A 72,089-nucleotide genomic window follows, 5' to 3' on the forward strand; every position below is an offset into this window, starting at 1 on the left:
AAAGAGGATAACCAAGGGACACCATCACAATCACCTTGCAAACCCACATTGGAGGCTTCCCCCTTTTCTAGGTGTCTTGCCTTGATAGATAGTCTAAATTAGAGGCTACCTACTACAAAATCTAGCTATTGGATATCATTCACCCCTTCTACTGAAGTGATGTATACATATGAATCGTTTTTGTGACCATAGGGATATTCTACTTTGTGCATATTCATGATGCCACAAATCTAACTATGAATTTTAGATTTCAATAGGTTCCAACAACAACATGGAATAGCTAATGGAGGAGCTATCTAGACCTACTAAGCACCTTTTTTTAGGCTTTACTCACATCAAAGGCAAGCACTTAGAAAGTTGATAGCTTGCTATAGCATCTTGGTGTACACATCTTGCTATAGCTTCTCAATTCTAGGTAGTTCTTGAGCCCTTCATGGTCACCTAGCCTCATTGTACAAGGATTTTCTCCCTTTCTCTCCTTTTGATCATAATGCAATCTTAATTTCAGCTCATTGCTACCATAAAGTGTTTCTATAAATGATTTGGAAGCATTTGAGAGTGTTGAGTTAGAGTGAGGCCACATCACTCGATGGTGAAAGTGTCAGATAATAATGATGTGGAACATTGATCTAATGCTTTGTTGACATGGCAACTCCATAGTTAAAATGTGGGTGCTACAAAATCTCTTGATATGAGAACTTATAACTTTACCATTACAACAACTTCACAATTTTGTGTCTAGTGCTTTCAAATAAACTTAACTCTAACTTGAGTGCATAAGAAATGTGCAATATGTTTTCTTGAATCCATACATAAAAAGAAAATGGTTTAAGTTCATAAAAGTTATGCATGCATTTGAAAATTTGATAAAATATTAGTAGTCTAGGCATGTAAATTTCAAATGTATTTTCATAACTATATTTAGGTAAAATATGAATCTCATTTTGATGTAGAATAAAATACTAGTCTCATATAAAACATAGAGGGAATAATTGTGAATAGATACATTTTAAGTTGTGAAAATAACGAGGTTGACTGTAGCCAAAACTTCCAATAGCACATGATAGGAATATTACTTCAATGAAAATTATAATCATTTATTTGGTTTAGAGTTTCAATGTATATAGAAACTATTTATCGATGAACTCGATCGTCTTATTCTAACAATAAACATGATGACTACATATGGCACTATATAATGGTATGATGTTAATAATAATTTGTTTTGTTGTAGAAAGATTCATGAAACATGTACATGAATGTACTTATTCTTAGGATATTATTCAATTGTAATAGCTTCATATTAAAAAGTGTCTTGAAGTGCCTTACATGAAGATTTTATATTTTTGTGTCTAATGCATGAGGGCTACTCAAACAATCACATTAGACATAACTACATTGTCATGTGTTTTGTTGACTTGTCCTTATTTTGGAAGAATATTATAATTATTGTATCATTAAAGCGTACAAATTTGCAAATTGGGTGAATATAGATCAACAAAATGGAATCTTGTGCTTTCATAGATAACTTGGCTCTAACATGGGTGCATGAAAGTGTGAAATGTGTATTTTAATAGGGAACAAGTAAAGAATAAATAATTTTGTGATTTCATAAAAATTACTGGGGCATTTGTAAGATTCAAAAACATTATGGAGACGTGTTCTGTAGATTTATAGCAAAAGATTCGCACACAGATACATCTATGCACTTTGTTCACTTTTTAATTTTTTCATAAACATGATGTAGAACATAAAATGTCCATATATATTAGGGATGTACTAATAATAAATGGTTATTTTTCAATGTTCACGTTCACACAATGACCTTATAAGTCCTAAAACCTTGCTCTCTTGTTCTCTTTCAAATAATTAACAAATGTGTTAATGCAAAATGCCACATATATAAAGGATGAACTAATAATATATGGTTTTTTCAAATGGTAATACTACGACACTCATCCAAAAACCTTGCCCATGTAATCCCTTTTAAGATAGCTATAAAATTAACAAATATAAAAGCATTTGATCAATATTTTATCATCTCAAGAATTTTGTGTTGTTGTATCTGCATATCCAATCCAAAAAACTTAGTCCAATAATTCACTTTATAAGATTTTCAATGTCAAACATATATTCTAGATTGATGCACATTGTCTAATTTGATTTATAAGAACTTGAATGAGGTGAATTTCTCTTGGGACCCACAAATTTTGGGGAGGGACATCATAGTGAGCTAAAGACACCTCCAAGTGATTCAAAAACATGTAGCAAGGACCTCACTCAAGCCTAGAATTTAGTGTACAACCCCATTTTAAGTGCATTAGTCCTAAGCTGCTATGTTACAATCCTTAACCTTTGTTATTGGCAATATGCATTCTTTGAGGATTTTTTTTGAGTGTATAAAATATTAGACTTATAATGGGTCAAATGTGGTTGCAAAATAATGGTGGGTACAATATGTTTGAGTCACAATTAAGATGTGCCATTCATGAATTTACTACTACGTGAATTAGCATAACAATTGCATATGAATTTGATTACATTTTAAATAAACTAGCATAATGATAGCAATACAATTTCATTACATTAAATAAACTAGCATAATAAGTGCATTGCAAGTTGATTACATTACTAGGTAAACTAGTTTAATACTTCCATTGGAAGTTGATATATGTCATGGGCATCTAATTCGGACATGGTACATATAGGAGAGGAGCCCATCACCTTTGCAGGTCATCATATATATATATATATATATATATACATGTACATATATGTACATATATATGTACATGTATGTACATATATATGTACATGTATGTATATGTATGTACGTACATATATATGTGTAACATATATATATGTGTGTGTGTGTGTGTGTGTGTGTGTGTGTGTGTGTGTGTGTATATATATACATATGTATGTACACACACACACACACATATATATGGGAGGGGGACACTCCTTCCAAGTTTAAAGTGTCAAATTTTAAAATTTAAATTGTGTCAATTTTTCAATAAGTGAAATAGGTGGCAAATGTTATATACATAACTAGAGAGAATAGTTTCATGGTAAAAGTTGAATTTCAATCACATTAAAAATGCAAGCTACATAACTTTGGTTAAAATCCAATAAGAACAAGGTGACATGAGCAAAAGATCAAGCTAAAATTATAATGAGAAGAATGCATGAGATTTTATTACACATGTGAATGTAGAATAACACATGTGAATGTGTAATAAAATCTACTTTTAGATTTTTGCAAGGAGGCACTATGTAGGGGGCAATTGGTGAGATGAAAGCATTAAGAGAAGCAAGAAAAATTTAATCTATGCATGTGCGTGCGTGCGTGCATGCGTGCATGTGTGTGTGTGTGTGTGTGTGTGTGTGTGTGTGTGTGTGTGTGTGTGTGTGTGTGTGTGTGTGTGTGAGTGAGAGAGAGAGAAAGTTCTTATAATAAAATTTGATCCAATGGTTGTAAGATGTGAAACTTAGAGCAATGTTTTTAAGTTGTTTATAATTGGTTCTTAAATAGCTTATACAATGATAGGTTTATAGTCATCATGAATATGGCCATTTCTCATCAAAGTCACCTTCTTTGCTCTTTCCAATCATAGGGATGATCCATAATTGCCCAGTTTGTTTGCCATCGAGTTGTTCCTAAGAGGCACTTAATCCCATGCCTCGAATGTGATTAAAAAGAGCATTCAAATGTGAGTGGCTAATGGTGGGGGTCGTGACACCATTTCTTAATGCTTGAATGTGCATTGGAGGGGTTGGCGAGTGACATAGAATATATAAAAAAAGTGGGTGGATGATGAGAAAGTCACGTACAAGAATGGCCTGTGGGAGGGCATTTCCATCTAGAAATGGGTGTTCAACCTTAGGCTAGTAGTAGAGTTTCCATAGGGAAGGACCAACTAACCATGGCAGGTAGCTGAGGTGGATCCCCATAGATAGAAGTTGGGGTGGATGACAATCACCATTTGTGAACCCCATTCCCAGCCATGGAGGGCATCCATGGGAATGGATCTCGAATCGACCTCTCTTTTGGGTGACAATTTGTCCAAGGACTTCTAATGTGTATGGGATCCTATTCCTCCAAAATGTAATTCAAGTAATCTAACAATGGATTGACTTTCTAACAATTGAAGTAGTCACATATGATATCATGTGCATATGTGAGAGTGGAGAGACCATTGCAAGTGGAATATATCAATTGTACTAGATCGAGCTAAAAGACCCTTTTATGCACATGAAGTTAAATGGTAGCAATGAGTAGCATGATGCAACACTTTATGCAAAAGACAAAGGAGAGCAAATACTTGTTGCTTGCTATATGCGAAGATGAGATTGTCACTATGTGTGAATCCAAGCTACTAGTTGTGCGAAAACTCCATGGAGCCAATGTTCTGATGGTTGGAGGGAAAGTAGAAATAATTGAAGGATGATATGAAAGGGAAAATATTGTGCTTTGGGGGAAATGCTTGGACGTAGGGGGCCCTTCTATGATACAATAGTTTTTGAGCACATCAACACATAGAGGAATGCTACACCTTCAATAGCGAAAGTCCAAAATCTGTACTTCCCCATGCATTTGTGCATTTTTAAAGCATACTTTCAAAAACGTTACATTTGCTCATACCAAATATTTGATATTATAAGCTTTGATTATGGGGAGGCTATGAATCCAAGCAGCAGAGGACTGCATTCGGTGTAATGTCTCAAAAAGCTTGCTTGCTTGCCTGGTAAGCTACATTTGGAGGTCTGAACTAATGGTGAAACTAGAGAAATTGCTCAACATGCCTGTAGGTTTGTGCAAGGTTGAGTTGATGTAGGAATGAGCTCTTATGTATGTGTTTTTGGGAAAGAGATATCGAAAGGGCCATTGACACCAACCAAAGGAGCATTTTTTGGGTGGATCTTGATGTCCTTGTGATTGAGATTCTTGGTTTGTAAGGAGTCTTAAATTTAACAACCAACACATGGCAAATTGGAAGAGTGGCCGTAGAATTTCATTTGTAGGCTAGATTGACATCCCTCCTTGTGTAAAGGTGAGTTGAAAGGCCACCTTTAGAAAAGTATTCTTTTGAGTGGTGAAGTTTTGCCTTGTTTTTCTATGAAGGGTAGGGTATCCTTCTTTTGAGTGGTGAAGTTTTGCCTTGTCTTTCTATGAAGGGTAAGGAGGGCATGAAAATCTTGAAGCATTAGAGAAATGCCATTCTTGCATAAGAAAATGGAGAGTGAGCCAAGAGCGTTTTTCTTATGAAAGAAAAGGCGACTGCGGACATCGCTTGTGTGTTAAGGGCCTCGGGATGTTTGAAATGATCATTGGCATTGATCCACGACTATGCTCTCGGCCATCACCTGAGGCCGATGGAAGACTAATGGTGTCAAGCTGCACGTGCGGATTCTACTTTTATGGAAGAAAGATCGATGATCGGACGGTTAGCAATGGTTTTCAACCACCCTCGGATCTTGATGAGGGGCATGAGAATTTGGAACGATTAGAGGGCATACCCACTCAAATCTAACAAAAATGCTACACTTTGCCAATGCCCTTATGGTTCCCACAGAATGCTCCAATACTCTTAAGTACCAAAATCTAGAATTGTTAGGCCCCGTTGGAGATGAGGAAAACCTCTTGTTGGCTTTTTAGGGCTGGCTGACAACATAATTTATTTTTCCTGCATCTTTGAAAGTTTGTAAGGACATTTGTTTGATCCAATTGGCTAAGGACTTGCTCGAGCGGTTTGTAGTTTGTCCCATCACTTTGACAATCGAGAACACTCTAGTTCACATTGCTCACAGAAAACATTTTTCTTGGGGTTTCGAAGGCTGTTCTCGAGAAGTTTGCAGATATTGTTTCGCTGAAATATAATCGAATTGCTCTGCCGATTTTACAGAATCGGGAAACGATTTTTTTACAAGTGAAAAATGAAAAACGCTGCAAGTTCATCGTGTAAAGGTGATTGACATCCCTCCTTTTGTAAAGGTCAGTGGACACTGCGCCCCGGTTAGATTGACATCCCTCCTTTTGTAAAGGTCAGTGGGGGGGGAAACTGTGCCGGTTTGCAAGGGGAGAGAGCAAGGGAAGGGGGGACGGCAAACCGCAGGGGATCTATCCAAAAGCGTGCAGAGGTGTGCAATGTGGTGTGGGCGAGGAGGAGGGGACACTCCTTGGAGAATGACACTCCTTGGAGAATGTCTTGAAAGAAGAAGAAGAATGTGGGAAGGAGAGGGGAGGGGGACCTTCCAAAAAGTTGATGTGTTTGATGTGAAGGCCGGCCGGGCCGGGGGGGGAAGGGTCGGCTAGGTGCCGGCCAAATGGTTAACCATAACTAGGATAAAGTTAGAGGAGATTTAAAAAAAAAATTTGGCGGTCTCTAAAACGCTGAATGCTGTTCTCAGAAGCTTCGCCAGATGCTCGATTTCGCCATAGCCAACATCAACAGATCTTCTTCTTCTTCTTCTTCTTCTTCTTCCTCGGAGCTTCTTCGATCCCCCATAGCCTCCCCCCCTCCTGCATTCTTGCACAATTCCTCCCTCGCATCTTCATCCTGCTAATCTTAGCTTCGATTCGAACGCCTCGCCATCGTTCACGCTCGTAACAAGTTCGAATTTGCGAGGATCGGACGGCTCTCAGGTGCATTTCCGAGAAGGATCGCGCATCGCAGGCCGCGAAGATCGAGTGCTTGCCTCGAATGGCGGAATGAGATCGAGCATTCTCGCCAGCTGCTGGAATTTGCGAGGAGACGCCCCCTTTCGATGGGCTTCTTTGGATCGTGCGCCATTGCCCCGCAGCTGCGCGCAATTCGCTTGCCCTTTGGAGCCTCCTTCCAAGCACCCACGTAGGGGTCCGAAATAAGCGAGGTTAGTGTCAGCTGTGCTATGGATAAGGCGTTCAAGCCCACAAGTAGGCGGAAAACAGATGGAACGAGATTCGACTTCCGACTCCAGTTTCACGCTAGCCGGGTAAGCTCGACAATTTACGAATTTGAGTTCACGCACGCAACGGATCCTGCTTAGAGGCAAATGCTATACCTGTACAACACCAAGAACGTAAATAAATTGTGCCGTGCGTCAATGTCGTTGAAATTCTCTAGGAGCGATGGATTCAAATGTTAGGTCTGTTCCGAAAGGAAAAGATGAACGAATGCTTGTTTACTAAAAACCTTTTATAGATGGACTATTTATCTGTAACACGACGACCTTCGCTGGATTTGATCGAGTAGTCTTTGCACGAGGTTCTTTCATAGGATGGTTGTCTGACAACACTATAATGAATCAGGTGCCGAATTCGGGTTGGGACAAATTAGTGGTGTCGCTGATATCAATTGAGACAGGCAAAACTGCGGTTAAGACTTCAAGAGGTCATGTCCGGAATGGCACTTGCCAGTGGCCCGACCCTGTTATTGAGTCTACAAGAATAACACCAGATGTTTCGACTGGAGGATATGATGAAAAGTCGTACAGGCTTCTAGTTCAGATGGTGTGTGTACCGCCTTATAAGTTTCAATCTTGTTCATGTTCTGCGGGCCTTTTATTAGCCTTTTATGCAGTTGGATGTAGTAGCTGAATCCACAAAACATATTGCAGGGTTCGCTCCGTGTTGGTATCCTTGGAGAAGCGACCATCAATCTTTCAGATTACATAAATGCCGATTCCCCTCAGACAGTGTCTTTGCCTTTGAGGAATTGTAATGCGGGAACTATTCTGCATGTGAGTTGCTGTAGTGATATTGTTTTGCTATTGAAATGCGAGAAGATGCTTTTACCGTTTACAACTTGGTCTCAATGTAACTACCTACTCACGCTGTCATCTTTTGAATTTTCAGGTGCAAGTCCAATGTCTAACACCTAAAACCAACTCCAGGTATTTTTTTCGTCTTTGGTGTCATCAATAATTGTTAGCACGTAGGCCAGAACCACTTTTTTTGAGGTTTTTAAAGCGCTCAGATGAAGATTGCATTTATGGCTTTTGTGCCCCCAGAGATTTTGATCGGCAACGAAGCAGTAGCGCAGATCGAGAGGAATTGGGCTCTGTTTCTGAAGACGATGATACTGGCTCTGATCTGTCTGAACACCTGACAGTAGCCAGTGTAGGGTCCTCAGCGAGTCAAACTCGGAGCAGGCGGACGTACTTGCAAAATTCACAGGGTCAAACGAAGGTAACCTGAGTTGGCAGTTTATGATTTTTATTGATAGTTTGAGGAGTTCCCATTCCTGATTACTGGCTTTGTTCTTAGAAAATTTTCATTAAAGAGTTTTTTAAGAGTTCACTACAGCTTTGTCATGCTTTGTCAGCTTCTGGATGCCATGCTTGTCAAATTCATTTTTTTTAGTCCCACGTCCTTTCTCTCACCTTCCCGTCATAAAATCTAAGGTTGCCTGGATATGTTACAGTTTCTATTATCTATCTCTGATTTACTCATTCGACCTTTGCTAGTGCAGGGTTTGCCCTCCTCCATGGCAACTTCACGCAACAGTTTTGATTCACTTGATTCATTAACATATGGGAACAATTCAAGTGGTAGAAACATTGCAAATATGGATGCTGGTCCTCTTCCTGACTCTGCAAACAATCTGCCCCGTCGGCCTAATTCTGGTGCAAGTCGTGATTCCAGCAATGGTCAAGAAAGCAGCAGGTCCTCTTATGCACAGAATACAAAGCATCAAGGTGGGGTGGGGGTTGCACCCACTAAGGGATGGCAGGATGCATTTAACTGGCAAACTGACCACACCAATCCAAATTTGGGTGTGTTTCCCCCTGAAAATGGAACTAGAGTTGGTTCAGCCATACCTCAGAAATTGGAAGCTGCTGAAGCAACCATCCAAGAACTTCGCCTAGAGTCTTCATCCTGGGAAAGGCACGCACGCAAACTGAATGTTGAAGTAGAGACTTTAAAGCAGCAGCTATCAACAGAGGTGAAGAATGGGGCAGAGCATAAGATGGAGATGTCAGCGCTTGAAGCAGAACGTGATAGTTTGATACTGGAGGTGGAACAGCTAAAGGCTGCGAAGTTGGCATCCAAGAAAAGGGATAATGGAGAGGATTTTAATAGATGGGAGGTGGAAGATTCAAAACGACTCATCAGGGCTTTACAAGAAGAAATAAGTTATGAGAAGGAAGTCAATGCCAACTTGTGTTTACAGCTCCATAAGACACAAGATTCTAATGAGGAACTTGTTTCTGCGGTCACTGAGATGGAAGAGACCATAGAACTGAGAAACGGTGAGATCGACAGGCTTGGGCAGGCAAATGACCTGCTGCAAGAGCAACTTTCTAAGTCACAGGATTCTAATGCTGAACTTATCTTTGCAGTGAGAGAGCTAGAAGAGACCTTGCAACAGAGAAATACTGGGACAAACAGGCTCACGTTGACAAATGCCACACAAGAGACTTCTATGGCATCTGATAACGATAATTATAGGCAGACTTTGGATACTGGTGAGGCAGGATGGAGCAGGGAAGAGGTTGACTGGCAGAAAAAATTCAGGGCTGCTGAAGCCAATTTCATGCAACAGCTAGCAGAGAAAGATCAAGAATTCCGGCAATTGGAGGCTAAGCTCTTGAGTCATGAAAATGAGGAAGAAAAGAAAAACGAGCTCTTTGTCAATGATGCAAAACGGATGGAAAAGCTGAGTGTTGCAGAGACACAGTTTATGCAGAAGCTGATGGAAAAAGACAAACAGATAAAAGAGCTCTTATCAAAACTTGTGCATTTTGAAGATGGAGCCAGTAAGACTGGTCATGTGAATCAGCCAGTTGATAATAATTCTGGAGAGGATTTGCTAGAGACTATAGAGGTGTTAAAGAGGAAACTGGACGACCAGGAGATGGACTGTAATGAGCTTACAGATGAGAATATTGAGCTTCTTCACAAGCTGGACAGAGCGAACAAGGAATTGGATTCAAAAATGAGATTGATCGCAGAACTTGAAGGAAGACTTGAGACAGCCAGATCATCAGAACACTGTTTAGGCAAAGAGAAGGCTGAAAAACAAGTGCTAATAGATGAGCTAGAGTTGCAAGTAACAGAGCTTGGAAGAAAGAATGCACTTCTACAACACCACCTGGACAGATCTTCCATGATTGTTGGAGATCTCCCAAAAAAGGAGGAACAAAGGAGGGAGTTCTTGCACAGGGGATTGGAGTTTCCTATGTCAGTTGTGAACAAGGCGCAGACAGAAGAGACAGATGATCATGATGGTAAAGTTGACAGGGTCCGGATTGATTCATCTGAGGAGGTACATTGTAAATCATTTCAAGAGGAGTCCTTGGGGTTGGAAGAGAAATGCAGTCATTTTCGACAGCAGCTGTCACAGCTAGATGAGGAAAATGCCCATCTCAAAGAAGAGCTGAAACAGGCCTCTATGACGAAAGCGGAAGTGGAAGATATGGTGCATGATTTGAAAAAACGGAAGGAGGGTCTCGAGTTACAGGTGCAGGGATTAGAACTAGAAAACTCCCAGATATATGTTCATATAAGAGAGCATGATGCTGAGATAGCTCAGCTGCGTAAGACTGTAGAAGTTCATATGGCTTCTGAGAAAAGGCTGGACCGAGAAGTTGCTGATCGTTGTGCTGAAGTTGAAAAGCTTATCCAAGAGCTGGCAGACCGAGTGGTCAGTGAGAAAAAGCTAGAAGCAAAGTTGATTGAAATTGACAACGATAGAGCTTCATTAGAGGCTAAGGTTCAAGATCTGAAGGAGCAGAGAGGAGTTAGCAAATCATGCATAGAGGAGCTTGAATTTCAAATACCAATTTTGTCAGATGAAATTAAGCTCCTCAATGCGTCCAAAAATGAATATGAAAGGATAGCTTTGAAGCTGGAGATGGAGAAGACTGAAATTCAAGAAAAGCTAGAGGAAGCAGAAGATGAGAGCAGAGCTGATAGAGAAAGGCTTAATGAACTAGTGGGGCAAATGGCAGCTTTGACTACCACTCTTGATTCACAGTTGATTGCAAAAAAAACATTGGAGAGGAGGGCGTCTGAGCTTGAGAAAGATAAAGAGGAGCTAGAGACTCAAGTCTTAGATTTGGAAGAGCAGAATCTGCAACTTTCTGAAAGGATTTCAGGTTTAGAGGCACAGCTTAGGTATGTGTCAGAAGAGAGAGAGTCTTACAAACTAGAGATGGAGAATGCCCGGGCACAAAGTCTTGCCCATCAAAATGAGAAAAGAATGTTAGAAGTCAGTTTTCAAGAAGTGTTGGGTGGGCATCAACGACAGGTTGCTGAATTGGAGCAGCAACGGGCATGTGCTTCACGAGAAGCAGAGAACTATTCTCAAATAAAGAAAGACCTTGCTCGTGAGCTTGAACAGCAGGAGGAGGAGGTTTCAACCTTAAAGCTTTCTCATTGTGAGCTTGAAAAAGCTGTGGCAGACCTGCAGTGTCACTGCGCACTTCTTGAGCAGCATTTGCAAGAGGCAGTCGATGAATGTGCATCGTCGAAAGCAAAATGTACTGCTTTGGAGGCTGAAATGACTCAGCAACAGAGGGAAGGTGAGCAAAGAGAGAGAGATTTTAAAACTGAGATAGAGACGATGATCAGAATGAAGGATGACTTTGCACATCGTGCAAAGAAGGCACAGGAGACATTGGCTCAGCTGCAAGAGGAAAAGGTTGCTGCAGTGGATCATTTGCAGAGTGAGCTCCAGCGGCTCTCTGAGCAGATGTCCTCTACATTTGATGAAAAGGAAAGGCTAGCTTCAGGGGCTCTGGTTGAAGCCTCTGAGCTCCGTGCAGAAAAACTGGAACTTGAGGACTCTCTCAAGCATGCGCATGAGAGAGCGAAAAACATAGAGGAGGATTCTGCTGCTTTGCAAAAGAGGCTGGAGTCAAGGTTAGAGGGCATGGCTAGTGAATTGGATTCATCAAAGAAATTACATGTAGATTTGACACAGACATTGCACAGAACACAGACTTTGTTAGAAGAGATGACTGCTGCTCGAGCAGAAGATGAACTTAAGATCCAGAAACTTGAAGAGGAGTTGGAACAAGAAAGGCAGTCACTCTTGAAAGAGCAAAGTCAACTCAGTAGGCAAGCATCTGAATTGGTTGCAATCAAAACAGAAATGGAGAATATGAAAGGTATGTTGGATCAGATGAGCTCCGAAAAATCAACTGCTCAGTCTTCTCTTGAAAATATCACTGCCCAGTATGCAAGCTTGCAAGAGGAGAAGATTCTAATTGTTGAGAAGCTCACAACTTTGGAGGCGATGGTATCTGAAATAGATGAACTCAAGCGGCAGAAATCTGCTTTGGAAGAAAAATTGGTACGCTTTCAGTCACTGCTAGAAGCTCAGAAGGCTGGAAAGATTCAGGAAGCTGAACAGCGGAATGAGTTAATAAGGCTGAAGAGGCATATGAGCCAACTTCAGCGCAAGCTGGTGGAGCAAGAGGAAGGAAAAAATGATTTCCAGAGGAGAGTTGAATACTTAGAAGAGGAAGTGCTGCAGAAGGCAAATGCTTTAGCCAGAAGTGAAAAGCAAATGAAGGCGATTGAGGCCTCCTCAGTTGGACGTTCTATGGAGAGGTCTAACAGCAAATTAAGTGTGGCCTCGCCTACAAAGGAGGTTCTAGAGTTACGTGAGAGGTTGCGGTGTCTAGAAGTAAGTACTCATAAACTTGCCTTGCTCCAAGTCATGCCAGTATTAGTGATCTTAATGAGAAAATAAGCATGCTAGTGAGTAAGTCATCCCTCATACGAGTGTGTATAAAACTGGTGAATTGCTTAATTGAGTTTCATTTGTGATATGGTGGCTATCATTATTTTCTGTCTTTCATGCAATAACCGTGATTTCTCCTCTCAGTGCTGCCAACTCACTATGGAACTTCTGTGATGCATAGGTGGATGTTAAAGCAAGGGAAGAGGAATTAGAGAGCTGTAAAAGAGAGTTTATGGAAAGAGAAGTCGATCTATGTAAGAAGATTGAGCATTTGGAGCTGTCAAATTTGCAGCTCGCTGGTGGACTGATTGACTCAGGGGCAGATCAGTTGCAAAAAGAGGTTCACCTTTATCTGGATTGGGCTTCAAATTTCAATTTAATTTTACTTTTTTGGAACTGATTCAGAATCTTGATACAGATTAGGAATGATGGTATTTGGTACTGTGTAGATAATCTGCATTGAATCTTGGTTTGGTCAACCTTGTCCTCTGCTGGTCTTTGCATAGTGTGCTGGTTTATATGGGTCACTGCCCCATTTGTTGTGAGGACACGGGGCAGGACAGCTGCAACAGGAAGAGAGATGCCATGTGGGCACAAGGTGAAGGTGCCACTTGGGCAGATCTAGGAGTGTCAAGGCCAGCCACATGGGCTGCTGAGGTGCAGCATTATGCTGTGCATGATGTACAGCCATGTGGGCTGCCACATGGGCTGCATGGAGGGCCCAGCCATGTAGGCTGGGTGGTTCTAGTAGAGGGCAAGTTTGGGACTGAGAGAGCCCAACAAAGAGGTTGAAGCTAAATTATCTCTGCACCCAACTTCTCTTTCAGGCTGTGACATGAAAGACAGGATGTACACCTGAACCTGATCCTGGAAAAACATACAAGAAAGAGTGTTGTCTGTCGACCAGTCTGTTTCTAGAGAACAGAGCGCATTGCTTAAGAAATACTTGCCACCCACCTGTACGTTTCAAATCGCCGCCCATACATCGCCCGTATGCTGTAGCCTGTCCAAGTCCAGTACGGACATGAATCATGATTCATGATTCCATGTATCTTTCTCAATTCTGAAATATGACCATTGATGCTTGAATCTACAATGATGTGTTGTTATTTAGAAATTAGTAATATGTTTCAAGCATCCAATTTCAAGTTCTAAGTGACATATCAAATGTCTGTGCACTATGTTCCATGAGTTTTTTTCTTGTATTGGACTTCTGGTGGTAATAGTCTAAAATGTTTTAATATTTTTGAAAAAAAATGGATATTTAAATATCCTATTATGCACGAAACGTTTTTACAGATGTTTCAGGTTTGCCCCGAAACGTTTCCGAAACTTCAAAACTTGGCGTTTCGAAACTCCTCGCCTACTATGCCCATCTGGCACCAATCTAGGCACGCCCTATGTAACTGGGTGTCTGTCCACAGCCTGAATGGCCAAGAGGGAGCTTCCAACAGAAAAAGAGCAACAAACTTCAAAAATGACAAATGGAGACCAAAACGAGGGTCAGAACGACCGTACCTGTTGTCCTTGGGGCAAGCTCTACCCTCGCATCTATCCTCTGTCCAGGCCCCCAACAGTGAACGAGTTTATGTCTTGAATATGTATATGAATATACATAAATATAAATATGTATACAAATATATGAATATACATGAATAATTTTGGACTTTAGAACAACAACAAATCTAAATTTGTACGACTAGATATATTTTAGTCCATTACTCCATGCATCCATAACAGTCCCTTTTGGAGATCCCACCTCATATCGTCGACGCTTTGCCTCCTCATGACGAGCATAGCGGGTGTGGCACTGCATTCTGTATCAAATTAGAAAAGGATCATATATCAAACACTTGACCACCCATAGGTATCTCAATTAACCTCGACGCTTTAACACTTACCATGGATATGGTCGCACCCCATTCTCCGTACTTTGAGATGTGATCTCGATGGTGGATATGGAGGGATTCATCCTCCCTGGAGGTACTTGTTGAAGATGAAGACATACTACAAACAAACAACCCAAAAAATGTGTTTGTACTTACAAATTTAATGAGAAAACTTTGTAGCACGTCTAAAAGCGCGCCTATAGGCGTGTCTGTACTGTGGAACACGTCTATAGGCGTGTCTAAAACATAGTGTAGACACGTTGTTAGATGCACTTTTAGACGCGCGAATTGGTTTTTAAGCCTACATTTCGCTCATTTTCAAACTCTGCCACGCTTGCAAACCTTTCAATACACTCATCTCCAAGTATGCACACTTAGCTCTAGGCACCCACACTCATCTCTAGGCATACACACTCAGCCCCAAGCATACAAGAGAAGAGGGTGAAGAAGGAAGCCTTAAGAGAAGAAGGAGAGGAAGCTTTGAAGAAAGACAAGAAGCTTTTCATACCTCTATCCAAGGTAAGTCTCTTGTCAATTGGTCCTCTCTCTCAATCTATGATGCTTCTTGTACACTTTGAAAGTTGTTCTCTTCAGATTCGTCCTTTGTCGCATGCATGAAAGAATTTTTTGGGGTACTTTTGTTCCTTTTGGGGTCGAGTGTCTGTCGTTGTTAGCTTTTTGTCCAGATTTGTCTGTTGGAGCGCATCTAATAGCACGTCAAAAGTTTGGATAAACAATGTAGTCGTGCCTATAGATCCGTTGTTAGCCGTGCCTATAGATTCGTTGTTAGCCGCACCTATAGACGCACTCTGAAAGTGCAGAACCCAACCTTTGCTTCTCCTTCTCCTTCTCCTTCTCCTTCTCCTTTTCCTTCGCGTTCCCTTTCCCATCTCCCTTCTCCTTAATCCATTCTTCCATCCCCATTCTTCTTCCATTCTTCCTTCTCTTTCTCTTCTCTTTATTAATCTTTCCTTTCTTCTTACCCTTGCATGCTTGTTTAAGTCGAATTTTCAATGCCTTAAGCATTCATGAGGAAATAAAGGATTGCATGAATGATGGAAATAAGGGATTGCATGAGGGAAATTGGACTGTAGCATGAGGGCGGGATAAAGATCAAAAGCCCCAAAAGGCAAATCCAAGTTTACTCTAGAACAGATTGAGAGCTTTTGAAAAGAAGGTAAGTTTTTTCGATGTAGAAAAAAAGGGCATATGACTGCCTAGTGTTCTAAAAATCCCTTGAGCTTTAGGGAGAAAAAAATGCCTAAAGATTAGCCAAAGACCTTGGTGAGAGGAGTCCTTGACGTACGAGGGAGAGTGGCCAATCCACAGGCTTCTTTTTGGATGGTCATGTAATCCAAGGATGGAGGATAGATAGATCAAAGCCATTTATAGCTGAGAATGGTGCACGAAGTCTACAGTTTTCTACGTCTTTGTCCTATTACTTGAGATTTAAAAAGTATGCGGTTTTCAGATGGGGAGAGTGGCAAAAGATAGCATTTAACACTCTCAAGGAAAAATTGATCCAGTTCTTCTTGTTCTTGACTTGCATAAACCATTTGACGTGGAAGTTGCGAGTGTATTGGGGCTGCTCTTGATCAAGGTGGTCACGTGTTGGCCTATGAAAGTTGGAGATTGCGTGATGCTGAAAGGCATATGCATGTTTATGAGGAGTTATTGGCTGTAATTCATGCCTTAACCATCTGGAAGCACTATCTTTTGGGAGCTGATTTAATGGTCAAGACAGATAATCAAGGCCTTAGGTTTTTCTTGACCGAGACTAAGCTCTCCAAAAATTTTCCGTCCATTTTCAGATTGTGCATACTCCAAGAGCATAGAATAGAGTTGTGGGTGCCCATGCCCTATCTAGAAGGCCATAAGTAGACAATGTCACAATCGCCTATCATAGAGGCCTTGAGGACATGAAAGATGACTATCATAGAGAATTTGAGGACATGAAATAAGGGTGCAGCCCTTATTTCTGGCACCTAGTGCTGTGTGCTCTTCTCTCTCTCGCGACTAATACATTTCCAGGACCAGGTGTGCATAGGGCTCTACTTGATGGAGATGCGCCAACACAGGGAGACCTTACTGAGGCAGCTTCGAGCACGGCAGACACTAGATGGGTCACAGGTTGTAGGGGCAGACCCTACCCAGAGGCAGGTCACGGATTTTTATACGTTTGAGTCAGCCCCAGGACACAGTGGGATCGAGAAGGAGGAGATAGCTGATACGAGGACAGCATGGCTCAGCCACCGACGACCACACACGATGTGTATAGCTGCCAGAGTGCACACCATTGAGATATGACCCATTGCTGCCCTCCTCAGAGGGGACCACCAGAGGCGTGGGATCACAGTCGATATAGCCCGTCGGGTCCTCAGATCGGGACGATCGTGTCCATCGTTGCCACGCGAGACTACTTGACAGATACAGATGCGCAACATCTTCATGGCCCACAGGAGGGACGCTCTGATACCATGCGCCGGATCTTGATACCGGGCCCCAGTTTGAGCTTCAGCTCAGTTGGAGAATTTGAGCTTTTGTTCTGAGTCCGAGCTAGGAGTTTTGTTTAGCTTAGTTCTCAGCAAAGGGCCCTAGCGCGCCCTTTTGCATCAGCCCTTGGTGGCATGTATGAGTTTCTTTTTTATGATGCTATATCACTCTGTCCCATAGGCCGGCGAGGTCTTCTGTGGACGTTAATATATCTTTCTTTCTTTCTTTCTCCCTCTTTCCCATGTACGAGCTAATGGCTGAGTGATTTGCTGCCTTCCCCCCTTCTTTCCTTCAGTTCGAGTGCACTCCTTCTAGATTGTTGATGTTCTTGCTGATTCGAAGTTGTTGCAGTTTGCTGTTTATCTGTAAAGCTGTGAATTATGAGCCGGGGTTTCAGCAGCAGGTTGGCAGACTGCAGTCTACAGACTGGGTCGGCAGGTCTGCTGGCTGGCAGACTGGTTTGCCACTCTATGTGGGCTCCATGCCCTCTATAAAAGGGTCCCTTTGGGGGCAGTCCCGCAGTTCAGACCGCAGGGATATCAAAAAGCACACCAAACACGGGCAGATCTACACAGGTAGAAGAGCCATAAAGGAGTGTTCAGAAGATGAGTTGGAGGAACTCACAACTGAAGACAAGATGAACGCACATGGTAGTAAGGAAGAGTCTTTTCAGAAGGTACAGCAAATGGAGCCGGTATTTGAATGTCCAGAAGAGACGTAACCGTAGGAAGCTGATTGGTTGATCACACCTAGTTGCATTCACACATGCCAACGAGATCAAACGATGCAGTAGCCACAAGTTGCATGGCTACCTCATCTTACCAAAAGCCACCTTAGGGGCCCCCTTCAAACCTTAGTGCATGAGCATGATCATCCAACAAACTAGACCTTATAACTCACCCGATAACTTCCCTCTCCATATACACAAATAATTAAAAGCAAGGCCTACAACAGAGTATCAACCCAGGCTTCCTAGGCTTGTACTTGAGCTAGAAAAGTTGATTAACCACTCAAAAGGATAAGTGGTTTCGGAGAGCACTCTGCCTTACTGGTTAATTTAGGCAATCTCACTGTTCTTGTCAGGCCAGGTACCATTGCCCAACACACCAAGGGCTGTGTGAAGTCCTATAAAAAGAGCCTACAGAAATGATCATAACCATGTCCACAAAAATGATAGTGAGTGGGAATGGATGTCCATATATAGACACACTTTTGCAGGCACGCACGCACATGTGTGTGCATGCGCGTGCACGCACGCACACACACAAAATCAAAGTGCATACATAGATGGTCTGCAGACACTAGCATTTTTCTCAATATGCCTGGAAGAAAAGGACTTGTGATAAATAATGGGCTGTCTGTGGTAGCATACATTTGCTGATTGTTCATTTATTTAACTGTTTTATTGGAGCAAGGTACAGTGCAGTAAGCTTGGTTACAATAAACAGTAGAGTGTTTTGTTTTGATGTTGAATGAATATGATTAATATCATGCTGTTTCTGCCTTGTTTGGAACAGCTGATACGTTTGCAAAATCAAAATTCTTTCCTTTCAAGAAGAGAGCAAGAACTTCTTTCCAAAATGCACACACAAGAGGTTCTTCAAGCAGAAGTCCAGCGATTACAGGAGGTGGATGCCTCTTCCTCATCAAACTCTGAATTTTCCATTCCTCAGAAATAAAAGGTTTTCAGCGTTAAGTAGATTGCAGAATTTAATGAATTAAACTCATTCTTTACTCCTCTCACAATTTGATTATGTGGTATAATAAGCTCTCTCTTTCTCTCTCTCTCTCTCTCTCTCTCTCTCTCACACACACACACACACACACACACACACACTCACACACTTTTTATAATATAGTGAAAACTTTGAATGCTTTATATTACAAGATAGCTATCCCAGAAAAAAACTGGTAAGCCGAAAGATTACATCAATAGAAAATCTCAATGTAGGACGAATATACATCGTGATCTATGCAATGAGTTTGGAGGCAATCGAAGAGGATTGCTGCAAAGAATGATGGAAGAAAACAAAAATAGAAAAAACTGGATCACCGAAGACTCTGTGGTTTCTAGCTTTCCAGAGAGTCCAGAGTGCCAAGTAGCGAACCCAAGTAAAGAACAACTCAAAATCCGGCCGTCGAGGATAGATCCCAAACAGCCAAAAAGAGAAGCCTGAGAAAATCTCATTCTCAATCTATGCCGAAGGATGCGCAAGAAGCTCCATGTCTCGGGGCAATGCCAAAAGATATGAGATACAGATTCCCTCGGAGCTAAACACCGACGACAGATAGCTGGAGCAATACGTCATCGAGGATAGATCCCAAACAACCAAAAAGAGAAGCCTGAGAAAATCTCATTCTCAATCTGTGCCGAAGGATGCGCAAGAAGCTCCATGCCTCGGGGCAATGCCAAAAGATATGAGATACAGATTCCCTCGGAGCTAAACACCGACGACAGATAGCTGGAGCAATACGTCTGCATGATAAAAGCTGTCCAGACGGAACAACCCGCAATTGAACACGCCATAGAAAGACCTATTGGCGTAATGGAACCTTGGAGTGCCAAATTTGTTTCAATCTCTTTCTCCACTATTTGACCGGACGATATCTGATTGGCCTTGTCCGACACTGAGGGTGGTGACAGCAGAACGGTATATAAAGATGAGACTGTCATATGAGAGAGCTTCAGAGGAGGACAAGTGGAAAGGAAGAAGAGTCCAATCCTGAAGCCTGTCTTGAAGTTCTAAAGGCAGTACTAGCTGAATTGGCTGAAGCATTCGAGTAATGACCTGCCATACAGGACGATAGTGCATTCCCAAACCATATTTTGCACACACACACACACACACAAACATTTGCTCTTAAGAGAGGAAATGGTTTTGCTCAAATCAAATAAGTTTTGAGACTGACGTTACCACCTTGCATTATATAAAAAACAGCAGCACGGCACAAGGTACCAACATTCTCTGTCAAAACATAATTGACTGAAAAAGAGGGAGATTAAGCTGTAACAAGTTGGCTGCATCCATGCATTAGAGCCAACACAACTTCCATTCACATCTTAAGATCAAAAAACGAATTCAATTGTATACGAAAGTATGGCAGAAGAAAAAACTGCTATCCAAGAGCATGTGTGTAAACTACAGTGACCATCGACATATTGGGTTTGCATGCACCAAACCTGTTTCATGTAGCAGTTATCTGTTTTCCATGATCTCAAAGGTAAAATAAAAAACAGAGCATCGCAAATGTCAGAGGCCTTTGCTGGGTAATTCTCATGTCTCGATGGGAAAGAATCCTGTTCTAGATTACAGAACTAAAAATTATTGCAGCACGAAGGCAGAGCAAGAGGCCTTCGAGTTGGAGACATTGGGAGTCAAATTATTTTATGTTCAGTTATATCTGGCTAGTCAAAGAGGTAAAGAAGAAGAGATGATATTTTTCAATAGCCTTAAGGAAGTCTTTATAGCAAAATGGATCTTAAGAACAATTGGCATCATACTTGACCAGTTTCAAATGGCCCACTCAACATATTTCTTGGCTACCTGTACAAGTTTCGAGTTATGCTGTGTGGTTTAACAAATGTATCATGTTCTTTTCCTGAGGCTCTAAAGGATGTTGTCAAATTTAAATCCTTTTGACGGTGTATTTTGATGATATATTAGGGTTTAGTGATCCTTTCGTCAGTATTTGTAAACATTAGCTATTGTCCTTTGAATCTAAGAGAGAATGCAAAACAGTGACTTCCTTTGAGAAGAATTTTGTGGTCTCTATTAGTTGTTAGCCTTGATCAAGGCTGGTCTGCCATTAAATGATTAAAACTCAGAATGAAGGTCTTTCTATTAATGGATGCACATGGGGGTGTGCTTATGCATGTATGTATGAGAGTATATGTATGAACTATGGTCTATTTCTATTGTTGAGCGCTGATAACATCCATGGGGAATGCCATACTAGCTAGTCCCTACTATGTGTCAAAGGAGTTCATGGTTGTGTGGCGGAACTGCATGGTTTGTTTTCTTGTTAGAGGATGAATTTGAGCATGTTCCTGGATGATCCAGACTTAATAGTGTATGAATTTTTTAAATGGCCTGGAAAAGGTTAAAAATGCTGTGGAGTAGCCTATAAAAGATGTCTACTGATATGCTCTTTCTATGGCATTTTTTAAATGATGCCATAAAGATTTCATCCTTAGTCGGAATCCAGCATAGCCAGAAATTGCTCAGTATTATTAACGTATTCATACTGTCACTTACAGATTCAAAAGTTGCATCATGTTTATGTGGAGAGTTGCCAAGCCCAATGCCCATAGGAATTCTCTAGACAAGGGAATAAAAACATTTATACTGAGAAGTTTTCATGACTAGGCCAGCACATGCATTTATTATGAAAGAATCACTGGTAATAATATTGCTGGATTAAATCTAGAACATGTCACTGAAAGGATGGGATATAACTTAGATAAATTTGATTCATACGAAGATTTTGATCTCAGATGCAATTGTTAGGCCTCAAGTGGATTCCAAAGAGTCACAGCTGCTCCAGAGTCTGTCTGCTGAATTTTCATGTGTTACCTTATGGTCTTCTGCAGAATGTGGAGCATAAGGTAGAGCTTTTCCCTAGAGCTCAGTGAGTATTTAGAGAACCATATAGGCTGAGCTCAAAGAAAGGATAAAATTGCTTGGCAATTGTCGAAAAAAGTTTTTATGGGACATATTAAATCTCCCTGGGGTGCGCTGTTATTCTGCGGGGTAGAAAGGAAATACAATGTGTATGTGCATGGATTACGAAGTTCTCAATAAGGTGACCGTGAAAAATAAATATCCTTTGTCTAGGATGAATGATCTCATAGATCTCGCTTACATGGTGTAGCTTATTCCACCAAGCTTGATCTATGTACGGAGTAGCATGAGATTGGTAATAGGGAGGATGTCTTTTCTAAGACGGGGTTTTGCACAAGGCATGAGCATTATGAGTTCTTGGTTCTACCATTTGGTCTCTTGAGGGCACCTTTACTTTCTAAACAATATATTTTTCTTTGAAGCGAAGTTATGTCTAAGCGTGAGTTCTCCAAAAGGGAGCTGTTATATCTTGGCCACGGATCTGTTGACGGTTTTATATTGCTTTTGTAAAGGTCGGGGTAGTAGTTGAGCAGCTGATTTTACATACTGTCACGGAATTGAGTCCTGTCTATGATTCACTCAGTTTTCCGAAGCTTTTATTCGTGAGTATGCACATATTGTGATGCTCCTTTCCAATCTTTTGAAGGGAGAGAAAAGGGAATCCCTTACAAGTAGATCAAATACATACGTGTTGTCTGAACGGATGCTCTGGATGCATGTTTTAAGGAATTGAAGCATTAGTACCCATGTTGCATATAGTAGATCGAAGTAAACCATTTGTGTGAAAGGGATGCCAATGACTATGCAATTGGTGTAGCCTTATTCCTGGATGTTCAACCTGTGGCGTTTATAAGTTGGGAGCTTATTCAAGCACAGATCAAATATCCTATGCATGAAAAGGAGGTTTTTACTGTAGTTCATTCAATGGAGGCATGATTTATATGGCTTGGATTTTGTGGCGTGTGTGGATAACACACCACTTTTGTACTTGTGTACTACTTTAGACTTGCGTGGTCGTACAGCTAGATGGTTTGAGCTTATTTGAAATCGGTATAGAAGGGGTGCCACTAGTCTGGTGGCCGATGTGTTCACTGTTAAGTCGCATTAGTTTTGTGAACTTTATGAGTTTCACTGAGAACTGGACTGACATCTTTCTACTAATGTCATGTATGTGTATGATTATTATTTCAGCTGTATACGGCAATTGATCCAGGTTGGGGCATGACCCGATGAACCAGGTGGTTCGAATTCAAAGGGAAAGAAATCTGAGATCAAAATTCCATTTGTAAATAGTCTCTTGTTCAGAAAGGACGAAGTCTACGTAGAGATTTCCAGGACACAAGGAAGAAAATTATCTTCGAGTCTCATAACACCCCTATCCTGGCCTCTAACCATAGTTGCCAGGAGTTTTCGAAACGGGAGGTTTCAAACGGGTTTCATACGTTTGAAACGGGTTTCGAAAAATGAATGAAACGGGTTTCATTCGGAATGTGAAAATATGTGCATTCATACCTAGGGTATGCATCATGCCATATACAAAAATGTGCAAATAAAGATTGTAAGTGACTCCATAGTGCATACATGATACAAAAAACATACATATCAAGTATAAGCACCATACATACTGAATCCTGATCATACAAAAAGCTAGTCATCAATGATCATACATTATACATATTAGAGTACTCAATGATCATCTTCACACATACATACTGAATGATCATACATATTGATAATTGAATCTTGATCATATTGATCACACATACTGAATACTGATAATAATAAAAACTAGAGGAGTCAATGAACCTCCCAAGACCTCCATGGTGATGGACCATGAAGGTAAAAAGGTCAAACTACAACTGGAATTCAAAGTACTGTCTATCAATAATAAGTCACAAGTGACAAAGTCACAAATCAAAAGTCAAGCCTCATCATCAATGTCAGCATCTTCCTCCTCAACCAAATCCATGTCCTCATCAGCCGCCTCCTCACTGCTACTAGAACTCCCAGAAGACTCATAAAAAGCATCCTCATGAGATGCAGGTGCAATTGAAGTACTGGCACCAGCTGCCTGGGAGGATCGGGTGTGGTGAGATGAAGCCGTGATCTCCTCGTACAACATGGCGTAGATATCCCCCTCCTCAGGTGGAATCACCAGCATCTCCTTGCACTTTGTGATGTCGATTTTGTAGGGATTCACCTGCTAAGGCTCAATGGGGTAGTTCGTTTGCTCGAGCAATCGTAGATTGCAGTGGCAAAAGACCAACCTCTCCAATTGCACAGTGGACAATCTGTTCCTCTTCTTGGTATGGAGTAAGGCCCATGTACTCCAGTTTCTCTCACAAGGTCCAGAGCTACAGTCTTGTGAGAGAACTCGCATCGCTATGCGTCTCTGAAACAAAACAAGAGACATTCTCAAACTTTACAGTTTAGTGGCAGCTTCCAATTGCTGAGCTATACCCACATGTTTTCAAGTAATAAGAAAGTATTGCCTCTAGGGTTAAGTATTACCAAGTGGGGTGCCTCAATGCCATATTTTTCCCGCCAAGAAACTGCTGCTAGCTGAGTCTTCTCTCTCTGTGCATTGCGTGATCCAAAAACACCGCTTCGGTTGCGGAAAAGAAGACGCTTATCCTCCAGCTTCAAAAGCAGATCATCATCATCTCCCACGATCTTGCTCATATAAGCTGACCACCCATCCTCTAATTCTCTATCGAGATATTGTTGCTCATTCCTCCATGGAGGATGAAGGATATGAGCAAAAGTATGGATTGGCCTATTAAACCAATCCCAACGCGTGTTCCAGATCTCCTTAAGGTCTTCAATCCTTCATAAGAAATTATGAATCAAAGGCGAAACCAATAATGTTTAGAAAAAATGAAAACATAGATTAAAAGGAATTCTAAGCATGCCACTTTGCTAATTGGAAAAATGCTAAACTTCAAAGGATGACTCATGAGTACGGGATACCTGTCTGCAGATAGGTGAGTACACGCATCAAGGGCTTCCCCCACTTTGTCCATGAACTCATAGAGAAGCCCAATGGTGCTCCCCTCCATATCTGCTGTCAATCGGAGAACGCTGTACATGGGGTTCATTGTCTTCACTAGAGCTGCAGCCTCCTCCCACCATGCATCTCTCATGACCATGTGGCTGAAACCAATTGCTTTGGGCTCATTCCTATCCCCCCATTGCTGCCAATCACGGGAAACAACTGTACGCAGCAAGCCATGCCGCACTTGAACAACCCTCTCCAACATTATGAACATATAAGCAAACTGTGTCTTTGAGGGCTTTAAAAGGTCGAGGTCACTATTTTCCCTGAACATGCTCAAGACCTTGGGTCTTTTGGTTACAAAATTTGCCAAGCTCAAAGCTTTAGAAAATATATGAGAAACCCAAGGCAACTTTGCCATGTCCTCAATGGCAAGATCCAAACTATGAGAAGCACATGGTGTCCAAACAATAGTGGGAAACTCATCCTCAAGCATCCTTCCCATGGACACACAATTGGAGCCATTATCTGTGATCACCTGCACCACATTTGCTACACCAATCTCAAGAATAGCTGTGCGCAAATGAGACCATATATATGCACCTGTCACCACTGTCCCTGAAGCTGATGCATCTATAGCACGAAGGAACATAGTTCCTTTGCAAGAATGTTGTAGACATTCTTTTCCTCACATCTGACCAGCCATCACATAGCAAGGTGCAACCATACATCTGCCATGTTCCCTTCAGAGGCTCTAGCTCTCTCATCAATGCTTCTTTCTCATGGCAAAGCTCTTTTGTACGCAATGTCTCATAGCTCGGACCCTCCCACTCACACCCAATACGCGAGATAGCTCGCATAGTAGACTTCCAACGAGCGGTTCGAGTAATATTGAAAGACAATGTACATTGCACAAACAACTTTGTTACCTCTCTAGTTGCCTCCTTCATAGCTGCCTTTTGCATGGCTGCCTTCATATCTCCTCGCTTAAACAAGGGAAGGGCACTTCTTTTAGCTATGGGCGTGGAGCCTGAAGACTGCGACATCTGCAAAATGTCATTCTCCTCCCTCATTGATGCTGGAATAGCTGAGATATTTAATTCAAGCTCATCCCATGCATTGACTGTATCAATTGGAATCCCTAGCATTTAAGCTTTCCAGGCCTTCAAGCCATCATACACCTCCTTTGGCACACGAGAACAAGGGCCAATACCAAAGCCCTTTGCTCGAGAAAAGTGAGCCTGCAATCTCTGAAATGTCCCATGATGCGGCTTAGCACAAAAGTTGCAGGTCCACTTGCCTGTGCCACTCTTATCATAGTGTGCACCAAAGGAATTGAAGGTGACATTGCTCCACAACGCACTACCTTTTCGAGGCATCTTCTTGCTTGCAAAAAGCGATGTAGAACAGCAAAAGTAATTGCAGCTTTCCAGCCTACATCATGCATGCAAGATGAGCAGATGAATCAAGAGAGGAGCGTTAGAACTTAGATTTCAGAAACATGAGAAAGTTCAAAGAGCAGATTTCAGCCTGCATGAAAGGATGCAGCGCCAAATTCAAGAAGAAGGGTAGATTGTAGAAAGGACGATTGAATGCACATTGGGGATGATTGGGGGCACAATCCTCGAGAATGAGCAAGAGGGAGCATACGGGCTGCACGGACGGAGCTACGGGAGTACGGAGTGCACGGGTACGGCGAAATGCGTGAAATCGCGATTTTGCCCTCTTTTGAACCCTACCCAAAAATTGGGGCTTTATGAAACGCGTTTCATACGTATTCATACGGGTTTCATACAAGGATGAAATGCGTTTCATATGCAACTATGCCTCTAACAAATGTTGTCTTTGTTCAAGCATGATTTTTAATGGCCAAAGATGCAGATTGATTTCGAATGATATGTTCGAGAGTGTCAACAATGCCGAGTCAATAAAGTGGAACGCTTTGAGACAAGGTGGCTTACCATATCCATTGGAAATCTTGGATAAGAAATGGGAAGACATTTCCAGGAATTTTATGGTTGGATTGCCACACCTAAATGTGGACATGACACCGTACGGGTGGTGTGGATAGACTGACCATGATGGCCAGGTTTATTCCAACTAAGACGGCAATTTCTGATACAGACTGGCACAAGTAGTTGTGGAGAAAGTCTTTATGGGCTTTTTGAGTGATCGTGATCCTAAATTCGCTTTTCATTGTTGGCATGAAGTGTTCAAGAAGTTGGACACTAAGATCATCTTGAGTTTATCTGAATATTTGGAGTTGGATGAAGAGACAAAGTGAGTCAAATTCTTGAGGACATGATTCCTGCATCTGTACCTTGGAAACAATTTGATTAGGAAGAGTACCTTCCCATGGCTGAGTTTGCGTATAAAGTTCAAAGCATGCAACAACTAAGCTGAGTCCTTTTGAAGTCTTTCTCCATGTTGCGGCTTGCTGATATTGTGATAAATTCTTTTTATCTCAAGTGGTGTGTTGCCCTATCAGCTAGATTGTCTAAGCATTTTTTGCTTAGAGATGCTTGTTTAGGAGATACTAAAATGAAATTGTATAGTCTTCACAAGCAGCTGGAGCTTGAATGAAGAGAATATGGACTAGTTTTTAATAAGCTTTCTCCCTTTGTCACGGCTGAATCTGCCCTGCACCTCTGGAGTGCCTAATAGAAGCTCAGCATGAAAACCTAAGTTTATGGTTCTCAGCCTTGTGGCTATCATGAGATTGAAATTGCACACTGTGTAGTGTTGTTAGAGGATGAGTTTGGCCATGTTCCTGGATTCATCTAGATATATGTTTAGGGTTTAGTGTTTACGGCCGGAATAAATGGTCTTTGTGTTACCTGAATGGAAATGACTCGATATGGCTTGGCCAAAACTCTTGTCTTTTTCTTGCCAAGGAAAGACAACAGTGCGAAAATTTTGAAAACTAACCTTTTTAACAGCAGTGTTTCCCTGTTTGAATATCCTATGCTCTGACCAGTGCTCCGTTTAATAGAATTCAAACTTGTTCCGAAGCTTATGGCTTGGAAAGATAAACAAGTTATGTGGATTTTCACGTTCTATCTTGCTTGGTGTTACAATGAAGTCATGTTTGGTGGATTTGATGTTTTTTCCAGGGAAATGACCTCTTGGAGGCTCGCCTGACAAAGGTTATGGAGACAGCAAAGAATCCTTATTTGCTGGAAAAGATTGTGAATTTGGAGACGGAGTTGGCAGAGGCTACAGAAGCTAACAACATGTACAAGCTACAACTTAGAAGGTATGCTCGATTCAAGTCCGCATCTTCACATTGGCATCTCTATTTTTTACTCTCTATCAAAAAATCTAGAGACCATCTGCAAAGAGGTTCAGGAGACTTCATACTAGTAAAGTTTGATAGCCTTTTTGCATTCTTGTATGTAATACAGAAACTGTTATAAAAGCAAAGCTCAATCATTAACAACTTTGTTTGTTCAGTTTTTTTGATAAACAGCAAAATGTAAGCATGGCGGCTCTTCAAGGTTTGGGAGATCTGGATCAAGTTATTAATGATCTTTTTAAATACAAGAAGGCGGCTACAGAACTTGAAAAGGAGTTAAGTAGCATGCGTGAACGGTACAGTCTTGTTAGCCTCCAGCTTGCTGAAGCAGAAGCTGAAAGAGGGGAGCTTATAATTAGCCTAAAGAATATTAAGAGTACCAAGAAACTCTAGTAACATCGTCTACACACTAAATCCTACACTGTGTGTTCATTAAATGAATGCTTCCACTGGTCCCTAAATGGTCTGGTTGGAGTTATACAGGGGTCCTTTTGTGGATAGAATCCAATAGAAGTTGGTTTTAGAGCTGGCTGTGGTGTTATGTTATCACCATTTAAAAAGCCAGATGTATCCTATCGTGAATGAGACTGGCAGGCAAGCATGTAAATCAGCAATGCCCTGTTCATGACAGATGTTTTCATCTGTCCGGCACGGCTTCATTCTTTATTATTTGGGTCTGACATGGACTTCACACATAGCAGATCATTTGTTCCATGCAGTCAGTCAAAGATGTGATCTCCAGGTTCCGTGATACATCCAGATGCTGCCCTTGTTCATAACAATTTTGTATATTATCACACCAACATCTGATGTTTGCTTAGACTCGGGGACTGTATATCAGATGTATTCTTTTTAATTTGTACAGTGGAAACGTTATATCTGTAACTTGAAGAAGATTCCCTTCCCCGCCCTCGCGCCCCCCCCCCCCCCCTCCCCCCCAAGAATGAAAAGCAAGCGTCACCCTTTTGATAACTCAATGAGGGGAAAGCACAATTTAAGAATCAGCTTACGCTTTCTATTAAATTAGCAGGGTGTTTTGTTGGCAACTATTACTGATCAGATCAAATGTTACACAGCTGTATTGGACAGTCACTAAGCTGCAAGCGTTTGTACACAGGCAGCCAATTTTAAGCACTCTATATGTAGAAACTGCAATGGACATGCACAACTGGCAAGTATGTGATAGGTTTTGTGAAGTTTTTTGAAAAGAGAATGCTTTGAATTGACGATGCCTGAGACACTACTGTGACGAGATATCTTATTGGACTATTATGGGACGTGGCAAAGCTATGTCAATGGCCACGGAAGTTTTGGCCTTATACTTGGAAATGAGCCTTTTAAGCGCTTTAGGATGCAATGGCTTCCTTTTCTTTTTGTTTGGTGATTCCTTTATAATGGATTTATATGTGGAACACGTTTGTTGTTATACAAACTTAAGAGGGATCAAGCATTAGCATGCCTTAAGTCTGGAGAGAGCGTGTTAGAGGCAACTGGTTGTTGTTATACAAACTTAAGAGGGATGCATCAAATGCAAGCTCCCACCTCCCTCGTACTCTATTTTAAAATCACACCTCGTTATGCTTTTTTCTCTATTCTTTCTTCATGTTTCCTTGTAATCATTCAATCTCATTGTTAGAAAACTCATATCCAAGCTTTGTGTGGCCTCTTCTCCTCTTTGCTAAGATATTACCTTCATCAATCTTTATTCATCTCTTGCTCTCAAAGAGTTGGGGGTGCAACCCATTTTTCTTGATAGATGCAAGTAAAATGAGCAAAATCAATGCTATAAGGAGCTACAAGTGTTCTCAATATAGCACACGCACTCATATTACTGCAAAAATGTATCTTTGTCCTTTAGAATAAGGTATTGGTTTTACATTTGCCTAAGAAGTGCACGAAATCATAAGTACAATAGCTAACAAAGATGTCAGGTTGTTATCTATCTTTGTCTTTATAGATGCAAGTAAATTGTGTGAAATCAACAATCCAAGTAGATGCAAGGGTTCTCAACTTATCTTTGCAATTGATAAAATGTGCACAATCAACAGTACAAGGAGGTGTGACGAATTTATAGATCATACACTATTTTCCTTTCAAAGGGAGAGCGCCCTTTTAGAATGTAGTATGTGAAAGTGGAAAGGGGAGAGGGAGAGAGTAGTGTGTGCAAGCCTATAATTTACAAACTCTATTTAAAAAGTAAAATATTAGGAATTTTCCAATTTAAATTGAATTCATCGAATTATTGAATTTTATTCATCTTAGTAACTTTATTTGCACGAATAAAGCGTTATTCATAAAAATAAAGTTATACGTGTGAATAATTTACTTTATTTGTACGAATAGCTTGCATTATTTGTATGGGTAGATAGAACATAAAATTGACTGAATACTTGGTTTTTTCTTATTTGGACAAATATGTAACAACCGACTTGGCAAATCTAACAGCCCTCCCTCCACATCGCATCTCAACTTTCACTTCTTCATACCTCATTATTCTCGTGCATATCTTCCTTCTGCATTCCCTCCTAGCTCTTACACGCCCTCCCCCACAATTCTTGCTTTTTCATACTTTCTTAGGTAAGTTTGTATCAATTTTTTGCCTTTTTTAATCTTAGATTGGCACTTATCTCTCTCTCTCAAGTTGTGTGTTACAATCTGAGTTAAATCTTAGACGTGACTGCATAATTCTTTTATTTTAAACTTATTTACATTTTAAGGTTGTAAAGACCCAAGCTAGTACTCATCTCTCCCGAGATTTGTGTGTTATAGTTTGAGTAATGTATTACATAGATCCGTTTTTTAGAGACCAAGGCTGCCACTTGAGACGTGTGTGTTAAAATTTGAGTTAAATTCTAAATGTTTTGCGTGGTTCCATTTTAAGTTTTTAAAGATTCAGGTTGGCACTCATCTCTCCCGAGAGGTGTGTGTTATAGTTTGAGTCTAAATGAAATGTTTTGCATAGTTCTATTTTAAGTTTCTAAAGACCCAAGCTAGCACTCATCTCTTTGAAGTGTTGTGTGCTACAGTCTCAATCAAAACTTCAAATTGTTTAGATTTTAGTTGTCTAAGACTTAGGTTGATACTCAACTCTTAAGAATAGTGTGTTGCAATCTAGGTTCATGTAATTATGAAATCGCTTGCATGTTTGTATGCCATAGTTGGCACTAAATCAAATTCCAATTCTGTCAGTTTCTTATACCTTCACCACTTGGGTTACTTCTGCCTTGGCCTTTTCTTAGGCTCACTTCCCTACTGTTTATGTCACCTGGTTTTCTACTTTGTGGGAAACTTACTCCTTTTTGTTTTCTCAGCCTCTTTGTTCTCTTCTTTGCTGGTCGCTTGCCTCTTTGCTTCATTGGATAATTTGCTCTTTTCTTCGATAGGTCGCTTTTCTTTAGCTCTTTGTTCCTTCTCCTTTGCTACTCTCTTGTAGCTTTGGCCTTGTTTTTGCCTCAACTCCCACCTTTCTTTGTTTTCATGCTTGGCATTTTCTCCCTAGGGGATGTCTTCGATGATCCTGGGATTGTGGAGACTGAGGCACTATTAGCCAGAAAAGAAATCAAGACAAGAGGCTAGAGGATAGGTATGGCGACGCTCGAGGGCAATAGAGGAAAAGGGAACGTGAGGGCAGGAGCATTAACATGGGTGGGGAAAAGGGATTAAGAGGGGAGGGAAAGAAGAGGGAGACTATGGCTCAAGGGGAGAGGGAGAGGGGAAAGAGTATGTACATGGGTGGAGGAGGAATGTAGAGATGGAGACATCAAGGGAAGAGAGTCATGCTTTATTTGAAAGTAAGGGTGAGGGGAAATATCAAAGTACTAGCTCGGTGGCTTTACAAGAATGAGCGTGTCCAATCAAGCCTTGGACCTTCTATACCTCCCCCACATGGCCTATCCTATATGGAGGGAATAACCCAATATAATATCCATCTCCATCTATTTTATATTACTTCTCCCATGGACTTTGGGCCATATCTCACTAAATGCAGGCATGGAACCACCTAGATAGAGGGGTAGCACATGGAGGAGCCATGCCACCTTAACATTTTATAATATTACTACCATGGATTATGTACAACACACCTTATGGGTCCTCTTACGTGGAAGGGTGGCACATGGTCATGCCCTGCCACCTCAACCGTAGGCCCTATGCACTCCATATTTTATTATACTATTGCCACACATACAAGCACACACTCATATTTATGCCTTTTTACTTTGGTCAAATTTATCCATAACAGTTCCCCCCCCAAGCAGGAAATGCACAACATTTCCATGCCTGGGACCATCATGCACAAAGAAGGGCTTGAGATAACGCTTGTTGATCACCTTCTTGCCATATGGCTCATGCCCAGGCAGGAAATGCATAGCATTTCCATGCCTGGGACCATCACGCACAAAGAAGGGCTTGAGATAACGCTTGTTGATCACCTTCTTGCCATATGGCTCATGCAGCTCCTGAACTTGTACAGACCCATTGCTACGTTCCTTGATGACTTTGTATGGACCGGTCCACAGTGGCAGAAAGTTCTTATTCATTTGGTGGTCCAATCTGTATCAAAGCATAGCACAGCATCCCCCTCAGCAAAGTGTTTTTCCCATCCCTTGCAAATCTTAGCATCCAAGTGAGCCTTTTGTCGATTCTTTTGGATCTCTGTTTGGTGTAGTACAAGGCGTCGGGTTTCATCTAACTTCTTAAGTTGTACCAATCTAGCCTCTACATGTTCATCTTCTGTTATCCTCTGTTCTTGTGCCAATCTCAAGGCCAGAATCTCTATCTCTAGTGGTAAAACTGCCTCAATACCATACACTAACTCAAAAGGAGTGTGACCTGTAAATGTTTTATGGGTGATGTTGTAAGCCCACACGGCTTCAGTGACCTTCTGATCCCACTAGCTCCTGTTCCCCATGGCCATTTTTCCCATGGTTTTACAAAGGAGGCCGTTGGTCTGCTCTATTTGTCCCATGGACGCTGGATGATAGATGCTAGAAGTGCGGTGATCAATACCCATGTGATCCATAAGCAATTCCACTACTTCATTAAAGAATAGACTCCCATGGTCAGATACTATTTCCATGGGTGTCCCAAACCTTGTGTAGATACGTTCAAATATGAAATTTGAAACTGCTTTACCATTTGCAGTGGGGAGGGCGATAGCTTCAGCCCACTTAGTGACATACTGAGTGGCTACCAAAAGATACTTCTTTTTGCAGGCAGTCATGGGCAAGGGCCCGACAAAATCTATTCCCCACTTCTGAAACAGATGGATGGACATCACTGGGTGATGTTGCCCAGGACACAAATCCTTCCTACCAAAGAATTGGCATGGTTCATAGATTTTGCAATACAAAGTGACATCCTTGAACAAGGTCGGCCAATAGTATCCAGCATGTAAAATCTTCTTTCACTGTCATAGTGGCCTCCACAAAATCCATCATGATAATGCTTCAATACCTTAGGCACTTCATCTGCATCAATGGCCCGTCTTAGTACCCCATCCATGCCTTGACGGTACAAGACCCCATCAAAGAGAGTGTAGCGTCTACTATCTCTTCGGATCTTCTCTCTCATAACTAGTACTTTGCGGAGGAAAGGAGAAAGCAGTCAGAAACCTGTAGATACCACCATACCATGGATCCCCAACTTCTATGGCTGCTACAAGGGTTACATCGAGGCACTCCTCTAAATCAATCAAAGCATTCTTCAAATTGGAACAACCCCCTTTTACAATTTTGAAAGAAAAATCATATTCTTGTAGAACTGCCAACCATTTGGCCAACCAGCCCATGGAATTTGGTGATTGAAGAACCTGCTTTGCAAGACCATTGCTAGAGATTATAATGAAGGACTTTCTAGCCACATAATGCTTAAATTTCTTAATGCAAAATACCAAAGACAAGGCATGCTTGTCAGCCTCAGAGTAGCATCGTTTAGTTTTGAGCAATTATCGAGAAGCAAATCGAACAGGATACATGAACCGATCCTCCCCATGCTGGAGAAGAATACCCGCCAGAGTGTGCTCACCAAACCCAGGATTGATATAGAAAGTCTTTGACCAATCAAGATTGCGTAGAATGGGTTCTGAAGCCAAAGCATTCTTAATTTGTGCAAACCCATGATCACAATCCTCATCCCAAGAGAAATCAACCCCATCTTTTAATAGCATAGTCATGGGTCGTGTCAAAGCAGCATATTGATCAATGAAGTGGCAATAGTATCCTGCTAGATTGACAAATGAGTGTACTTGACGTTTGGTTGTTGGTGGGGAGAGCTTGAGAATTGCTTCTACCTTCTCGAGGTCAGGCTTGACGCCCTGGGATGAGACAATACGTCCCAGTAATCTCCCTTGAGTGGCTCCAATGGTGCATTTCTCAGGGTTAAGACTACCATTCGCATCATTGACCCTTTGAAAGGCCAACCTAACCTTCATGACGTGCTCCTTACGTGACGAGAATATACAGAAATCATCTAAAAACACCTCCAAGAAATCCCCCAAATAAGGAGAAAACACCATTTGCATAAATCTTTGAAAGGTAGCAGGAGCATTGGTGAGACCAAATGGCATTACTTTGAATGCAAATGTCCCCCAGGGTGTGGCAAATATGGTTTTAAGCACATCTTCTTCGACAATTCTGATTTGATAAAACCCGGAGTAACCATCACAGAAAGTATACATCTCATGACCACTTACCTTCTCAAGAATGAGGTCTTGAAAGGGAAGAGGATGATGGTCCCTCTTGGTGGCTGCATTGAGTTTGTTATAGTCGATGCAGACCCGCCACTTGTTGTTTTTCTTTGGGGTGACTACCACTGGTGAAACCCATTCAGTATTGTGAATTGGAACAATAAACCTAGCTTCTATAAGTTTCTGCAAATCTAAGCGCAAAGCATCGGTCTGTAGGGGCCATAATCTCCGATACTTCTGAGCCATAGGCTTCGCATCAGGCTTCAGCTCTATCTTGTGCTCTATGGCAGTCACATGGTGAAGGTGGCAGTAGCTAGTTGCGAAAAGGTCAGGGAAATCTTTGAACATTTCTAGGAATTCATCTTTCTCACTTGGAGTGAGGTCTGGGGAAAGCATAGATTCAAGCTGTTGAGGACTAGCTATTACCTTTTCTGTAGGTGGCAGGGTTGGAGACACCCCCATCATGTAAACTTCCTCCTCTGAGAACTCCCCCCCCCCCCCCGCATCTGATCCTTCCATTGATTCAGACACCGAGGATGAGAGACTATCACTGTCTTGCTCCTCTTCTTCTTCTGGTTCCGTGGCACCTAGTTGCACCGAGATCTTCTCCTTAGAAGCACCAAAAGACATGTGTCCTGTCTTCCAATAGCTGACTGCATCACTCTTTCTCAACCATGGTCTCTCGAGTATGGTTGGGTAACTCCTGCCTATATCTTCGATGTCCACTACATAGAAATTGACGGTGGTGGTCAACCCATTGACAGTGATGGGCAAATCCTCAATGACTCCCAGGGTGGCTAGTCGTCAACCATCTGCTACCTTGATTCGAGTGGAGGAACGCCTTGTGCATTTCAAATTCAATTTCTTCATGATTCGGGGCACCATGATATTACATGTAGCTCTCCCATCAACACACACACTTTTGACACGATAATTATCTATGATATCTACTTTATGTGGGTGCCGATCAATTTCTTCAGAGATAGAAGAGACCTCTCGTACCTTTCCCTTTTTCTTGCTCCTCCTTGTTGAGAACCCTTGCTGCAGCTCACGTCTCACCTTAGGGCTTAATGCTATTAGTTGAGTGAGCGTGACACTCAAAAACCGATGAGCAAGGTCCTGAACGACCGAATAGTCCTCTTACCCCAAGCCGATGGGAAAATCCGAGGGTGACCACTTACTCTTGCAAGATCTTTTAGTCTTCTCTATTGGTGGGTTTGCCATCTGTGCATCTGAGGGCTCTGAGAAGGACACCTTCCTGGGGCGTCCCAGTCCATGGTTTGGAGAGGGGTCCGAGGTGGTACAAGTTCTTTTCTTGAGGTCAAGAATCTCTATGTCAGAATCCTCAGTGCCCGATTCACTTAGAAGATTCACCCTTGGAATATTGGGACATTCCGTGTGATAATGACCCTTCTGGTGGCACTCATAGCACACAACATTAGCACGTTCACTTGGAGGGCGATTGGATTGATTTTTGATGCCCACCATCTCAAGCCGAAGATCATTCAGGGCCTTGGCTAGGTCATTCCCTCTAGAAATGTGGGAAGAGCCATCTATCTTCAGTAAGAAAGTTGAGAGAAACACAACGGCACTTGAAGGCCACAAGATACTCATTTGGATTTTCTTCAACCCATCCACAGAACACGAGAATGTCAACCATGCTTGAAAAATGGAAAGAAGAGAGTCGAAATGAGGCTTATCTATTGGCAAACAATGGAAAGAGGTAGCTTGAATTGGAAATTAGGTGAAAATACATCCACAAAGCACACATAGGCAGGGTAGGGTGTGACTGGTGTATTGTGAAATACTACATGGGAAGAATTTTCAGCATAGAATAGCTCATAGACAATCTTAAAAGGACCAACCCTCATGATATCGCATCCATCTTTACAAGCGAGGGTTAGAGACACAGCGCTGCATGAGGTTGTTCATCAAGGCAAACAAGAATGCCATGACAAATGTCAACAGTCGGAGAGCTTGCACATCACCTTCAGCTTCTTCCAGTTCTTCTAATCGCCATGCTATTTCTTCAAGGGGTGTGCGGTTTGGCATCCTTCTTTTGAGCAATGTCCTTGAGGACCTTTCTGATGATCTTCCAAAGTCAGTAAACTCGTATCAAAATTCCTTGGTTGAAACATTACCAACCATAGCCGAGCCCTAGAAACCTTTGTAGTGAGATTGAGAATAAACCATTCAAGACGAGCTTATCCACAGGAATTAATAAGCAGATGCGCCAAATCTCCCCCCAAGCTTGGGGAGCATCCCACCCTTCGAAGAAAGACACCCTTTTAATTACCTCCGAAGTAGCAAGTAGCTCGATCACCGCACAATGAGTAGAATTGAAATCAAAGTCCTCCTAGCGTATCACTAGTTCTTCACCTTGAATCATCCACGGTGTATCATCCCACCTGTCGTCTCCTTGAGCAATGCACTGTACAATCAGTTGTTGAAGATCGACATGAAGATCAAGAAAGAGATCTCGCCCATTGGTAGCTGTAAGGCATGGAGGACCAGACACCAAATCCTTAAACTCATCGAGAAGTGACATAAATATCCACCCTCCTCGTGTGGCGTGCGTCCGTGAAGTGAACTTGAAAAAGTTCAGAATTTGCAATCTAGTAGGAGATATGAGTAGAGTACATGAAGTGAAGTACTTTTGCTTTTTACAGCATGTGAAAACTCCCCACGGTTAGAGAGTTACAGTTCATGGGATTTTACTATATAAGTAATATCAATACATTTTCATCACTTCTTATCTACTGGCCCAATGATAAGTCTCCCTTTTGTGAAGGGGGAGGTCTTGGGTTCAAATCCCACTCTTTAATAAAAAGAGAGGAGAGGAGAGGAGAAGGAGAAGAGAAAGAGAAAGAGAAGAGAGGGGGGGCACGGGATCTGTTACAGTTTTGCAGAACCCTAGAAAACTGTCCATGACTAGAAGATGCAGGAGCCCAAAAAACCATCGCGATCTGTCTGCGATGCGCACGGGTGTATACAGTAGACGCGCGAATGCACATGCAGGAACCTAGAGGGAGCACGGATGTTATAGTTCTGCAGATGCGACCGGCACAAGCAGAAGATTCGCCAACCAGAATACACATAGGAACCGTGAGTAGAAAGTAGGCAGATTGGAAGCGCAGAAGCAGGGAGGTTTTGCAGCTATAGAGACAGGGAAGACACACAATTTATAGGTGCAAAAGTAGAGAACTGCACACGAAAGAGGCCGTAGAGCCACACCCAGTCGTAGGAGTAATAGATTTTACACCACTAGCCATGGAGATTTCGATCCCAGCAGCCACACCATTTCTATTAGCCGGAAAAGAAATCAAGACAAGAGGCTAGAGGATAGGTATGGCGACGCCCGAGGGCCATAGAGGAATAGGGAACGTGAGGGGAGGAGCGTTAACATGGGTGGGGAAAAGGGATTGAGGGGAGGGAAAGAAGAGGGAGACTATGGCTCAAGGGGAGAGGGAGAGGGAAAAGAGTATGTACATGGGTGGAGGAGGAATGTAGAGATGGAGACATCAAGGGAAGAGGGTCATGCTTTATTTGAAAGTAAGGGTGAGGCGAAATATCAAAGTACTAGCTAGGTGGCTTTACAAGAATGAGCATGTTCAATCAAGGAATAGCCCCCTCCTTTTATAGCCAAGAGAGAGGGTCTCTCCCAATAAATGCATCCTCCCACATGCATGGTGTGTGTGGAAGAGTCTCCCATGTGGGCTAGGCAGTTACGCACTCTCAATTGTGTGCGATAATGCTTGGCCACATTTTTCCACATATATCAACTCCCATATCCCAAGTCTATGATACTCCCTTGGTCTCTTCCCAATTTTATAATACGTTCAAACATCTAGGAGGACAAGTGGAGGGTTGGCACAAGGAATCTTGCCACCTCATCCTACTTTCCCCATTATTTAACTTGCACTCTTGGACCTTCTATACCTCCCCCACATGGCCTATCCTATATGGAGGGAATAACCCAATATAATATCCATCTCCATCTATTTTATATTACTTCTCCCATGGACTTTGGGCCATATCTCACTAAATGCAGGCATGGGACCACCTAGGTGGAGGGGTGGCACATGGAGGAGCCATGCCACCTTAACATTTTATAATATTACTACAATGGATTATGTACAACACACCTTATGGGTCCTCTTATGTGGAAGGGTGGCACATGGTCATGCCATGCCACCTCAACCCTGGGCCCTATGCACTCCATATTTTATTATACTATTGCCACACATACAAGCACACACTCATATTTATGCCTTTTTACTTTGGTCAAATTTATCCATAATAGCACCCATTGCATTCGTGATGCCTTTCACCTTCATTGTTATCTTTCTTTGGTTTGGGTATCCCATTTGCTACCAAATCCCCTCTAAACTTTCGAGCCCTTGTTTATGTGTATGACCTGGACCTTCCTTGGCTTCGTGTTGGATATGAGACCTTGTCCTCGGCCTTCTTGCACTATGCCTCTAGGATGCTAACACAAGTTTTCAACTCCATGTATTCTTTATCCACCCAGTCAGTATCCATCTAGGCCTCCTTTGCTTAGGTTGGCCTTGCTGCTGCTGCTTTGAGATTCTTGTTTGCTAGCCAATGAAGTCTCCGTCCTCTTTGGTGTCTTTCCAAATAGATTATCCAAAACATTTGTGATTGGGAGTAGTGTTTGGCTCTTGAGCTCCTTTGCTAATAGTAGCACAGACAAAGGTGGCCTTAATTCTTATGCCTTCTTCCATCAAGACTATTGCATATGAAGTGGGTAACATGTGCACAAATGAGAAACAAATGGAGTACTTTGCTTTTTGTATTGAAAATTGAGGGTTTTTCAATACTTTCATAAAAATACCACACGGTATCACTATCCCACCACTATGGAAAAAAAGTCTATAAAAAGAGGTCCAAATTTTGAACAAATTACTATTATTAATTTAAAAAAGTGCGTAAATTTTATCATTCTTCAAAGCATAAAGTATTGCACACATGACCTCTTTTATAATCATAATAGTTGAATCTTTTAGGAATCTTATAGCATATTGTAACTTAAAATGTTATGTGAATTTTTTATTTTAACAAAACCAATATAATTGATTGGTATTCTCTCAAGATATATAAAAAATAAGAGAAAGTGAATTGTCCTATTGTTAAAATGTAACTGCTTTGACTCAACAATCTGGAATCGAGGGTAACAAAGAACTCAAAGCTTCTACATGACAAATTAGATAAGACAAATTTCAATCCGTTAAATGATTGAACAAAGTATAAAGTTTTATACAGTCAAAGCATTATGTATGAATTAGACTTCAATGATATCTTACATTTTAAAATATAGAAGTGAGTTGATTCTATAAAAGTTAAAGAGTAAAACTGAGAAGTTAAGAGTGCAACATTATTTTGTAGTTTTACATAAGATCTTACAATTTCTAACATATCCCTTTTCCCACCACTGATAACTTTTCAAACCCAGCCTGTAAACAAAATGGCCTCAAATTCAAAGAAGTAAGTAGAATAAAATATTCCATTTTGATGCTTTTTGGATTTTGTACAAATTCATTTAAAACAATTATTCTTTTCTTTAGTTTGATTTTTTTTAACAAAAAAGAAAAAGGGAAAAAATATAATTTATCAATTATGATCAATTCTCATGCAAATTTTACTAATTGGATTAGCATGTAAACTGCATGGGATCAAACTAGCATATAGGCTTATGCTAATCATGAGGATTAGATTAGCGTGCAAGCTCGTGCTAGTAGATCCCCAGGATTGGATTAGCATGAGCTTGCATGCTAATCCAATGCCTAGGATTATATAGGCTATAGGCTCACTCATATTTGTTATAGGTGATTAGATTAGCTTGCAAGCTCATGCAAATCTAATCCCAAATATCAGATTTGCATGAGCTTGCAAGATAATCAAATCCTAAGGCTCGAATTAGTGTGCAGGCTCAAGCATTCCAATCTCAAGGATCGGATTAGTGTGGGCCTTCACATTAATATGATCCTTGAGATAGAACTAGCATTAGATTGCCCAGTCCTGAGATTAGATTTGATGAGCCTGCACACTAATTCAAATTTGATAGATCGGATTAGCTTGCAAGCTTATGCAAATCCAATCTTGGAAATTATATTTGCATGTTCCTGAATGCTAATTTGATCCTCGAGATCCAATTAACTTGCAACCCACAAAATAATCTATTCCTAGGGATCGGACTAGTATGATCCTTAAAATATGAGCCTTTAAATTAAATAAACAAACAAAGAAAATAAAATAAAAGATTAATTCAAACAAAAGAGTAATTTGTGATCAAAGTTTAGTAACTTTAACATATTATAATAAAATATGTTAAGTATATGCATACAACTATGGTAAACTTGAAGACCACACCTAGATACTTAAACTTGACTAGTGATCATATATAATACATAAATTACTTTTACAGCAAGTAAAAACATTTAAACCAATATTTTCTAGATTTTCACAGCACATGGGCCAACAAATTGCATACAAGCTACATGCAAATCTAATCCCAAGGATAAAATTCTTGTCTAAATGAGCAAAAAAGTGATACATGGGGGTCAGATTTTTATGCAGCTCTTGAGAAATTGCCAAATTTTGAACATCCATAACTTTCAATTTATTAAATCAAAAGTAAGTCATGTAGCATATTAATTTAATAGACAAAATATAAGGCATTTGTTGATGTTATTGGTTGACCCATGTGGTGTTTAAAAATTTAGAAAATATTTATTTAAAGTTTTGGCTCTAAAAGTATTTTTCTTGTATTAGATATAATAATTGGTAAAGTTTAAGCACTTATGTGTGGTTTTTAAGTTTACATCATTTTAATATGCACATAGATGAAAGATTTAATTAATATGCTAAATTTAATATTATTAATGACATAAGATGCATTTTCAAGTGAGTGGTTTTGTATTAGTTTATTTTGATGAAAAATAAAAATATTTATTTTTCAATGTGTGGTTCTTTCTTAGTTGTCTCATATTGTTCCTTATAGTAGATTTATCATAGATTTTCTTTATATCCTTCTAGTTGTGAGGAGATTCTCTTCCTTGAGGTTATCTCAATACAACTAGTCTCCCTCTTTCTTTCTCAAACAATAACTTTTCAAATAAAAAATTTCTTATAAAATTTTAAACAAAATAAAATAATAGAGGAAAAAAATCAATACTAAAATTCAATGCAAACTTTGTTGAAGTTAACTTTAAAAAAAATATAATTCTAAACATTAAATATGAATGTATTCTATTATGAAAGGTCATGCAACGTACAATTATAGGTTTTTTTCTTATTTATAACAAATCTTAATTTTTTATATTTTTCCATGAAGACATCGTAAATTTTGTCATAGTTGGAAAATAGTAGAAGAATATGGTCTTTTAGGAAATTTTTAAAGTGGGTAACCTGCAATAGTACTCACTTAATATGCAATAGTGTTCATTTGTGATTAGATCCTTGTAGCTTGGCATTGATTTGCAAAGACATGAGCTTAACCAAATTTACTTGCGCACATCTTGCTACCTTTCATGCATGCTAGAGTAGCATTCGTGGCACCAATGTATCAAGTGTCATCAATTGAAGTCTTTCAAAAAAAAATCAAAAGATGTTTGTGTCACATGTCCTTTGCCTTAATAGTCACATAGCCTACTCTTCTAGCAATGCATCATCATTGAAAAGGTTTCATAGTTAGTTACGGTGGTAGGGTCAAGTGTGTATCTTTAGTCTTGGGAAGTTTGAACTCTCATGCCACTTTAGTATCACCAATCATTAATATACACCTTTCATTACCCTAGCATAAGTCCTTCCTCATCCCACACCTTTGTGTGCCAAATGACTGGCCACCATTGAAACTCCTCCTAGCATGTGGGGCTGGCTCAAATGAGTTTGCTGGACAATCACTACTAAACCCGATGAAGACTTCACATTAGGGGGGATCCCTTCCCTATGATGGGATCCCTTGAGAGAATCCACATATGTGATTGTTTCCACTATCCTATGATGCAAGGGGTATTCTTGAGAAGCCCTCACTAGAGCATGAGCTTCTAGGGCTTAGAGCATGAGGTGAGACCTCGTACCACTAGCTTGCTCAGAAGGAGCGTGCTCTACATATTGTGGTCAATAATGCCAAGTCCTCCCTATGGCTATGGGAGGATAACCATCTTCTAAGGGAGTATAGCTCTAGTGTTACTCATACATCTGCATCTTCCCATAAGAAATTGCACACAAGGCTAAGATGGCCCATGAATCTTCAGTGAAAACATTAACAAGAGGCTATATACCATACTATGGCTAGGAGGACCTAATTGACCATGATTTCCCTACTTGTTAGAGAAAGCTTGGATGAGCTTCAAAATAGAAGCTTACACCATGCACTCTCTAGCACTAAGACAAAATCTCTTGACAATCTGCTACTCTGCTGAAATATCAGTGCCAACTTGATAGCCTAAGTATCTAATTGTGTGTCCCCTCAAAATCCATTAAAAGCTAAACACAACTGCCTAGATAATATTCACGAGGTGAGGCCTTAATTGCAAGTTCAAGACCTTGGATATAGAAGTGTCCAACAAAATGATTGATCTCCACTATTGAATGTTGAACCTTTCCACCCTGCTTGGGGATCAAAGCAATCCATCCTTGACTCAAGGACTAAGGAAGAGGTCTTGAGTCAAATTATATCCTAAAAGAGAACCAAAGGGGCTGAGGATGTGCTCCCCAAAACACATGGGGAATGATGGATTCAAATAATCCTCCCCAAAGTTACTCTATGATAGGATACCATTATAGGTTACTTAAACTATTATGTTTTTAAATGAATAGGTTTAAATTTTACCTTAATTTTAAAATTTAGTACTATTTTGAGGGAATCCTATAAATGGGTAAGTGTCAATATGCAATAGTGTTTCATAAAACAATAAGCAAGCAATACTAAAATTTTCACAACGTAGTCTTACATCAATAATAAAGCATTCCTAAATCACACAAAAGTAGTTAAGAAAAGAACATCTAGTTGGCTTTGTTGGAGTACTATCCCCCAAAGCATTCAAATACAATTCCAAGCAATCATAAATTAGAAGAATTTCTAAAGCACTTAGAAAGTACTCAGTTTTAAATCACTAAGAAAGCATCTCTAAAGTTCACGAATTACTCATAAAGTAGTCATAATTTTCAAACAGAAGTTAGCAAAGTGCCTTCATCCGGTTTCCTTTATTTGGAACTCACTATCTTCCCAAGCAATACAATTTAGTGAAAGCATTCACAAATCATGACAAAGCAACCCCAAAGCATTGAAAAATTCAGTGTCAATCTAATGCAGTGACAAAGTAGTGCTAAAGTACTCATAAAGTAGTCATGAAGTACTCACAAAGTAGTATGTCAAGAACCTTCACTTGGTCTCATGCTTGGGGGACTAAGTATCTCCCCAAGAATTGTAATTTGCTCATAAAGCTTTCACAATTAGTGCTGACAAGGCAATGAGATCGTAAAGTAGTGAAAATAGTGTTAAACATTGGCAAAGCAGTCCTAAGCACTCATAAATAAAGGTACAAAGATTTCCCAAGCACCCCTTAACCCTTCAAATTTACCATCAATTTTAGTACTGCAAGGATTCTTTTACATAGATTTTTGCTTTAGGAATAACTTTAGAAATACTTTTATTAAAAAATTTGATTTTTTATATGGGATCTTTATTCATTTAAAAACAAAATAGTTTTACATAGCTTTTTGCTTTAGGGATAACTTTAGAAATCCTAAAATTAATCCTTGCTATGGAAATTATTTTATTTTAGTCAAGTGTGACTATGGCAAAGTATTCCATAGAGTGCACTGGATGTGGTGAGGGTCCTATTGGATGCTTTGTAGGGTTTAGTTGGGGACGCCTAACTACCTATGTTTTGCCAAGCTAGATGGTTAGTATTGTGGGCAATTCCATGTTAATACTAATGTCGCTAGCATTACTAGTGTTATTACAATTGGTGTCAAGGTGTGTATTTTGATGTCAATATATCAAGCGTATAATTGTGTTAGGATTAGTTAGTGTGATGATTCATCAATTGATTTGTAACAACTAACACAATTGGCGGCTTGAGTACAGATGATGAGTTGGATAACAAGGAACAGAGGTGGTGAAGGTGATTTGGATTGATCAAAGTATCGAATGGTTGCCAAAGGCCATGGGCCAAGATTGTAAAATAATGAATAGTAAGCCGTGGGCTAATTTATTTTATTAATAGTGGATGAGGGCATATTAAGCCTTGTGATATTTTGAGCTCATGGATCTATGTTGACAAATCCCTCTAATTGTGGATAAGGGATGCTTTTGGATGTACTATTATTGGCTCTTTGCTTTTTGAAATCACAATTATGAATACTCTAGATGGGAAGCAAGAGCCATCATCTAGGGGGTGCAGATTGGATCTCATGTAGTGTCTCTCTCTCTCTTTCTCTTCTCTCCCCCACTTGTTTCCTTGTTCTTGGTTTTCTATGGTTCTGGTAAATCATCAAATTGTGATCATGTTTAATTTTAATTTTTGTAACACCAATCTCTTTCCCTCCTAAAGATAGAGTTGATTATATTACTTCATGTTAATGTTTTAAAATTGCAAACAAGTTGGAAGATTTCATCAATTAGATCTTTTAACTATGATTTTTAAACCCAAAAGCCAAATTAGTTTTAATTAGGAGACCTCCTACCTAAAAATGATAACAACAAAGATCATATGAAAGTTTGAAGACGAAAATTCTTATTTAATTGATTATAATCTAAAGTTCACTCAATAATGTATTAATAAACAGCACTTCAATTATCATTTAAAAACATTATTGAGAGATGCTAGTGGGAAGATGCAATCAAGCCCTTAAGAGATCTTACTAACTTCTATTAGAGATTGTTTCCTCTAAGGAGGAGTCTCCCTAGATACTTGTAGTGCGAGAGCTAGTTGGGCTTAGGTATCACCGACTACTCTTATGCCAAGCTGAGTATTTGCAGCCCAAAATTGGGCTTGATGACAAACCAATAGCTAGGATCGAATAGCAGAGTAGCAAAGTAGAAAAATATCAAAATAGTATTAGGTGCTCAGAGCTAATGCTCGTAGCACATGCACAGGCTCTACATATCCAAGTGGTGCCTCTCTTATCGGATGTGAGGAGCTCGTATTTGTGTCTGTCAAGTTGTCTCTCGAGGCGGTGGAGGGTGTGGTCACCTCGATCTCTGTATCCGATGGGCTAATGAAAAATTAAGAGAAAATTAAGAAACAATTTAGAAGAATATACAGAGCTAGAGTAGGGGAGATGAGAGAGGATATGTCCACCATACCACCCTCATCATCATCTGGCACATCTGAGAGATTATAGTCTTGCTCAAAATGTGAAGGTATATGCGCACCCTCACCACCCTCCTCATCCTATCTCAAGATTTTGTGTAAATATAAGATCTTGTCTCAAGGTTTCGTGTCATAATGGTATGCAATATTAATCACAAACTCAAATAGCTTTGACTTACTGATGATCCATCACCACGTGCAACACCAATGGTGGGTACTGGTGGTTCGGGCTCCTCCCCATACATCTGCAAGTGGCGCATGACAATATGACATTGATGTCGTACTTCTCGTTTGCAATGAGTGCAATGACAATATAACCTCTCCGTAAGCTACTCTATATTCTTGGGCATTGGTGCATCATTTGATGAGCTTCCACTCGTCCCTTCCATTTACACACCTCCAAAATCACAACATAAGCTATAAGGAAATCTATTAAGATCCAAAAAATAGCCACCCATGAGCTCCTTTGAGTCTCTTCTAACAATAAGTGCCTGAACCGTCGCTATATAGCAACGCTTTGTCATGTTCCATCACTATATAGAGACGCTTTTAGGATATAAACATCGTTGTATAGCGATCGACCAATATCACTATATAACAACGCTGGGGGGCTAAAACCCGAAACTCCGTGCGATGCCATCTTTCACATCTCTATTGCGGGAAAATAAAAAATCTCTCTTCCCACCTTATATTCAACAACCTGGATTTCCTCCTCTCTATTCCCCACACTCCTCACCCCTGCCCAACCCCTCTCCCAACACTTGTGCTCCCTCTCCACCCTTCTCCCTCTCTGCTTGTGTGAAAGGGAGTTTTTCAAGAAGGTGTGTCTCTTTAAGCAAAGTAGGTTCATTTTTTGTGAGATTTCGTTTTGAGTGTTGAAGCATGTTTCTCCTTGTATTGCTAAGCCTATGTGCTAATTTTCATGCTTGATTTTCAGAGGTTAAGGACAAAAAACGAGATTTTGTGAAAGAAAGAAAACTCACCTCTTCTCTTTTTTGTATTTCTCTTCCTCCTCTTTCTCCTTGTTTGTAGGCTTATGCTTTCTCCTTGTTTGTAGGCTTATGCTTGTCTCCTCAATCAATCCCTTTGAAAAGTTGCTTCTCCAAACTTCTCCTTCCTCTAACTAGTTATCTGAAAAAATGGTATGTTTCCTCTTTTTTGTAGGGCGATTCCACGAAACACCGAGCGGGACTTTTCCAAGTAAGAAAGTGCTTTCTCTTTTTCCCTTTTGTTATTTCCATTATTTGCATTGGCCTGTAGCTAACACCTTAAGTGCTAGCTACAGTGATGGGCATGGAAACCCTCTCTCTCCATCTCTTCTCTTATTCCCTCTTCTTCCCCTCTTTTCCTCTTTTCCTCCCTCTTTCCCCCCCTCTTTCCCTCATATGCTCATGCATAAGCATATGCTTTCTCTCTTTTTCTCTTATGCATATGCTTTTCCTTCTCTTATGCTTATGCTCTTTTCCCCTCTTCTTTTTCTTCCCTCTCTTCTCTTTTCCCCTCTTTCATAAGCATATGCCTATGCCTATGCCTATGCTTATGCTTATGCATGATCATATTATGCTCATATGCTCATGCATAAGCATAAGCATATGTCTCCTTCTCCTTCTCCTTTCTTTCTCTTCTTTTCCCCTCTCCTTCAATCTCTTTTTCTCCTCTTTTCATAAGCATATGTATTTGCCTATGCTTATGCTTATGCATGAGCATATGCTCATATACTCATGCATAAGCACAAGCATATGCTTTCTCTCTTTTTCTCTTATGCTCATATGCTCATGCATAAGCATAAGCATAAGCATATGATTTCTTTCTTTTTCTCTTATGCTCTTTTCCCCTCTTCTTTTTCCCCTCTTTCAATCTCCTTTTTCCCTCTTCCTTCTCTTATTTTCTCCTCTTCTTTTTCCCCTCTTTTCAATCTCTTTTTCCCCTCTTTCAATCTCTTTTCCCCTCTTCCTTCTCTTATGCTTATGCTCTTTTCCTCTCGTATTTTTCTCCTCTTTCGATCTCTTTTCCCCTCTTTCTTCTCTTCTTTTTCCCTCTTCTTTTTCCCCTCTTTCAATCTCTTTTCCCCTCTTCCTTCTCTTATGCTGATGCTCTTTTTCCCTCTTCCTTCTCTTATGCTTATGCTTTTTTCCTCTCGTATTGTTCCCCTCTTTCGATCTCTGTTCCCCTCTTCCTTCTGTTCTTTTTCCCCTCTTTCAATCTCTTTTCCCCTCTTTCTCCTCTTATGCTTATGCTCTTTTTCTAAGCATATGCCAATGCCTATGCTTATGCTTATGCATGAGCATATGCTCATGCATAAGCATAAGCATATGCTTTCTCTCTTTTTCTCTTATGCATATGCTCTTTTCCCCTCTTTCAATCTCTTTTCCCCTCTTCCTTATCTTCTTTTCATAAGCATATGCCTAGGCCTATGCTTATGCATGAGCATATGCTCATATGCTCATGCATAAGCATAAGCATATGTCTCCTTCTCCTTCTCCTTCTCCTTCTCCTTTCTTTCTCTTCTTTTCCCCTCTCCTTCAATCTCTTTTTCTCCTCTTTTCATAAGCATATGTATTTGCTTATGCTTATGCTTATGCATGAGCATATGCTCATATGCTCATGCATAAGCACAAGCATATGCTTTCTCTCTTTTTCTCTTATGCTTATATGCTCATGCATAAGCATAAGCATATGCTTTCTTTCTTTTTCTCTTATGCTCTTTTCCCCTCTTCTTTTTCCCCTCTTTCAATCTCTTTTTTCCCTCTCCCTTCTCTTATTTTCTCCTCTTTTTTTCCCCCTCTTTTCAATCTCCTTTTCCCCTCTTTCAATCTCTTTTCCCCTCTTCTTTCTCTTATTCTTATGCTGTCTTCTTTTTCCCCTCTTTTGATCTCTTTTCCCGTCTTCCTTCTCTTATGCTTATGCTCTTTTCCTCTCTTCTTTTTCCCTTCTTTTGATCTCTTTTCCCCTCTTCCCTCTCTTCTTTTTCCCTCTTCTTTTTCCCCTCTTTCAATCTCTTTTCCCCTCTTCCTTCTCTTATGCTTATGCTCTTTTCATAAGCATATGCCTATGCCTATGCTTATGCTTATGCATGAGCATATGCTCATATGCTCATGCATAAGCATAAGCATATGCTTTCTCTCTTTTTCTCTTATGCATATGTTTTTCCTTCCCTTATGCTTATTCTTCTCTTTTCTCTTATGCTTCTTTTATGCTTATGCTTATGCTTATGCTTCTCTTCTTTTCCTCTCTTCTTAGTCGTATTCGGTTCTTTTTTCACATGCTCCTTAGCTGTATTTGGTTCTTTTTTTTTTTCAAACAAATTCTAATTTTCTTTTCATAATTGTCTTAAGTAAATAATTATCCTTTCATATTTATCCTTTATGCGTTGATGTCATTTCATAATTTTCACAAGTGATTAATTGCCTTTTCATAATTTCTTGAGTTTGAATTTCATAATTGTCTTAAGTAATTAATTGTCTATTTGCTTCTTACTCGCTCTTGTTTTTTGTTTTTTGTTTTTTGTCTTCATGTTTGTGTCTACGTTTGTCCAATCTCCCCAAATTAGACATGAAATCACGTCGCACGTGCAACGAGTACAAAAACCCTCGTAGGAGGAGATATCATGATCTCTACTCTCTAGATGACTTTGATTCCACTCAGGCAACACCTCAGGGGCCTACCCCTACATGGCTTGACTCCTCTCAGACGTAGCACTATGACTACCCCTCTAGGAACTCCTTTGCTAGCAGTCCATGGCTTTGTCAGGAGTCCCAACGAGTTTGTCACACAAATGTCTGATGTGGAGGCAATGAGATTCTTCTCTTTGCTATCCCAGAGGACCTCATCAAATCCCTCTCCTACACTGACCACTGGACCTATTGTCCAGCCATCCCCTCTAGCCTCTTTGACTGAGGGGTCATCACCTGGGCATGCCCATCGTAAGGGAAGGAAGAGTAGGAAGGATCACTTATGTTGTGCTGACTCGGGAGATGTAGATGAGTTAGCACACTCACATCCCTACAGGTCTCCACTTGGTCTCGAGACCTAGTACCAGTTAGGTCCGTTGCCCTCTCCTACTCCCACTGCTGCTCCTCGCTCCATAAGCACTCGTAGTAACACCACTCACTCTAACTTTGCCACTACCATGAGTCCTTTTTACCCAATCGAGGACTTGTCCTATGAAATCACGGTTGTTGGAGAGATAATAGAAAATAAAAAGGACTCAGCAGTGATGGCCACCTTGAGACGGTTGATGAGCCACCACTTCAGGAGTAGCATAGCTATATTGATTGGCAGTACCAAGATGACCAAAAGAAGCAGGCAGTCTGAATTGAAAAGACAATATCCTAACCCCCCAAGTTGGGAGTTCAATTTGGATTACATGAAAGAGTGCATGGGGGTCCTCTTGAAGCATCGTAGGTCAACCTTGCACACTTCCATTGCAAAGGGAAAGGCTAAACCCAGTTGGGTAGACAGAGAAGAAGATCCAGCTTGCAGCGGGTTTCATGTCAGGTAAAGCATTGCTATGGTGGAAGGAACTCTAGTCTAAGCCCGATACATGGACAGATTTCGAAGGGGTCTTCAAGAAGGAGTTCTTGAAGAAGGAGGATGATTATGATATCGTTGGCAAGCTTAAAGCCCTTGATATGTCAAAGTTAAACTTGTCCTTTGAAGTTTATCTTCAAAGATTTCGGGATCTGCAAACCAGGGCCACAAAGATAAGTTCCAATCTAATTTCCAATTAATATGGTTTCACCCTTAGAATCAAAGCTCGAACATCCCATCAGTGAAGGTGAACGGTGATGTAACGAGGGATTAGGCTTACACGGTAGGCCAGGGATCAAGCACAGCTCATGAGGGCTAGGGATCAGGCGTAGCTCACAAGGGCCAGAGATCAGACCAGTGCGACGAGGACGAGGATGATGATTTGGATGAGCAGTATTAGTAGTAGTTTGCATATACTTCGCCATGTATATGCTTATGTATGTCGACTCCTTTGAGTGATTTTGTATCACCCTTTTTGAAAGGGTAATTTTGTAACAAACAATGTTGTATATCTTCGACATGTATATGCTTCTGTCGCTCGGCTTGTTTGAGCGATTTTATATCACCCTTTTCACAAGGAAAATTTTGTAATAAAAAACATTCTTTTGTAATTACTAAAAAAAAAACATTAGTGGGACAAAACAGGGCTTGTTGTGGCCCTGTTTAGCCCTACTAATGTTTTTTTAAAGCTTCTGTTAATCATCGCTATATAGCGACATTTACCAGTACTAGTGTCGCTATATAGCAACGTTTACCAGTGTCGCTATATAGCGACACTTATATAGCGACCGTTCTTTTTTAACGCTAATTGACATAAATATCGACCTTTGTGCCCGTCCAAAAAAACTTTTTAGTGTAAAAAAGGTCGGTATTTTCATCGAAAAAGGGCCTGTGCCTTGTAGTGTAGTATAAACAAACTGCCTACATCGGCACATCAGAATGTGCTGAAAGTTCTTGTAAGAAAATAATACAATGTCTGTGCTCAACAGATAACACGATCTCGTATGCAAGAGAGAAAACAAGATAGTATGGAGAATCAAAAATTTGATTACTGTAGAACTGATACAATAGATGGCGCTGCCTCCCAACCGTGCGCTCCTGTGAAAGAAGCTTCAATGGCATGTTGGAAACAATAGAAGACGGAGGTTGGATGCTAAGGAATCAGGGTTGCTATAGCTAGTGATGAAATGGGCTTCACGGGCTTGCTCTTATATAGCCACCAGTCGTAGTCAGTTAGGCTCAATGGGGTGACCGACCCAGGCCGCCCAAAACGGTCGATTGGGGGTCAGTCCCAAAATAGGCCACCGACCATACAATAGGACCAGTGCGCAAAACAGAGCAACTAACCTACAGTCTTCGTTTAGCCTCTCCGTTCAGCCTAGAGCCATCCGAGATCATTTGAGGCTCCAAACGGGCTCGAGAGTGGGCTGCCGCGAGAAATGCTCCATCTACCCTTAGTGCAGTCAGTCAAGGGATGCCTTCCCACACTTGCATGTAGCCTAATTGGCAGTGTCCCAACTCTGTCTGAAGCCGTCTAGCCATCAGGCCACACATGGCCCCCATCTGGTGTCCAAACCAGGACATACCGGATAACCGAGCTACTCAAATGCCTTCTTCTCATATGGGGGGGTTACAAGTTGAGTTAGCTAGTTCTTACGTAGTTACACGAGAGTGGAGCATTGATATCTAACACCCCCCCTCAATGTCCACCCGCAAGTGAACTTACTTTTTCAGCCCAATGCCAAGTTGATAAAGATGCCTCTCCAGCAAGTCTCTTCCAAGAGCCTTCGTGAAGATGTCCGCAGCATTCTCTATAGTCAGACAGTACACCAAGTCGACCTCTCCATCCATGATGAGCTCGTGTACAAAGTGATATTCAATCTCAATGTGTTTTGTATGAGCGTGGAACACCGGGTTCTTTGCAATCGCCATGCAACTCCTGATTGTCACATGATAACTGCGTAGGCTTGTTCTACACTGCACCCATGTCCCCCAAAATCCTCCTCAACCACACTACCTCGCAAGAAGCAAAACATGCAGATTTGTACTCGGCCTCGGTAGAAGAAAGAGCAACTGTGGGTTGCTTCTTGCTGACCCATGACACAACTCCAGATCCAAGTGAGAAACAGTACCCTGTCACTGATCTCCTGCTATCCACGTCTCCTGCCCAATCCGAGTCATAGAATCCAGTCAAGATGTTGCCCTTGGTATAGGTGATGCGATAGTCAAGTGTGCCTTTGACGTATTTCAGCACTCGCATCCCTACCCTCCAATGGTTCTCTCGGGGCTTATTGTGGGGGTTAAAGGTCACTGTGCCTTTACCCCAGTTATGTACAATACTCAAACACATATATAAATGAATGAAAAAGAAGATTAGGGTGATTCTACACCCACCAAACTTGTGTGGCTCTCTGTCTCTCTCTCTCCTTCTTCCATTCTTGCTTCCGTTGAGAGCACTCTCAACTGGTATCAGAGCCCGGGTGATCTAGCTGAGCGTGCGTGAATGCTTGAAGCTTAGCAGCTTTGTGGGAGGAAGGAAAAGTTTTGTGGGAAGCTTTCTGGGTGACTTTACTCGCATCCAAGTGTGCAGAGACCTTAAAGGAACCTTTGGAAAAGTCACTTTGGCTTTGCAAAGTGGTTTTGAGAGCCTGTTAAGTGGTTTGAAAGAAAAAGTCGTTTTTTGAGCTTTTCCCTGTTCCGTTCGATGACAGAGACTCCGTATTAACTTATAGAGGCAACTATTGCTTGCTTTTGGTGTCCACATTACTTCAGGAGCCTGGAAACACCTTCATTCCTGAATCTGGGATCATTTCATTGGATTTCTGAGTCAGTGTGTCAGTTCTTGCGTTTTTTGCCCGGGTGTTGGAACTCAAGTTTGGAGCAACCATTTGCATATCTGTCAGTTCCGGTAGACTCAGGAGGTCCTAAAACTTCTATGTTGCTCATCATTCACACTCCGGTGGAGTTTACAAACAGCTCTGTTTCAAAAAACGTTTTTTAGTCCGTGTGTTGGACCCAGTGATTGAGACCACAGTTTCCAAAACCGTCTGTCCCATTGCGTTCCGGACGCCCAAAAACCCCTACCTATCAGTTCTTGCGTGATTCGGTGGAGGATTTTCAGAGTTATAAATCTCTGTGTATTCGATTTCGTCTCTCTGTTATGCATTTTTCATACTAAGGTTTTGAAACCTTAGATTTATGCCACATGGCAGTGGATAAGTGTTGACTCCCATTTCTCACTCATCGGTTGGGATTTTGGAGTTCTGGCAGAAGAGAGATATTTGCAGATTTTCTTGCTGAGTCCGATTATGCAATGGCGCCCATGTTTTGAAGCATCTCAGGTTCTATTTTCAGTAGCGCTCATTACCGTGGGACTATGATTTCTTGAGCATACCTTATGCAGATCACTTTGGTTGCAGTTTGAGCAGTGTGTGCTCATTCGTGGTATGCATTGGGTTGCAATGGATGATTTATAGGCCATTTGGATGCATTGCGGTCCTTGTTGGATGCGCTGATAGGCCCAAATTGCCTTGTGGGATGCTATTTTTATGGACGCTTTGCACATGGATGCTATTTTATGTTGAGGGACAACTTTGACACATTGCAAGTGATGCACTGATAGTGCTATGCTCTCTTGGATGAGATATTATTGATGCATATGCCAGTGGATGGTGTTTATGCTTGAGTGATTTGGCACTTATTGGCATTTCCTTTTGGGCCAGATTTGCTCATATGGATGCATAGTATATGCACATGAGTCAGATGCATCTTTTGATGCTTTGAGCTTTGAGTCTTTTGTGATATTTCAGTCTATTGTGGCATACACATTTGGGTGCACCTGGTATTTGTTGTGATTCTCTCTTGCAGGCACTAGCATTTGGGATTTTGCTTTATTTGCATCATGGCATCCTTTTCCACGTCTGAAAAGGAGTTTTTCAGCATTAAAAAGTTTGATGGGACAAACTTTTCTTTGTGAAAAGAACAAATAAGGGATGTGCTTATTCAAAAGAAGCAGATTAAACCCTTGGCAGGGATTGAAGCTAAGCCTGCAAATATGTCTAAGGATGATTAGAATGAGTTGGATGCATTAGCAAAGTCTACTATTAGACTTCATCTTGCAGAGTCAGTTTATTTCACAGTAGTAAATGAGCAGACTACGGAAGATTTGTGGAAGAAACTGTGTGCCACTTATGAGAAGGAAACTGCCTCTAATAAAGTTTACCTCATGAAGAGGTTGTTTGAGCTACAGATGAAGGAAGGGGTCTCCATTGCTTCTCACTTGAATGAATTCAATATTATTTTCAGCCAGCTTCAGGCTCAGAAAATGAATTTTGATGCGGAGACTAAGGCAATATTTCTCTTATGTTCATTGCCATCCTCATGGGATACCTTCCGTACAGCTGTCAGTAACTCTGCACCTGGTGAAGTACTGAAATTTGATGATGTTATGGGTAGCTTGTTGGCCGAGGAGATTAGACGGAAGTCTATGGATGGCACCAAGCAGGATGCAGCCTTAAATGTGCAAAGGGGCAGATCACAGTTCAGGGGGAAGTCCCAAGAAAGAGGGAAGTCTCGTAGCAAATCAAGGGCACGGAACATTGAGTGTTACCATTGTGGCAAGAAGGGCCATATGAAAAAGGATTGCTACAAGCTGAAAAGAGAGCAAAAGGATAAGAAAAAGAATGCAAATTGGGGTGCAAAACAAAAGGAAGAGAGTCCAAGGGAGGACAAAGGAAAAGTGAAGATCGAGGAGATCAATGCAGTCACACATGATAGTGACAATGATGTTCTCTTCATGTCTACTTTATCTGCAGAGTTGCTTACCACTTCAGATGATGCATATTCCCAGGATTGGATTTTGGATTCTGGTGCTTCATTCCATGTTACTCCCCATAGGGAATGGTTCTCCACTTATGATAGTGGAAAGACAGGTTGTGTGCATCTTGGAAATGACTATGCATGTGACATAGTGGGAGCAGGTGACATAAAGTTTTCTTTTGCAAATGGGTCTACATTTGTTTTGAAACATGTGAGACATGTGCCTAAGCTGACCAAGAGTCTTATTTCAGTGGGTCAGCTAGATGATGCTAGTTTTCACACCATTTTTGGCTTTCAGAGTTGGAAAATTCAGAAGGGCTCTATGCTTTTGGCCAGGGGTGCCAAGTGTGGGACTTTGTATCCCTTACATGTATCAAGGGTATTTGATCATGTTGTTGCAATAACCGAGCAGCCAAGCACTTCTTTGTGGCATTGCAGGTTGGGGCACATGAGCCAGAATGGAATGAAACTCTTATCCCGTTTGGGTTATGTACCGCATTTGAGTTTCTCTGATTTTGAATTTTGTGAGCATTGTCTCTATGGGAAGCAAACTAAATCAGCCCATAAAAGAAGGGGAAAGAAAGAGTTTGAAATGCTTGATTTGGTGCATTCAGACGTATGTGGTCCCATGCCTACACGGTCATTAGGCGGGGTTGAATACTATGTGGCATTCATTGATGATGCAACTAGGAAAGTGTGGGCTTATGCTATAGCTCGGCGGAAGAGTGATGTGTTCCAGGTATTTCAGAAATGGCTGGCCTTGGTTGAGAATCAGCCAGGTAGAACGCTTAAATGCCTACGGACTGACAATGGTGGAGAGTATCTCTCTCATGACTTTCAGCATTTCTGTGATACACGTGGGATTAAGAGGGATCTCACATCCCCTCATACTCCAGAGCAAAATTCCAGTTGCAGAAAAGATGAACCGTACCATTCAAGAAAGGTTGCAATGCATGCTTTCCAATGCAAGTCTTTCTGGTGGTTTTTGGGCTGAGGCAATGAAGACTGCAGTGCATGTGATCAATAGATCACCTAGTAAGAGTTTGGATGGCAGTATTCCTGAAGAGGCATGGAGTGGCAAGAAGCCCTCTTACTCTCATTTGCGCATATTTGGGTGTGAGGCATATGCACATGTGCCAAAAGAGCTTCAAAAGAAGCTAGATCCTAAGTCTAGGAAATGCATCTTTCTAGGTTATGGTGAAAGTGGAGAGATGGGCTATCGTCTCTGGGATCCAGAAGCAAAGAAGATCATACGCAGCCATGATGTGGTCTTCAATGAGAAGAAGATGCATAAGGCACCCATGAGGGATGTGGAAATGAGGAGAATCACTTTCCAGGATGTGAATCCACCTGCATATGTTGATAGACAGCAAGCTGTCCATGCACCAAATGTGCAAGAAATGGTACAACCAAGTACTCCCACAGGTATACAATCAAGGGTAGATGATGGATCATCTATTGGTGGAAATGATGAGCCAAATGTGGCTGATATGTAGGTGGGACAGCAAGCTGAAATGCCCTTGAGAAGATCATCTAGAGTGTCTAGACCGCCTGATAGGTTTGTTCTAGGGGTAGACTATGTGATGCTTACTGATTGCGGGGAGCCTTCTTGCTACAGAGAGGCTATGATGCGTGAGGATAAATGCAAGTGGGAGTATGCTATGCAATCAGAGATGAGTTCACTTATGAAGAATAAGACTTGGGACTTGGTTTCTTTGCCACATGGAAAGAAAGCATTGCCATGTAAATGGATCTACAAAATGAAGGTCACAGGTGATGATGTGCCTAGGTACAAGGCCCGTTTGGTTGCTAAAGGGTTCAAGCAAGAGAAGGGTGTGGACTTTGATGAGATATTCTCTCCGGTTGTGAAGATGACCACACTTAGATGCATGCTTGGACTAGTGGCAGTAGAGGATATGGAGCTTATGCAAATGGATGTCAAGACAGCTTTCTTGCATGGGGATTTGCATGAGGAAATTTACATGGTGCAGCCGGAAGGCTTTGAAGAAAAGGGCAAAGAGCATTTAGTTTGCAAGCTGAAGAAGAGTCTCTATGGTCTTAAGCAAGCACCTAGAGAATGGTATCAGAAGTTTGATGCTTTCATTCGGTCCCAGGGTTTTAGAAGGAGTGAAATTGATCACTGCCTCTACACTAAAAGGGCTAAGGATAATAGCCTAATAATCTTGGCACTATATGTGGATGATATGCTATTGGCTAGCAAGAATACTTATGAGCTAGATGCATTAAAGGCCAAGTTGCATGAGGCCTTTGATATGAAGGATTTGGGATTTGCAGGTCATATTCTTGGTATGCGCATCACGCGTGATCGGAGTAGGAAACTCCTTTGGCTTTCACAAAAAGAGTATGTTACCAAAGTATTGCAGCGTTTCAATATGGAGGGGGGGAAGGCAGTGAGTACTCCATTGCCTCCATATGTGAAATTGAGTCATACAGATATTCCCAAATCAGATGAGGAGAGGGCCATGATGGCCAAGGTTCCTTATGCATCAGCAGTTGGGAGTCTTATGTATGCTATGATAGCTACTAGACCAGACATTGCATTTGCAGTGGCAGTTGTTAGCCAGTATATGGCTAATCCAGGAAAGAGGCATTGGGAGGCAGTTAAGTGCATCATGAGGTACATGAAGGGTACCAAGGAGATGTGCATTTGCTTTGGTAAAGGAGACATGCGTGTACTTGGGTACACAGATTCAGACTATGCAGGGCATGTGGATAGTAGGAGATCCACTTCTGGTTATGTGTTCACCTTTGCAGGTGGTGCAGTGTCGTGGATGTCTCGTGCACAGAAGTGCATTGCTTTGTCTACCACAGAGGCTGAGTATGTTGCAGCCACAGAGGGTTGCAAGGAGGCTATATGGCTTGATCGGCTAGTGGGAGATTTGGGGATTCATACAGGTGTACCGACATTGCATAGTGATTCCATGAGTGCTATTCAGCTAGCACGGAATCCGGTCTTTCATGCAAAGACCAAACACATTGAGGTCAGGTACCATTTCATCAGGGAGGTACTTGAGGACAAGCGCATAGAGCTTGTCAAGGTTCATACAGATGATAACACTGTAGATATGCTGACGAAGAGTCTACCTAGTCACAGCGGTTTGAGTATTGTCGTGTATTGATGGGCATCGGATAGTATGCTCACTAGTTGTTCTCCCTTAAAGGCACATTGTCCTTTAAGTGGGAGGTTGTGGGGGTTAAAGGTCACTGTGCCTTTACCCCGGTTATGTACAATACTCAAACACATATATAAATGAATGAAAAAGAAGATTAGGGTGATTCTGCACCCACCAAACTTGTGTGGCTCTCTGTCTCTCTCTCTCCTTCTTCCATTCTTGCTTCCGTTGAGAGCACTCTCACTTATTGGAAAACCTGCTTAGTACACCAATCGCAAAACTAATGTCCGGCCGTGTGTTGCATAGGTAAATCACGCTGCCCACAAGCCTTCTGTAATTCGCTTCGTCCACTAGTGGTGATGAATCCTCGTTTGAGAGCTTCGCATCAACCTCCATAGGGGTACCAACTGTCTTGCCCATGCCAAATGCCTTCAGTATCTCTCCAGCATACTTCAGCTATGAAATGAAGATCTGTTTCAGCTCCTACCAAACTTCAATCCCCAAACAGAAATGCATCAGTTCGAGATCTGTCATTTTAAACTCTCTTCCTAGCAAATGCTTCATCTGTGAGATCTTGTCTTCATGGTTCCCTGTTATGACAAGGTCGTCCACATAAAGGACCACGATCATACACCTGCCTCCTTCTCTGAAGATATACAAATTTGCATCAGATGGGCTCCTCTTGAACCCGTTTTGCAGAAAGTAGGCATCAATTCACTGGTACCAAGCTCTTGGGGCCTATTTCAGCCTGTAAAGTGCCTTCTTCAGTTTGCAGACTTTACCTTCTGAAGCGAGGATCTCAAAACCTGGTGGTTGTTCCACGTATACCTCCTCCTTGAGATCTCCATTCAGGAAGGCGGATTTCACATCCATCTAAAACACGGGCCAGCTTCCCTGGGTAGCTAAAGCCAAAACACTACGAATTGTGGTTAGTCGAGTTGTGGGAGCAAAAGTATCTTGATAATCAAAACCATGTACATGTGCAAATCCTTTTGCCACGAGCCGTGTTTATACTTATCCAATGTGCTGTCGCTTGGTCTTGTACACCCACTTGGTTCCGATTACCTTGCATTTTGGTGGTCGATCCACAAGGTCCCAAGTGTTGTTCTTCTTTATGGAGCCATACTCTGACTGCATAGCCTCCATCCACCTATCATCACCCTGTGCCTCTTCAAGACACTTGGGTTCATCAGCACAGATCACTTCTGTCATCAAAGCATAGTTGACCAAGTGTTCGTGTGCCCTTCTTTGGTCCTCTAATCTCTTGGACCGGCAGTGTTCGGATGGTTCCTCCTCAATGGCTGGAGGTTCTCTGCTGTCCAAAAGCTGCTTTACCCACTTCGGGAATGGCCGTTGCCGTTGTGGTTCTGCAGGCTGTTCTTCATCTTCTTTGTCTTGAATCCTCCCAAGCACCATTGGGGGAGTTCATTCTGCTGTTGGTGGTGGTACTGGATGGATATCCTAGTCCTGGTTATCTGGGAAGGAAGCATCCTCCTCTAATTGATGCGGTTGTTCTGAGAAGACCACATCGCAACTTACAATTACCTTCTTGGGAACAGGGTTATAGAGATGGTAACCTTTCGCCTCTTCACTGTAGCCCAAGAAAATACACTTCCGGCTCTTCGGTTCCCATTTGGTTCTGGTAGCATCAGGGACATGCACAAAATAGTCACATCCAAAAACTCTGAAATGTGCAGCTGAAGGTTTCTTACCAGAAAAGGCCTGTAGTGGAGTCATCCTGTTCATAGCCTTCGTGTAGCTACGATTGAGGATGTAAACTGCAATGTTACATGCTTCAGCCCAGAAAGCCTTTGGCAAATCTTTCCCTTTCATCATACTCTGGCCCATTTTGCAGATGATGCGCATCTTGCGTTCTGCTACTCCATTTTGTTGTGATGTATGTGGCGGGGGTTTCTGCCTCTTGATTCCGTGACTTTTGCAGTAACTTTTGAATTTAGTTGATGTGAACTCTCCACATCTGTCTGATCTCAACTTTTTCACCTTCCTCCCCGTTTCTTTCTCGACCATTACATGCCATTCCTTGAACCTACTAAAAGCCTCATCTTTAGTCTTCAGGAAGTATATCCCTATCCTTCTACTGTAGTTGTCGATCAGTGTCATGAAGTAGTAGAAACCACCCAAAGCTTCCATCTCCATCTTTCCACAGAAGTCCGTGTGAACGAGCTCTAGAGGAGCCTTTGCCTTGCTGGCCTCTTTAGGAAAGGGCTACCGATGCTGCTTGCCCATAATGCAAGCTTCACATACATCAAGCAAATCTGAAATTTCTAGTAGGTCTGCAATAATTCTACTTTTATGCATCTCCTTCAAAGAACTAAGGTTTAGATGACCAAACCTCTCATGCCACACCTTAGTGTTCTTCACATCTGCTCGAGCACTGAAAGCTGAGAGTTCGTAAATGTCGTTGCACCATGTACCTTTACCAATGACCTTTCCTTGAAGATCCAGTATCTGTGCACCATTCTTATCAAATTGAACTTTGAGGTCCTGATCCGTGATCGCAGAAATGGACAACAAGTTCCTCTTGATATCTGGCACATAAAGAACATCGGACAATTGTTTTACAACTCCATCTGACTTGAGAGCAATCGTACTTTTTCCTTTTGCTGGACATTTTGCATCATTGCCGACTACTACCAGGATGTCATTCCCTACCAGCTGTAGAGAGGTATACCAATCCTTCTGACTAGTCATGTGGCATGATGCACCACTGTCAATGATCCAAGGTTCATCCACAGGTACATGAACTGCCTCCATGCAAATCTCCTCAATTGCAACGAACAACTCTATTGGTACTGGCTGCGCACTGTTGCTGGACTCTTTCTTCACTCCGTTCTTCTCATCTGCAATCTTCTTGCTGCACTCATTTCTTGTGCCCTACCTTGTTGCAATAGAAGCACTTGATCTTCTTCTTTCTCTTTTTATCATCAGAAGAAGATGGGTTACCAGAGTCCTTACCCTTCCCTTTCTTTGATTCGGTCCAGAAAGCCGAATCTTCTCCAGTCCTCATCTTTTGACGCATCTCCTCCTCCAAAAGCATCGCTCTAAAATCCTCAAAGATGAGGGGCGGATCTCTGTTCTGCATATTCAGCACCGTAACAAGACCATCGTACTTTGGTGGGAGAATCCGTATGCACCTTCATGCTAGATTCTCGGTTGTGATGGTGATGCCAATCGTAGTCATCTGATCGTGCAAATTCTTCACCCTAGTGATGAACTTATCTGCCGCTTCAGACTCAGACAACTTCTCGTTCGCGAGTTGAGTCTCCAGATTCTGAATCCGCATTTGATTCGTGGTCTCGTACTGATTTTTCAAGACCGTCCATGCCTCCTTCGCTATGGTGACATGTTGAATTAACGCCATGATGGAATCACTAACACTGCAGACAATAGAACACAACGCATCTGCATTTCTTCTTGTCCATGCGAGAATCTCATACGTAGTTGGTACTATCTGTTGTCCTGCATTGGTTGGATCTGATCTCACAACCAGCCTCACGTCCACCCCAATAGTAGTGTCCCAAAGCTCGTATGCGCTTAGGATGGTCTTCATCTTGAACTTCTAGAGTGGATAGTTAGAGCCGTCCAACTTTTCGCTTTCATCGAATGGTGGGATTCGTAGTCTTGTGGGCTGGGCCATCTCTCACAATCTGCTCGCAAACAGAAACACACTACCAAATCTTCTTGCTAGAGTCCAGGCTCTGATACCATGTAAGAAAATAATACAACATATGTGCTCAACAAATAATAGGATCTCGCACACAAGAGAGAAAATAAGATAGTATGGAGAATAAAAAATTTGATTACTGTAGAACTGATACAATAGATGGCACTGCCTCCCAACCGTGCGCTCCTGTGAAAGAAGCTTCGATGGCGTGCTGGAAATAGTAGAAGACAGAGACTGGATGCTAAGGAATCAGGGTTGCTATAGCTAGTGATGAAATGGGCTTCACGGGCTTGCTCTTATATAGCCACCAATCGTAGTCAGTTAGGCTCAATTAGGTGACCGACCCAATCCGCCCAAAACGATCGACTGGGGGTCAGTCCCAAAATAGGCCACCGACCATACGATAGGCCCAGAGCCATTCGGGATCATCTGAGGGTCCAAACGGGCCCCGCAACCCAAGAGTGGGCTGCCCCGGGAAATGCTCCATCTACCCTCAGTGCGGTCAGTCAAGGGATGCCTTCCTACACTTGCATGTAGCCTAGTTGGCAGTGTGCCAACTCTATCTGAAGCCGTCTAGCCATCAGGCCACACATGGCCCCCATCTAGTGTCCAAACTAGGACCTACCAGATAACCGAGCTACTCAAATGCCTTCTCCTCATATGGGGGGCTTACAAGTAGAGTTAGTTGGTTCCCACATAGTTACATGAGAGTGGAGCATTGATATCTAATAGTTCTTGCAGTTCAAGGGCGTGCAGGAGGGAGAGAGAATCTGTTGCTTGCACTTGCTAAGATAAATAGGTACCATACCACTTGATTATTAGTGTTGTGCTTTGGAGTGTTTTGTCTCTATTGCAATCAATCATCTCACCCATTTCATCTCTGTGTGTAGCCTTGCTTGTCTACATGTCCCTCACACAATAGCACATGATATCTTCACATTAGGGGAACTTTGGACTCAAAAAGGGCCTCTTGGATAAGTCCCTTAAGATTTGTGATTAGCAAACCAACCAATGGGAAGGCTTGGGCATTAAAAGAATGGAGGATTCCATATTGACCTTTCATTGGTGGAGAGACTTCCCTTAGTCCCCACTAGGTTCCCACTTGCCTCTTCTTTCCCTTACCACCTCCTAGGGCATTTACTCCCCCCCTTGACTTTTTCATGGTCCCCCTACCCTCGTCCCTCACTCCGTGGGCCCCCAAAATCACGAGTTTTTTTCCCTCCAAAAAATCAAAATTTTCCAAAAGTGTCCCCAATCCCCCAAACACCTCCCAAGAGGCCCCCCAAACTATCCCCATTGACTCCCGACCTTCCTCCTAGCCTCTTTCTCCTCTCAACCTCCTGTCAGCCTCCTCCTCCTCTCAACTTCCTCTCAGCCTCCTCCTCCTCCTCCTCTTAATCTCCCCTCAACCTTCTCCTCTCAACCTCTTCCTCCTCTCAGCTTCCTCCTCTCAACCTCCACTCATCCTCCACCGATCCTCCCCCTCTCAATATCCTTAGCCTCCTCTCAACATCCTCACAAGCTCTTCTTACTCTTAGCCTTGTCCTCTCAATCTCTTCCTCTTTTCTTTCTCCCATTCTTTCCATATTTATGAAGTGCTCCTCTTCCCCTAGACCATATATAAGACACATTTTGAAGGAGTACTTCATTTTGGGATTGCTCAAAAGAGGCTTGTATGGGAACGAGGGTAAGAGGACTATGTTGTGGAGACAGAGAGAGAGAGAGAGAGAGAGAGAGAGAGAGAGAGAGAGAGAGAGAGAGGGAGAGAGAGATGAGAAAGAGAGAGAGAGAGAGAGAGAGAGAGAGACACACACACACACACACACACACACACAGTGAGAGAGAGAGATATGGATTCCCATGCATTGTGTGTGTGTGTGTGTGTGTGTGTGTGTGTAAGAGAGAGAGAGAGGCAGAGATGGATTCCCATGCTTTGTGTGTGTGTGTGTGTGTGTGTGTGTGTGAGAGAGAGAGAGAGAGAGACAGAGAGAAAAGCCAATGGATTTCTATGGATCATGATGTAGTGGACACAATAAAGATTTGATTTGATTCCTAGGCTTTGTTTGATTTGAAGTTATTTTGTAGATATTCTGATTTCTATTACTAAGTTAATGATTTTTAAGAAATACTAATGATTTACTTATTGCAATTGTCAGGATGCATCAAAATTGACCATTTAGGGATGTGCCAAGCACCGCTACTACAATATCTATGATAAGTGAATTCATAACCACAATCGGGCATGCCTTACAAATGATTATTATTTTCTTTTATAGATCAAAAATTTAAAGATCAAGAAGTTATTGGAAAGGCACATGGATCTAATACTATCTTTCATTGAATGGAAGCATTCGTGTACATTGGCTAAAAATGATTTCATTGAATATACCAAGAAATTTTTTATCCCACATTGGATATCTATATTTTGTTCTGTAAATTATCATATTAATTCTTTCAGAATGTATTACTTTAGGTTAATTGTTGTATTTGGTTAGCCAGGACAATTTTGAATTACAACATGAATCAGTGATGATGAAGAACAATAGGTTGTGGATGGATGAGAGTAGCTAGGTTGTTTGTGGGATCTTGTCGATGAGGTGTAGATGTAAGTCTTGAAAACAACTGATGGGGCATGGATTCCTTTAGAATGAATTCCTTTATTAGGTAGTATGCTGTCTTTCGGATCTTGTGGATGAGGTATAGATGTACATGTTGTGTTTGGGATTTTAAATCAACAGGTATATGGTCTTTGAAAATGTACTACTTTTAAAGATTATGTAGGTTTAGTTAGATATGAGTCTTTATTTACTTAATAAATCCCAATGGTGCCAAAATACACCACCTCATGCATGGATGAGACAAATTAATATGTATTATGTTCTGTATATGAAATATGTATGTAGCTATTTGGAAGTTATATTTACTTCTTGGACATTACATCACATTTGAAAACAATCAGACATAATTGCATGTGATCTCTTGTATTTATTATTTACATAGAATGGGAGTTGGCAACTTGAACCCCCAAGTAATACATGCTTTGATGGAATACTCCAAGTAACATTTTGGGAAGGTTCTACTCATAGTAAATATTTCTTATAGTTAGAGCTAGATTGATTTTTTAATTCAATTAATAACTTTGGTTAGAGGGGATATTATAATTGAATATGTATTTAAAAACTTTGCTTTTATAATTTCTATCAATTATATAACATTTTTTAAAGATCTTCTTCAAATGTACCAAAAATTTGGATGTAATAAACACAATGCATCATTTTTAAATTTAAATTATGTAGAAATCAAGCATGCAAAGATTCAATAAGAAGATAGGATAGGACAAGGGTGGGAAAAAAATGTTCAATTTTATTTATTAAAAGAAGTGGAAAGCTTTTGAAGGTTTAAAGTTAACATATCCATCAAGACCCGATGAAATATATCCATATCATATCCTAGTGTTTGGCATCCAAAAGTAAAAGTATTTGAGCATCTAAAAGAAGAAACACCTGTAGATCAATTGTACTATAAGCATAGAACATGTCCATGCATATCCATGCTATTGAATTGAGGTACAATGAGATTATTAGGGACATACATATGTATAATATTGATGATTCTTGTATAAGGTAACAATTATCTATAATAACAAATTGTCTCTAAAAGTTTAAGACTGACATTTGTTCTTATTGGTTTTAGTGTAAACACTAAAACAATAACTAGAGAAGGACATAATACATAAGAAATAAATATTATAGATCAATCTTGGAGTATAATATGCATATCCATATGCATGCAAAAGTGAAAGGAATGCGCATGGGACATATATAAACCATGAATAGAGTTTGTAGATCAACCTATTGCACCTGCATGTAGGCATGGGGACCACCCGTCTGCTCACATTTGGGGCCATCTCGCCATTTCTTTTCAAAAAAATTTTGGGGTAATGTCTCTCCATGTCCCAAATACTGGTCCTCAATAGTGTTTGGGGAATGGAGAGACATTACCCCAAAAAAATTTTGTAAAAAAATGGCTAGATGGCCCTAGGTGTGAGCAGGCATGACTTTTGGCCAGACGGGGTCCGGCCAGATGGCCCTAGGTGTGAGCCGGCGTGACTTTTGGCCAGAAGGGGACCTCGTCTAGCCAAAAGTCACGCCTACTCATACCTAGGGCCATTTGGCCTTTTTTTTTAAATTTTTTTGGGGGGAATGTCTCTCCATGCCCCAAACACTATTCCTCAACAATGTTTGGGGCATGGAGAGACATTCCCACCAAAAAATTTTTGAAAAAAAATGGCCAGATGACCCTAGGGGACCCATCTGACCAAAAGTCATGCCTGCTCACACCTAGGGTCATCTGGCCATTTTTTCTCAAAATTTTTTTGGGGCAATGTCTCTCCAAGCCCCAAATACTGGTCCCCAATACTGTTTGGGGTATGGAGAGACATTCCCCCAAAAAAAAATGGTCAAATGATGGCCCTAGGTGTGAGCAGCTGCGACTTTTGGCGGGGACACCATCTAGCCAAAAGTCGTGCCTACTCACATCTAGGGCCATCTGACCATTTTTTTTCAGTTTTTTTTTTGGGAATGTCTCTCCAAGCCCCAAACACTGGTTCCCAACAGTGTTTAGGGCATGGAGAGACATTCCCCCAAAAAAAAATTGAAAAAAAAGGGCCAGATGGCCCTAGGGGTTCCCGTCTAGCCAAATATTGGTTCCCAACAAATCAAGGATGCCTAATAGTTTTGTTTTTTTTTGGGGGGGGGGGGGTCAAGATTGCCTAATATTTTTCCCAATCATCTTTTTTCTCTTTTACTTATTGGGAACCACTATTTGGGGCTCAATCTTATTGAAGCCTAGTTCAAGTGGTTGCCTTTCTTCGTTTACACAATACTTGTTCCTCTTGGCTCAACTGATTTTTTGTATAGATATGTGGCTAATGGGGTGTGCTGGTGTTCATTATAGAGAAACTTGCTAATCACCAGGAAGGGGCTGATTAGGGGCAAGAAGTAATGTCATAAGACACAACGAAGTCCTCTTGGCCAAGCACACATTTGGGCCAAACTTACATTGTTTGATCCAATTCACACCCACATGCACATTGAGGCCAAGAGGTATTTTTGAAATTGAGTTTTAGGTGAACTTCAACAAGCAGCAAGAATAAGACAACAATAATAAAACAACATAGATTATGATTTTACTTTATTTCCTGAGAATGATAACATTTATTTATTTTAGAATGAAATAATATCAATTACCATAGAAAGGGAAGTACAAGCAACGTCCATTAGGGAGCCAAAATATAGTGTCTACAAAAGGACACACTATAATATAATAGGTGTCCTCTAAAGGAAAAGAACACATACAAGACAGATAAATGTTGATGGGTATAGTGGTAAATGCTAAAGAATGACCACTTCCATCACGTTGAAGAAGATTCTTCCCTCTACCTTTGATTGCCTCAATGTTCTATCCATCCATGCTCAAGTTCCTTGAAATCCAATCGTGATTACTTCCACATATTTGAAAATATTTGAATAATGTTTATCCAATAAGCTACATGGAGAAGCTAGTTCATAATCCCTAGACATAGCCCTCATGCACTTGCACCCTTTGATTGATTACTTGCTCCACCACAACCTACCAAGAACACATTTTGTCACATGCTCTTGTAACTCAAGAAACACTTCTACATCTTGTTTTGGTAACATTGAAATGGAACAATGAGAGATGTGAGAAAATAGATTTGAGTTACTGAGTGAAAGTAATTAAAAAAATTAGATTACAAAATAACTTTGTTGTTACACTATCAACTACCAAGCACCACATTGTAGGAGAATCTTGCAATGGAGCCATGAGAGGATTAGAAAAGCCACGAAAAATAATTATGGTGAGAAGAAAAAGGATTAGGGGGTTAGAAAGTGATTAAGTGAGAAGAAGAAGGATTGAGGCATTGGAAAGTGACTGTGATGAGTAGAAGAAGGATTCAAGGGTTGGAAAGGGATTTGGGTGCATATGCATGGTTTGGGGGAAGGTTTGGAAGGGTTTCACATCATTTTTAACACTTTTGAAAATTTTCAAATTTTTGGGGGGACTAGTACCCGCAAGATACTTTTTAGGAGCAAGGACCACCTTGGGGTATAAAGAGGGTGGACTTCTTGCACATGGTGGGGATTCTCCAAGTGGGAGAGGGAGGTGCACTTTTTGGGACCACCAAAGCCTAGGAAGGTATACTTTTTTGGACTCATATGGGGGTGATGGGACCCTTTATAGACCTTATTAGTTCTTAATCCATTTTGCTAATCCACTCCTTATGAGGCCCTTTTTGAGTCCAAAATTCCCTAATGTGATGCAGAAGTTTGGCACTATAAAAAGATACATCCTCATGTGCTATTTTTCCCACGAGGACAAAAGACTGGTGGATTCCATGCTTTTGCAAGGGAGAGGAGTGGGTCCACCAAGGCTTAGTACAACTTTCCAATGGTTGTTCTTGCACATATTTTTTTAGGCTAAGTGCTTTAGAGTTATTCATTCCTTGCATTGAAATCCTTTGCCACATATTACCTCAAACACTTGCAGGTGGCTCATGTGTAGGAGGAGTACTAGCCTTAGTTCAAAGAGGAGATGGACAAAGTGGATGCCCAATCCCTCACACTAGAGGATGGTGAGAGATGAAATATAAAGCATCATAGAGTGTGGAGGATAACTTCAAGGCAAAAGGATACAAGATGTAGTCCATCACTAATCCTGCTAATGGGGAGGGTTTCTTTGGTGTGTTGTGAATTGGGACATGAAAGGAAGGATCATGGATTGAGGACAATCTCAAGGCATTGGGCTCAGCATAGATAACTCCAAAGAAGGATCCTTTCTTGGAGTCTCCTATTTTAAAGTGTGTTCTATGTGGCCATGCAATGGAACTCACCCTTGTATTTTATAAGTGTTTCTATGGTGCAATGTGAATACTATTTTTTCTAATGGCAGGAAAAAGGAGGTGTTGCGTGTGTTGTCCGCCAATGTATCATTGCAGACAAAACTTGGCATGCCAAGGCACAATAAGTAATGGAGACGATACATTGTCAAAGAGACTTATTGGGCCCAAATGGTGGATCTGGCATGTGAGTTGATAGAACCTAGATATAGAACTTTTTTCAGACCTTCTTTGAATTTGAGTATTGATGTCGTGGTCTATTTATGTAGGGATTTTATAAACCTCAGAATTTTTTTGAAATTAGGCATGCCTCCATCTCTCACAATATGTGGTTCACCTAGCAAGGTAGCGGGCAATCATGATGTGGGTAGACTTTCCCACATCAACCCTAGTTGAGCGTGTCCCTGGAAAGGAAGTTCTAGACTAGAACATGCTAAATGTTATATTATGCGTAGCAAGGGACAATCATACAATGGATTCACACTATATAGCACCATGATGGTGTTCATAGAGTGTGTATATGTGCAGGAAGACCCCAAGGAGTAGGTAGGGAAAACCATTTAAGCAGAAATACTATCTGAAAGAATGCACAATAATACACCTAGAATGTGACCACTGGCCTAGGTTCGCTTGCCTAAACGTTTTCTCCACTCAGTACTATCCAATTTATATATCATTTTCTTACAAACTTGTTGTAACATCATTGGATCCAAAAATATGCATGATATCACATGTTGTAGTCTTGCAATGTATCAACTAGAAAGATAGTTTCTCAATTACACAAGCTAGCAACTTTATGGATTAATGCATCTAGTCCAGTAATGTCTTGTGGTACCAAACATCTCCAACCATTATTTGCCACATCTCATCGATTGGTTCACAATGATCTTGAAATTCTTACTCCACCTAATGTTTGGGTTTAGTACACTATAACACAAAGTATGTGTCATCTTTTTTCTTCTCCTCATAGTGAGAATTATGAAGTTATCCCCCTCTTCTAGTGCATTAGTGAGATCATGGAATCCCTCCCCAAACTCTCTTACACTATTTGTGTCTTTGATATAATCTCCATGTAGAGGTAAAATGTGACATATCTCCCCAAACTCTCATACACGATTTGTCTCTTTGACACAATCTCCATGTAGAGGTAAAATATGACATATCTCACATTATTTCATAGTTACAATATCTTCACACTTCTCATAAGCTCCCATGATGCATGGATTGAAAAAATAGAAAATATGTCATGTTTGAGAGAAATGTGCTTTTTTGAATGACCCATATGGTGAGAAAAACTTATGTCCCATCAATGGTATCATAGGTATATTTGTTTCTCATTTGTACTGCATCCATTTCACCTCATGGAACATTTTGCACATTGTTGAGGCTCTTTTAATTGTATGACAACTATGCACTTGTGAAGACATTAGACACAAACCATGTTGTTGCATCATGGACATTATACAACCTATGGTGATGAGGACATGTTAATTGATTTCAAAATAAAAAGCTTTCTTAATAAGAACACCATATCCATCATGTTGCCATGGTTAGACCAAAAGAAATTTTGCATTATGTTTAGACCAGTGAGGGATTTATACTTTGCAACAAAATAGAATCCATGGGTTAGTTAAATTGAGAGGAAGCACCATCTGAACACACCCAATGTTGTTTTACTATTTCTTGTACTTGGGGATTGTTTTTGTTTAACTAGTGCTAGTCCAATAGAAAAGCATCCTAGACAAACAAGGTGTCAACCTCCCTATTATCCAAAATCTAGAAATGGTATGTGTGATGAAATATCTTGAACTTCTTAAAGCCTACTAATTTGGATCTCTCTCTCTCTCTCTCTCTCTCTCTCTCTCTCTCTCTCTCTCCCCCAAATTTCATAAGTTGAAAATAAAAATTAACCACCATAATGATTTGGAAGAAAAAAGATAGAAGGAAAACAACATTAGAAGTCTAACTACCAACTTGCATTCTGTCCCCATTATGTGTATGATGTGCTTGTTGTACTACTTGCATCCCCTCCAATCTTATAGATTTCCTTCTTGTTTGGACAAACGCTCATGTTATTATGCCAAAACAATGTTACTATTAGTGATGACTTCTTACTTAGGATGTCTCTTACAGTATGTTGATGCGCATAAGCTTCTCACCACATCGGATTGTATTGCTTCCACTCAATGGCCAATTGTTGCCATCACTTTGGTCTTTTGATGCACAGTGGACAGTGTATGTGAAAATGTGTGCCCAAGCCATTTTATGTGTGTTTTAGATAAAAATAACATATCTAATGTCACCCTCTTCGCAACTAGCCAATTTAGCTAAGATATGCACCCCCTTCACATTGCCAAGGCCATGTCTCAAGTTGAAGAATATCATCTCTTAGGCATGCAACTCTCAAAACATTGGTAGAGTTGACATTTGATGAATCCTTGTATGTAGGGTATAGTTTCTGAGGACACAAGCTTGATAATCACTCAAAATGACCTGATGTTGTTGCTTGAAATGCTTCCATTGTCTTTGATACCCTGCCTTGTGTTCTTTGTTTTGGCACACTACTCACATGGATGCATTATTACTACCTCTGAGGATAGCTACTATGTGAGGAGTCACTTTTCTTGGTGTTGTTTCTCCCTTCACATACATTTCAAAAGTGTCACCTATTGCTATTTGGATTATGTATCATCAATCTTTGTGTCATTGAAGCTCTTCCTCATGACTTGATTAGGTTTTATTAATTTTCCTATCATGCAATCTCTATATAGTTCTCTTGCAACCCATGAAATGCCCATAAAATGAGATTGAAGTAAACAACAAAATTTTTAATTCAACACACAAACACTTCAAAACTAAGGCTATGCTACATATAACAACCCCATTGCCATGTTCCATGGGACTAATTTCTTTGCTGATTTTTTGAATTAGCTGTTACTCAAAAAGCATCCTCAAAGACTGAAAAGCTATCATTTTTGTAACCTTTTTAGAGTTTGAAAGATCAGTAG

General features: G+C 41.0%; 1 protein-coding gene and 1 pseudogene across 1 annotated transcript; one reads left to right on the forward strand and one right to left on the reverse strand.

The window, feature by feature from the left end:
• Nucleotides 1-6,449: 6,449 nt before the first annotated feature.
• Nucleotides 6,450-28,859, forward strand: LOC147902840 (uncharacterized). The gene is made up of 10 exons (XM_087373841.1): nt 6,450-6,975; nt 7,292-7,492; nt 7,600-7,722; nt 7,838-7,875; nt 7,993-8,170; nt 8,454-12,617; nt 12,856-13,014; nt 18,574-18,684; nt 27,787-27,929; nt 28,127-28,859. Exons 1-10 carry the CDS (start codon nt 6,892-6,894, stop codon nt 28,359-28,361), a joined length of 5,436 nt encoding a protein of 1,811 aa, XP_087229967.1. The 5' UTR covers nt 6,450-6,891; the 3' UTR covers nt 28,362-28,859.
• LOC147902841 (uncharacterized) lies at nt 23,600-26,052 on the reverse strand (annotated as a pseudogene).
• Nucleotides 28,860-72,089: the final 43,230 nt, after the last annotated feature.

The sequence above is a fragment of the Dipteris shenzhenensis genome, chromosome 4, assembly GCF_047967505.1.
Source record: "Dipteris shenzhenensis isolate YYH24624 ecotype China chromosome 4, Dip_SZ_1.0, whole genome shotgun sequence".
In the NCBI taxonomy this organism is placed as follows: Eukaryota; Viridiplantae; Streptophyta; class Polypodiopsida; order Gleicheniales; family Dipteridaceae; genus Dipteris; species Dipteris shenzhenensis.

What these genes read in the sequence shown, in the direction of transcription:
- LOC147902840 (XM_087373841.1), top strand. Translation starts at nt 6,892, where the DNA reads ATGGATAAGGCGTTCAAGCCCACAAGTAGGCGGAAAACAGATGGAACG. An exon ending in ATGCGGGAACTATTCTGCAT is followed by an intron (nt 7,723 to 7,837) that starts GTGAGTTGCTGT and finishes TTGAATTTTCAG; the next exon opens with GTGCAAGTCCAATGTCTAAC. An exon ending in ACACCTAAAACCAACTCCAG is followed by an intron (nt 7,876 to 7,992) that starts GTATTTTTTTCG and finishes TTGTGCCCCCAG; the next exon opens with AGATTTTGATCGGCAACGAA.